Source organism: Gossypium hirsutum, chromosome A01, assembly GCF_007990345.1.
Source record: "Gossypium hirsutum isolate 1008001.06 chromosome A01, Gossypium_hirsutum_v2.1, whole genome shotgun sequence".
Taxonomy (NCBI): domain Eukaryota; kingdom Viridiplantae; phylum Streptophyta; class Magnoliopsida; order Malvales; family Malvaceae; genus Gossypium; species Gossypium hirsutum.
In genome coordinates, this window is record NC_053424.1 from 104,326,316 (window position 1) to 104,398,404 (window position 72,089).

Sequence of the window (72,089 nt, forward strand, 5' to 3'; positions counted from 1 at the left end):
GCATTGCAATCCAAGCAAGTGTTCATCTCCCTTTCGATCATCGAATGCTTGTACAAAATCTTACAGCGCAGGTAATCATAGGTTTTCATAATATTGTTCTGGTAATATTTTTAAAACTCATGCTTTGGTATCTAGTGCAGTTTTCATTTTGATTGATTTCTGTTCTTAATTTCTGTCATTTCCTAATTTAAAAACTTTACATTATTGAATATCTTGCCTTTTAGTTTTTTTTAAGTTAATGCATTCATTGTTTTTTTTTTTTCTTCTAGATCATTATTTGCTGCTTATCCTATTTTGTTGTCTACTTGGTTAAAAGGTGTTGACTAAATCTATGGTATCTTTATTGAATGTCTTAAATATCCATTATCAAACATGTGGCTAGTGATGAGTTTTATGTGCTGTGACTGATTCTTTGTGTTCCTCTTGCTACTGCTTACCTACTTAATGAGCTTTAACAGTGATAGTGCAGTTCATTATTTTTGCCCAATAATATGAAGATGGATGTTGAACTTGCATTTAGATTGGTTTAAGAAACATTGGCAGAGTGTGTTACCAATGTAGATTTTGCTGTGTCTTTAACTTTCAGGCTAGACCCTACACTGATTTTGTGATTATACTGAGTATATCAATACAGTATATAGATATCATACTCTAATTGCTCACTGTGCAATTGTAATGTTTTGCTGCTGGTTCTGACATTTGGCTTTTTGTTTTCTTTTGTGCTTTACCTTAAAGCCTAAACCCTATAAAATGCTTCTTGCTTTATTTGAAAAGGATCTTAAGCTTCTTCATTGCTAAAACATTATGGCCTATGTTGTTGGATTGAAACCGCCTTGTGACTTTTGCATGTAAATTTTGTAACTGAAAGTGTGTTGTTTTAATACAGACCTTCAACAAAGCATCTGTGTCCCCTTCAGTGCAAGCTACTTTCCCTTACATGTTTGCTGTTAGCAGGTACTTACAGGTAAATAAAAACTCGGGGAGTTCTATGCTGTAGAACTTTATATAAATACCTTTTTGTGAGGACAGTGTTGCAGTTAAGCTTACATGTCTAAAACATTGATGCAGCCCGGAACTTTTGATCTTGTGGGTACGATTGTCTATGAAATTCACCAGAAACCATACCAAAATACATTCTACAATGGTACCGTTGAAGTTGTTGAGGCTGGTGGTTTCCTAAGTGTTGAGTCTGTTTTTCTTGTTACCCTTGGGATTGCACTTCTTGTTCTCCTCGCCTTATGGCTTCATGGTCAACTTCAGCTTACTACAAAGGTATTGTAATTGTGCCACCTTCTTCAGTTGTATTAATTTACTCTAGTAACTATGTACTAAAATAAAGTATGCATGAGACAGGATTAACATTTTCTCCAAACTATTTGTTATAATACCTAATCAAACAGGGCCTTTTGCTGAATGAAAATATTGATGGATATCTCGTAGAAAAGAGCACACCCACCATGTATACATGGGGTCAAATCTACATTGTCCTAGCATGATTGACCTATTTCAAATTGTCCAGAAAGCTATTGTGCTGTGAATGTTAAGTATTTGTAAATTTTTTTGTTTTTGCACTTGCAAGATTACTTTATTATTGCATGCATACTTGTAAGGAGAGAGAGACAGAAGGAAAAGTGCTTGCATCTATTTTTTCATGTTTCTTGTATTTCTTATTTTTAATTTTTTGCGGAGTGAACCTAATATGTTTGCCTTTATTGTTTGTTTTTGCTAGAAAACTAAGAATGCTCCAAAGGTGGAAGTCGGAACTGGGACTACTGATGCCTCATTGGATGAATGGCTTCAGGTTATGCATCGTCATTTACTTCCCATAATTTTCTAGTGCAGTTATTGTTCTCTTTTTTCTTTTCGGTCTGTTCACCCTCTACTACTCGTATTATGGACCTCTGTCTTAAATAAGTTAAATAACAATCTTAGTAGGGTTTAGCTGAAAATTTCCTGATTTGGATGTCTTAATTTTCAGGGAACTGCTTACACTCAGTCAGCTTCCAAATCAAAGAAAAAGAAGTAGATGGGGCAGTGTTTCTGAAGTTAGGCTATTGCAACACATGCTAGGCATTTGGAAAATTTCAAAGTGAAGGCACAAGTAGTTTGAGAATTAGGCCAGGAAAAGGCATACCTTGCTGTTGTAGCATGTGAAATTAAGCCTTTTTGAAGCAAAAAGGTAAGAAGCAGAAGGTTCAATTTTATTTGAGGAAAATTTCCGGATAACATTATATTTTCTTGCCCCCAACCCACCAACATTTGCTTCTTGTTTTCTAGGTTGTGGTAGATAAAAATTCTTGCTCATGGATTCCGGGTTTTGCTTGATTGGTCTATACAATTTCTCTCTCAAAAGATTCCAAAGTCTAATGGTTGTTGGTCGATGTTTCTTGGACGGGAACGATAGTCAAACCGTTAAGATCATCAGTTTTTGGTTTGATTTGTTCGTTCAGTTCAAAGTAAACAAATTTATTACAAATTTTAAAAAAATATAAAATCTAGTTTAATAGCTTTGTACTAATTCGTGGGTCAATTTTTTGTTAGATCAGTCCAAATAACATTGTTGTTTGTAGTATCATCCTTTATTTTTAAACATGATGGAGCATAAAGGTTGGGACTTTAAATTTTGTTGAAGACTAATCGTATTTTTAATGATGAATGATCTCGTCGTATTATTCTTACAATTTTGTTTACAAAAAATGTTATTTTTAATTTACTCGAATAATATTTTTAATAAAATTTTAAATATAGATATTTAAAAAAGATGTGAGGAATAATATCAACTTGCGGATATGCTAAAATCATCCATCGTCGCAAAATCTTGTTTTAGGCTTAAAATGAAAGTCGTCCAAGATGGGTCCAACTTCGACCACTAATTTAAAGTACCCAAGTGTATGACTATATAAAATTCAATTGTAGGTGATGAGATATTACCTAAATTTGGGGCATTAAAACCCTCCACATCTTTGAATGTGACTTCTAAAACATTGCTTCAATAAATTTACAATTTTGCTTTGTTATCATTTGTGGTTTGTGAATTTATATCATTCACAATTCATCTCACCAAACATTAGGGTGCATAATAAATCATAATAGTCCCTAATTTGCTCAAATTCAGTAGTCTTTTGACCCCACGTTTATTATGCGACTTGTACCTATATTTTCAACATTAATTCTTTTCAAGATTTTATCAACAGCTTTATGCTTTTTTTATAAAAAGAAAAATTAATTTCTTTGATGTGATCATGTTTGTTGATTTAAGTATACTATTATCTTACAAACAGTCCTTTTATCAGATAAAGACCTATAATTATCTGAAAAATAACTATCGAAATTCATGATCAAAAAACAAATGTCGAAATCTATTATCTTTTCAAGGCATCATTAAGTACTAGTTTTAACTCGTGTGTTGCACGTGAAGAATATAATAGTATATGTTTTAAATAATATCAATGCAATAAAAATACTATTATTAACAATATTTTGTGAAATAAAGTAATTTATATAATTTATAAATTCATGAATCAATTCATATTAAAATAATTCTATTTTTATTTAATTTAAAATTTTATATATTATTAAAAAATTATATAATAAAGATAATAATATAAGCAAATATAATTTAACTAATGTTTATGATTTCATAATGTATTAGGCAATTAAAATAGGTAATGTGAATAATAATGAGTAAATTTTGCTTAATTATTAAATATATAATAAATAACTAAAAATACAATCGGTGTAAAAAAAAACATAATAATTTTTTTAACCTTCCAACTTTACAAAGAAAGTCATTTTAACCTTTCATTTAATATTGTCTTTTTTAGCTTTTAAACTTGCATTTTTTTATCAAATCATCTTAAAATAGATGAAAAAGTTAATGTTTTTTCACTTTGCTGACATGGCATACATATTGATTACTACGTGGATGACACATCAACATTTTATTAATTTTTTAAAATTTTAAAAATTCAAAAAATATTTTTAAAAATAAAAAATCATTAAAATTATTTTAAAATTTTTAAAAAATTAATTAAATACTAACATGTCATCCACATGTATGCAAAAACAACAAAATTAACAAACATATTTAAATGGAAGACTAAAATTACTATTTTATTTTATAAAATTGGAGAACCAAAAATTTCATTATACCTAAAAAAAATTCTTTTCGTCAACTAAATATAAATTTTATTAATGAAAAACGAAGTAGACTGAAAGAGATCCTTGGTTTGAGGGGACTTTAACCTCTTATTCAATAATTCTTTATTGAATATAATGCCCTAATCTAATAGCTTATAATCCACAACACGAAACCGGATAACAAAGCACTCTTTAACACTAATATAGAAACTAATGCAAATCAACATAAAAGCTCAACCACCAACCAATCAACATTTTTAAGTAATCCAAATAAAATAAATAACTATATTCAGTAACAGACTCAGAAATTTTTTGGAGGGGTTGGGATTAAATTGTATATTTTTATAATAGTGAAAATGTAATTTTATCATTTTATAGTATATATCTTTATAATTTTTATTATTTTTTAGAGGGTAAAATATAATTTTACTGTTGCCAATTTAAAGTTATATAAATTATAAAGAGTTTAAATGGAAAATTATCCATTTTAGGAGGTCAAGGCCATATATCACGAACTTGGTTAAATGTAAAGATTAGTGCACCAAAAAAACAATAATATCCCTTTCATTAATAAATTTATAAACTTCCTTTATAAATAAATTCATTTAACTTGGACTCAATTGTATAACCTTCACAATATTCTTTTCTTTCCCTATCCTATCGAACAACAATTAAAATCTCTAATATTTATCACCCGAATGAATCTCATTTGATAGTTAGTCGTGCTTAATAATATTTAAATTCGTGATAAATATATTTAAATAAAATCTAAATTAATTTTTTATTATAATTAATAATGAGCATGTATAACAATTATCTAAATAAGTACTACTTTAAGATGTAATTATAATTTAAAAATTACCAAGTATATATGTTGTGCAGTATTTACAATTTTAAAATAGTTGCTTCATGGATTTTATTAATTAGTGCATTAATAAATCAACCACAAAGCTCAGCTTATTTGTGATTTGCACATGAGAATTATTCAAAAGCTATCATATCTAAATTAACATGCCAGTTTTGGCAAAGCTAGTAAAATCTCATTGATGGCAAAAAGTAAGGGTAAATTCGAAATTTTCTTCAATTTAGCTGGTAGCCTATTTAAGTCTCTTGCTTCATCATCACTTCTCTCAACGACACATGCAATGGTAGCTATGGTCCCAAGTTTAGGTCATTAATAAATAAATAAAATATCTTACAAATTTTAGTCTATGCTTTATGCTCCATAAGCTGAAATTTTGAATTTATTTAAGTTTATAATATTATTAGGAAAAATAATCACAATCGTCTAATATGAATCATAAAAGTGGATATAAAAAAAATTGACAGTAATGAAAAAGCAATTCAACATATAGGACAATTGAAGTCATTAGTTGGTTGATTCACGTGAAGATGTCAACTTTGTATACAAAACTATGCAAGGATGTGAGAAAGTTGAGACTTATAAGATTTAATTTAATATTTGTAAGGACTGATTTGATAGTTGTATGCTGCTTTGTAATGAACATTTTTGTAATTCAACCAAAAATCATGTATAAGCAAAGCAAAGATTATATTTATGAAAGTGAGTAAGTAGGTTTAAACAGACAGCCTGTTTGTAGTTGAGAACTCATTGAATGAAAGATAATGTCATTTGCACGATGAAGCTGGCGTGGCACACATTTCTTTTTCAAACCATATAACAGCAAAAGGGGAGGGGGTCCCCAATTCATGTGAGGCTTTAAGTGAGGTGTCGGTGAGGCTTTGCATTTGATTCCCTTTAAGATCATTATATAATAAAGCCTCTGTATATGCAATCTGATCATCATCACTCAAAGATTATTTTGTTATGTGCTTGGCAGCTGCAAATAAGCTGATATTATTTTGATTTGGGTTCCTAAATCGTTGGGAGGAGGGACTGTAAAAAAGCATAGGTTCCCCATGCAGATCCTCCCGTTTCGAGGAGGCGCACTTGTGTGCTTCATTGCTTCCTTGTTATTTGTTGCCAGTTTTTGCAATGCCGATGCTAAAACAGTCGAGGTTGTCGGGGCTGGTGAGTGTGCAGATTGTGCAGAGAATAACTTGGAGATTAGCCAGGCTTTCTCAGGTACGTACTTTGATCACCTACTCATGCATGCATGCATATATTGAGCTCGAGTAGGACTACGGGACAGCATTATTTTTGTATTATGTAGGGTTACTTTAACACTGATGATATCCATAATATTATTGTTATTAATTTGTGTTTCTTTTTACAGGGCTACGAGTAAACATAGACTGCATGCCCGAAAATGGGAAGAACTTCAAAACACGAGGATCAGGGGAGCTTGATAAACAAGGCAATTTTAAAGTATCCGTTCCAGAGGATTTGGTTGAAAATGGGGAACTGAAGGAAGAATGCTATGCACAGCTTCACAGTGTATCGGCAGCACCTTGTCCCGCCCATGATGGCTTGGAGTCGACCAAGTTAGTGTTGAAGTCCAGTAGTGATGGGAAACACGAGTTTGGGTTAAAAGGAAAGCTCAGATTCTCACCTCTAACCTGTGCTTCTGCCTTCTTTTGGCCTCACTTTAAGTTTCCTCCCATGCCTAAGTGGAACCATCCCCCTTTGCCCAAGTTTCCACTTCCCCCATTCAAAGGCTTCCACCACCATTATCCAATAATCCCTCCTATCTACAAGAAACCTCTTCCGCCACCGTCCCCGGTGTACAAGCCCCCTCCAGTTCCCGTAAACCCACCTGTTCCAATCTATAAACCTCCACCAGTTCCAGTCTATAAACCTCCTCCAGTTCCAGTAAAACCACTTCCTCCACCTGTTCCGATCTACAAACCTCCACCAGTTGAAAAACCACATCCTCCACCTGTTCCAATCTACAAACCTCCACCAGTTGAAAAACCACATCCTCCACCTGTTCCAATCTACAAACCTCCACCAGTTGAAAAACCACATCCTCCACCTGTTCCAGTTTATAAACCTCCACCAGTTGAAAAACCACATCCTCCACCTGTTCCAGTCTATAAACCTCCACCAGTTCCAGTATATAAGAAACCATGTCCTCCACCAGTTCCAGTCTATAAATCTCCTCCGGTTCCAGTATACAAGAAACCGCATCCTCCTCCAGTTCCAGTCTATAAGAAACCACATCCACCTCCAGTTCCAGTATACAAGAAACCATGTCCTCCCCCAGTTCCAGTCTATAAATCTCCTCCAGTTCCGGAACCACATCCTCCGCCAGTTCCAGTCCATAAGCCTCCTCCAGTTCCGGTATACAAGAAACGAGTCCCTCCTCCGGTTCCAATCTACAAGCCCCCTCCAGTTCCTGTATACAACAAACCACTACCTCCCCGGGTTCCAGTGTATACGAAGCCACTTCCACCACCTGTTCCAACCTACAATCCAAAACCCCTCCCTCCCATTCCTTACAAGCCACTCCCTCCACTTCCCAAGATCCCTCCATTCCCTAAGAAGCCATGCCCTCCCCTTCCTAAGCTACCTCCTCTTCCCAAGATTCCTCCCAAGTATTTCCACCACCACCCTCCTCTTCCTAAGCTGCCTCCTCTCCCTAAGATTCCTCCCAAGTATTTCCACCACCACCCCAAGTTCGGAAAATGGCCTCCTTTGCCACCCTTTGCTCCCCATCATCCTTAAGCTATCTTGCATTGTTTTACGCATTTAATGAAGGTGGTTAGTGTGAACAAGTTCCCCAGCAGTACCTCATGCAATAAATGTAGCAACAAAAGAAGAAGAAGAAAATTGTTAAAATTAAGAGAGGAATTGTTAATTTATTATTTATATGTTTTGTTAATTACTTTATGATATGAATGTGTGAATTTCTAATTTTCTGTTGCAATAAATACCAGTACATTAACTTTTCTTTTCTTTTTCATGCTCACCACCTTATTTTGGCTTTCCGTGATGCGATGCTAACCTAATTCACCAGTATTATGTATCATATAATTAATGCCCCAACAAACCAATAAATAGTGTGGTCTTTTTTTATCTGTAATCTCACTGAAAAAAAAATCTGCAGTCGTACTTGCCGCTATTCATCACTATCACAGCACACCCATCATCTTTCTCATCTCACCATAATTTTTCATGTCTTTCTCTTCTTCTATATTCATATCCTATCTTTTTCTATGCACTTGAGATTCCCATTCAAAACACCAATAACCCATCTATTCCAAAAAAAATTTGAAAAAATTTGATTTATCAGAATAACCTGAAATAATAATTTTATACTATCATTTCTCCTATTTTAAAATTGCCTAATACTATAATACATGAAGTCTATCATCAAACTTAAACATTGTTTAACGTATTTATTTTTTTTAAATCAATTATATTTTTTTTTACATGAATAAAATATTATGTAAGATACCCAAAGTAGGTGTCCCATTAGGTAATCCATAAATTCATGCCATGAGCTTTTGGCCCATGTTCTGACGGTAGCAGCACTGGGATAGACGATTATTCCTTTTTAATACCACTGGAAAACCTAAAAGAATATATAATAGACAATTCTTCACATAAATTTTAGAATAAACTATCAACATATTCATTTTTATTTGTCTCAAATTACATTTTAGTTACTTATATTTAAAATGTTATATATTAGTCACTTACGTTATCATGTTGTAACATTTTAGTCACTGAACCGTCAATTATCGTTAAAGGTGTAACGGTAAGCTGACATGACACGTTAAATCATCATTTCATATGAAAATTTTAGGTTAAATTCTACAATTGATCCTTATATTTTTTTTATTTTAAGCTATTTAATTTTTTTTATGTTCTTTTAACTTTTAAGCAATTTAATTTTTTTCTTTTATGTTCTTTTAACTTTTTTTTTCTTTTTTTTTCATTCTCTTCTACTTCTCCCTCCGTTTTTCTCCCTTTTTCATTTCTTTTAACGTAATTTTCCTATATTTTCCGTTTATTAAAACTAGCCCACAAGCTTGCCTCATTCGAAAAAAATTAAATTGTTCAAAAAAAATAAAAGTATAGGGACTAGTTTTAACAAAAAAGGCAAACATGGAAAAACTACGTTAAAGGAAATGGAGAAGGGAGAAAAACAGAGGGAGAAGCATAAGAAAATGAAAAATAAAGAAAAAAAAGGACAGTTAAAACAACATAAAAGAAAAAAATAAATTGCTTAAAACAAAAAAAATATGGGGACCAATTGTATAAATTAACCTAAAATTTTTGTTTGATATGATGATTTAATGTACTATGTCAGCTTACAATTACACCATTAACGGTAACTAACAGCTTAGTGACTAAAATGTTACAACACGACAAAGTAAGTGGCTAAAACGTAACATTTCAGACATAAGTGACTAAAATGTAACCTAAAGTAAATAAAAATTGATTATTTTAATAGTTTACCCTTAATTTTAAGCTTTGGTAAACTTGAATTTAAATTTCATTAATATGTGATAATATCATACTTTAAAATTATGTTAAATTATCACCTTAAATTTTTAACTTTTTTTATAAAATTTTGAAAAATAAAAAAATTTAAATTTTTACCACATCATCACATCTTAGTAGAATCCAAGCTTAATGGCTAAAGTAAAAAAAGCTTCCAAATTTTGGGACTAATATGGAAAAAAAATTCAAGGACCAAAATAGGAAAAGTTGTCATATCTAGGAACTAACTATTACTTTATCCCTATATATTATAAATAGTAGAAATAATAGGTTAAATTTGGCTATTAGTCTTTTAACCATGTATAAGTTACGGATTTAGTTTCTTTAATTAAATTTGGTTAATTTTAGTTCATGTATTTTTTGAATTTTAGAGTTTCAGAGTAGTTAAATCCTTTAGGTCAAGCTCTACTATTAGTCCCATACTATCATAGGTTGTGGGCTTAGTTTACGCTCTACAATTGGATATTTTTGTCCTTGTAATTTTCGAATTTTGGAAATTTGATCTTTGACTCCAACAATAGTCGTTAAACTAATTAACTAAAATGGCATAATTTTTTTGTGAGTATTATGTGAAAATAATAATTTTTGACATGGTATTGCATATGTGGTAATATTTTTGTCGCATAAAATTTTAAAAATAATTTAACTTAACAAATTTAACATTCATCGTTTAATTAAAATTGAAATTTCAAAATTTTGGTTGGTAACAGCACAATTCTGAAACATGGATTGTAAATTCCTAGGTGATTAATAAAACTCCAGAAATATTTCTGCTCAAATTAAGTGTATAGTAAAGGTCTGAATTTTGGTGGCATTAGTTGAGGGATTGATGTGATATTTAAGTAGCAATTAAATTGCTTATTGTAGAAGGACTTGGATGGTTATATTACCATGTTAATCAGAGAATGATTGTCTTGTAATTTGTACAATCTATAAAGAACTCAATGTACCACTAATTCTAAGGAGTTATTTTAAGTGAGGAGACAATTAAACCTTTTACTTGCTTTAGTGAGTTTCATTTACCAACTTCATTTACTATAAATTGCCTATTGGTTTGATAAAAAAATTTATTCCCGGTATAATTTATTACAAATGTTTCATATTTATACTAATGTTATTCAAATTTTAACTTACACAGGAAACACTTCTATTGGCGGAGTGGCTTAGTATCAAGACGGAAACTGGATTTTGAGATTCAACCGTCACTTAGGCTAATACACACCTTTTGAAGGTGAACTCTAAGGTATTCTCGATGGGATTCTCATCCTACTTAGTAGAGGATACAAACGGGCTACAATTCAATCTGACAATATAGAAGTGATTCTGCCCTAACTAATAATAGATTGGAAGATTCAAGCATTACAATGCTTAGAAGGGGATGACGACTTTTGAGAACTGAAGGACAATAGTGGCTACAACATATACCTAGAGAAGATAATATTATTACAGATCACTTGGCAAAGTTGAGACTTACGTGGAAAACAAGCTTACAAATCTTTGATACCATTCCTAATGAAGTTTTGGATATTTTTCAACAGGATAAAGTGAGAGACATTTTTTATCTTTTTAATAAGATGTAACATTGTTGTGTTTTTTATTACCAAAAAAAATAATGTGCAATGATTAAATTTAAGGATAAAAGTAAAAAATAAAAAAAAAATCATAATTTAAAATTTATTTCCATAAGGTAATCTAATCACATTCGGCGCTTAATTTTAAATAATACATTAAATATGTTTTAAATTTTATTTAGTTAGAAAAAGAAAGAATAAAATAAAAAGAGAAGAAATAATAAATATTTGTGTGTTTATGTAATATATTTGTTATCATTATCGTATCAAAAGTAATAATGATATATTAGCATTTCATTAGATAAAATGATACAGAAATATTAGGTATGTTATTAATTATTATGTGATAGTAATAAAAACAATTTATTTCTGCATGTAATTCTACTTCTACTTTTCCTTTCAAATAAGTATGATATATATAAAATAAAAATTAATTTATGATTATTTTTATGATTTGGAAATGGGTAGGGAGTATTCCAATAAATTTGGTTTTCTCGCAACATTGAAACGATACAGCATCAAGAACGAGGTTAACCTCCACGTGGTTAAATCCAAATCTGAGAAGTTCAAAGGGAAATGTACAATGCAAGACGGCAGCTGCTCATGGAAAATCATAGGTTCTATTAGGAAGAAGACGGGGTTATGGACAATTAAAAGTTCACCGGTCTACATACATGTGTTGCCTCTAGTACATTATTATTGGGTTTTTAGGGTTTTATTTAGGTTTAAGGTTATTCCAATTATTTTTACGTACTAGTGGGGTTATAGGTATTTCATGGGATAATCCAAAGTTGAATTCGGATATGATCGCGAGCATAATACTATCGATGGTGAAAACGGATCGAAGGACTAACGTGTCGGTTTTAATTGCCAATATTTGTAGCCAATTCACTTATACGTCTTTGTACCACAAGGCGTGGATAGCTAAACAAAAGGCCTTGGAGAAGATGCACAATGGCTGGGACGCGTAATGCAACGAGGTATGGTAGTGGTATTAAATGCTAGAGAGATACGTACCTAGTTGCATAACATATCTTAAAACGGATCTCACTTGGTGTGTCATTGAAATCACCAAAAATAACCTATCCCTATGACATAGCGAAAAGAACAGTATAAGGGAAGTAGGGTCAAATCCTTAAGGACTAGATTGTTACAACTTCGTATTCCTCGAAATCCTGGGCACAATTGTACCCAAGAAAAACGACGTACTTGAGAAAAATTAAAAAAAAAAGACAGAATTAAAAATATGGATGAGTTGAAATTGTATAAATTGAAATTGAAATTGAAAAAAGAAACAGAATTGAGGAAATGGATTCTTCGATTTAAGGGATCCCAGCATCCGGTTAGCTTGATCCTCCTTAGGTTCAATCCTAGGCTTTTAGGTGATTTTTCTCATAACAAAATAAGCCAGTTATAATGGAAGAGGACGCCTATGACCACCAGCTCCATTTAGATTTTAGACTTACGATTTAGAGGAACCAGACTCTAGCCAACCGTCACTTTTGTGGGACCGTCTTACACTAGATCATCATTTCTCAATAGCGAATGCCACGCCATTTTGTCTCTTGAGCTCGACAACATCTGACGCAGTAAGTTAACAAACCGTGTAACCTTCCCAAAACATAAAAAGTGACCGCCTTTGCACAAAATGAAAAGATCACTTTTTGGAAGGACATGGGCGGAAGCATCAGTCTGGTAATGTGGAGAAACAATGAATACCCGTTGAGAATGCTAAGTGTTGGTTCTAAGCTTCTTGAACCTTTTTCTGAAGAATCTCGATAACCTTTAGTTAGATGAGTTTAGTGACTCATGCTTTTCGGGAAAAAAATAAGTTTAATGGAATAGAATTTTATTGAAAATTAAAAGGAACAAAAAGCTAAGAGCTTTAGGGAGAAAGAGTTTTCTACAAAAAATGATGAGTGAATATCCATGTCACTCCATCCCCTATTTATAGTACATAGAAAACCTAGTTTGTTCCTATTTAAACTTTAAAAGATAAATAAAAATATAATTTAAAACTAAATATAAATAATATCATAATAATCCTAACAATAATCCTAAAAATAAAATTCCAATTTAAATGGAGTCTTCTGTTCATAAATCTCTTCTTTGAATTTTTGCCCAAGTCTTTTGCACTTTGAATTTTCGGCATCACTTCTTCTCTATTTTGCATGCTGACTTTTTTTGTCTTTAAATTCATGTTTTTTTTCCCCCAAAGTTCCTTTTGCCTTCAATTTAATCCCTACAAGATAAAAAACCATAAAAAGCCCAAATTAGTAGGATCATACACAAAATTTAAATGTAATTAACATATAAAAGTATGTCATTTTAGAGTATTATCATATTCCCCTCTACTTAGCCAATGCTTGCCCTCAAGTATGGTTCTTATCCTACTATGTAATTTAGATTTTACCATGAAAGAAGTATCATTCCAAATTTTTATAAAAATTAGGCATAATGCTTATGAAAATAAAGAGAACCCTTAGCTTACTTTAAGTAAAACCGAAAAAGTACTCCAATTTAAACACACAAAAGTTAAATCGACTTGAATTATTTCATGAAAATTAGATAATTTACTAAACTTACTAAGACACCCTTTTGTTCTACACTTAGTCCCCAAATGCAATTATTTTTTTTCGTAGTTTTTTTTTCTTAAGAATATATTGGCCCTTTTGATGTGAAGAGAGATGACAACCCAAGCACCGCACCCCGGTTACTTAGCCTAACACATTCCTATTTTATTATTATTATTTGGTTAAGAATGTTTTGGCCCTTTTGACGCGAAGTGGGATGACAACCCAAGCACCCCACCTAGTTATTCAGCCTAACACACTCTTTTTTTTTGTTTAATTTCGGTTAGCGGAGTTTTACGTAACACGTCACACAACCTTTTGACGCGAAGTAGGATGACAACTCAAGCACCCTACCCCGGTTACTCAATCAGTCATGTTTTAAGTTGTGCTCATAACCAAGGAATCTTCATATTTTGTTTTATTTTATTTTTTTAATGAAACATAAATTCAATTTTGGAGGACTAGGAAAAACAATCAAGTGTCAAAAATAAGTTTTGGCAATTATCTATAAGTCATGAAAATAAATTTAGCATACATTTGTATTAAGTGTCCTATTTGCATTTAGACTTAATCAATTCTACTATAAACAAGATAGGATTAACTTCATTAATCATAATTATTTTAGCCTAATAGAGATAAAACAGTAGAGATTATATCAATATAGCAATATCATAACTAACTTAGTAGACAAAAATCATGCTCGCAGGTCAAACAATGGGTAATTCCTAGTCACAATCTTGGGCATGAAAAAAGTCAAGATATACAAAAAAAAATGTGGGCAAAAACAAGCATAAGGCAGTAGCAACAGTAACAAAACAACGGATAAAATAGAAAAAACAATAAGGAATGCCTCCCCCTACTTAAAACACATTGCCCCCGATGTGAAAAATAATATTAACAAATATGATGAAAAAGAAAGGGTTTAGAACACTCCCTATGCCGTTTTCATTACTATTTTCGCCACCCGTTTCCAATTTTTTTTTATTTCATCGATTCTCTTGGATATAAAAAGATAGATAAAATTTATTAACATGCAAAAAAATAAAAATAAAAATAAAAATAAAAATAAAATATATAAATAAAATTGTATTGCCTCCCAACAAGCGCTTGTTTAACGCCGTTAGCTTGATGGCCCAATTAGTATTGAGGCTGTTCTTGCTGAATTTTTTCGATCGTATGGATTTGAAAATTCTCCTTTCTTACCACATTCAACATATTTTGGTTCAATTGTCTTTGTGCCTCTCATTTTGGTTTCTTATTTTTCTCCAAGAAAATCTTATGTGTGCATGTCATAGGGCTAATCCCTTTTAAGTTAGTAATGGTCTCATCATTCTCTAAAAATGCGCACTTGAGATGCTCAGTAAGTGGTATTAATTAAAAATCTGGTGCCTGCACAATAAAAGTGAAGTTTAGTATTCATAGGAGCCGATAATTCATTAACAGATTCACAAATAAATCCTAAATCGAAATTATCATTAAACAACATTTCAAGTTTATCTTCATAAGGTGACTCAAAAGTTTCTTCTACTAACGAGTCAATTATGTCGACACGGTTTTACGTTTAAGATTTCACTCGGGTGACTAATAGCGTCGTAAACGTTAAACTTTACAATCTCCCCGTCAAACTCCATTGTGAAGTTTCGCTACGCACGCCTATCTTAATACTTACGGTATTAAGGAAAGGTCGCCCCAACAAGATGTTCGAAGATCTAGGAGCATTATCCTCTTCCATTTTCACCATATAAAAGTCCACAGGAAAGATAAGTCTGTTGACTTTCACTAATACGTCCTCAAGGACTCTTTTGGGATGCACAATAGACTTGTCTACTAATTGAATGATAACACCTGTTTTTATTGAAAAACTCATTTTAAGTGATTCATTAATAGAAAAATGCATTACATTTATGGAGGCCCCTAAATCACACATAGCTTTTTTAATTCCTAAGTGACCTATTTTGTACGGTATTACAAATATGCCCCTATCTTTACATTTTGCTGACATCTTTCGCTGCAACACCACAAATGTATTTTCACTAACACTTACTCTTTCATTTCCAGTTAATTTTTGCTTGTTGGTACAAAGCTCCTTAAGGAACTTGGCATATCGCGGAATTTATTTAATGACATCCAATAACGGTATGTTAATCTCAAGATTTCTGAATGTTTCGAGGATCTCTTTTTCCTCCTTACCTCTCCGATGTTGGTTCAACCATCTTGGGAATGGAGATTGAATTATGGGCAACGCAGGTTTCGTTCGGACCTGTTCATCGGTCTTTTACTTTTTCTGCGCGGAATCTTGATCAAGATTTTTGTTAGGATTTGGTTCCAATACTTTTCCACTTCTCAACGTCACTGCATTTGCGTGTTGTCTTAGGTTAGGTTCCATTTATAACGACGGCTTTCCTTATGACTTCATTTTCTCAATTGATATGGTCAACTCTCTCATAGGCGCCTCAATTTTCTGTTGAAAATCCTATGTTTTCTTCTGAAAATCAACAGTTTGTCATTGTATTTGTTGTTGGAAATCAAGCACATTAGATACTAATTTATTGACCATGGTTTCTAGAGAGGTACCTGAATCTCGCGTTTGTTGTGGAAATCGATTTTGGTATAGCTGATTATACTGTAGGTTAGCCTCATAACTCAAGTTAGGATGGTCTTTTCATTCTGGGTTATATGTACTTGCATAAAAGTCATATCGAATTTGGGACGGTCTAAAAGAGTTCCCCACAACATCTAAATAGGCCACAATATCGTTACATAAACTGGGACATGCATCAGTTGTATGTTAGAGTGTTGCAAAAATTCCACATAGTTGGGTTGGTCTTGCTTTTTTTTTTTGCAACAAGAGAATTCACGATATTATTAAGTCTATCAACTTTATTTTCTAAAGTTGAATTACTTAGCTGGTGAACCCTTCTAGTGGGTTCAAGATTGGCTCGGAATTATTGTGTATTTGCAGCCATCATGGGGATCAAGTCCTTTTCCAGTCGGGGGTCATGTTCTGTTATCCCATGTTGTAGGCAACTTGTACACAACTTCTTAAATCACTCTCAATAATAGTAAAGAGATTTTACATCTTTTTGTCTTATCCCAACAATCTTCCTCCTTAACTCAACTGCACACAATGTTGGGAAATATCTGTTAAGAAACAAATGGGAAAGATCAGTCCAAGTTGTGATAGATCCAAGAGGCAGATAAAATAACTATTCCCTAAAAAATCTGTTAAGGAAAAAGGGAAAACACGTAATTTAATTTGATCCTCAATTACGTCCTGAGATTTCATACTAAGACAAATCATAAGAAGCTCTTTCAAATGTTTGTGTGGATTCTCATTTTGCAATCTGCGAAAAGTCAACAATAACTGGATTAATCTTGACTTCAGTTTAAAATTAGTATTCATAGTAAGAGACGAAATACATAACAACTGTTTTTCTGTAGGAGCTTTGGCCATTTGCCGAATTATTTGAGCCATAGGTTGTTGTGCTAGATTTAAGTTTATGTTAACCCTAGCATTAGACATTTCTTTTAGTGGATCGACTCCTATCCTTTCGTTCTCCAATGTTTGAGTAGGGTTTCGTTAACCTTAGACTCAATTTCGTCGCCTGCTTCTATTTTCGACGGTGGGTTACTCTGAGTTCCTACCACCTCTGAATGCTTTTTTCGTAGCTTCGTTTCCTCGCGATTAGCTCTTACAGTCTTTTCTATTTTTGAATCGAACGTAAGATTTCCTGGAGTAGATATGGTCATAAGTAAAAGAAACAAGATTAGTACATTACTAGTCCCCGACAACGACACCAAAATTTGGTACGTCGTTGGAAGCACAAAAAATAACCTATCCCTATGAAATAATGAAAAGAATAGTATAAGGGAAGTAGGGTCAAATCCTCAGCGACTGGATAGCTACAACTTCTTGTTCCTTAAAATCCTAAGAACAGTCGTGCCTAAGAAAAACGGCGTACCTGGAAAAAATAAAAAAGATAGAATTAAAAATATGGACGAGTTGAAATTGTATAAATTGAAATTGAAATTGTAAAAAGAAACAAAATTGAGGAAAGAGATTCTTCGATTTGAGGGATTCCAACCTTCTATTATCTTGATCCTCTTTGGGTTCAATATTAGGCTTTTAGGTGATCATTTTCATGATAGAATAAGTCAGTTATAGTGGAAGAGGACTCCTACAACCACCGACTCCACTTAGATTTTAGACTTACGATTTAGAGGAACTTGACTCTAGTTAACCGTCAATTTTGTAGGACTGCCTTACACTAGATCATCATTTCTCAATGGCGAATGCCAAGCCATTTCGTTTCTTGGGCTCAACAACTACTGACACAGTAAGTTAGCGAACCGACTTTGCAATCTTCCCAAAATATACAAAGCGGTTGTTCATTGCACAAGATGAAAAGATCACTTTTGGAAGGACATAGACAAAAACATTAGTCCCGTAATATAGAGAAACGATGAATACTCGTTGAAAAGGCTAAGTGCGGGTTCTAAGCCTCATGAACCTTTTTTAGGAATCTCGATAACCTTTGGCTAGATGCGTTTATTGGCTCATGCTTTTAGGGGAAAAAAAGTTTAATGAAATGAAATTTTATTGAAAAATAAAAGGAACAAAAATTTAAAAGCTTTAGGGAGAGGGAGTTTTTTTATAGAAAATGATGAGTGAATATTCATGTCACTCCATCCCATATTTATAGTTATAGAAAACCTAGTTTGTTCCTATTTAAACTCTTAAAAGATAAATAAAAATTTCATCTGAAATTAAATCTAAATAATATCATAATAATCCTAACAATAATCCTAAAAATAAAATTCGAATTTAAATAGAATCTTCTGTTCATAAATATCTTCTTTGAATTTTTGCCCTAAGTCTTTTGCACTTTGTATTTTTGGCATCATTTCTTCCCTATTTCACATGCTGACCCATTTTGTCTTTAAATTCACACTTTTTGCCTCCAAACTTTCGTTTGCCTTTAATTTAGTCCTTACAAGATAAAAAACCATAAAAATACCCAAATTAGTGGGATAATACTCAAAATATATATACAATTAACACATAAAATTATGTCAATTTAGAGTATTATCACTTGTTACATGGTTGTTGAGTGTTCAAAAGTCTGTTTTAGACCTTCAAGCAATGCTAGGATGTATCCTAATACTATAAGCCCTTGGTACAAATAGACGTTACCTACATGTATGGTAGATATACCTATCGATTTTTGTTGGCTGTGGCACAGGATGGTAATTGGAGGATCTTTCCAATTACATTTGCAATAACATCGAGGGAGAAAGCAGATGATTGGGATTTATTTTTGTCTAGGTTGAAGGGGCATGTCTGTCCCTAGCCTGATATATGCGTCATCTCAGATCAGGGAGTTGGAATATTATCCGTAATTGAATGATAGGGAAACCTCTGGGATCGCACACACCATCGGTACTGCCTAAGGCACGTTACGTCCAACTATTACCAGCAATATTGGTTTACCATTGAGCTACAATAAATATTGAACATGAGTATCTGATTGCCACCAATATTATTTGGTTAGTAATGTTTTGTTTTTATTTTTATATTTTTTTGGTAAGTAACTGTCGCTATGTACTTATATTGATAGGGTACAAGTTCATGAATGATCGTTTTCATGAGATGTTGGCAATATTGCGATCAATTAACTCGGCAAGGGCAGTATATCTCGAAAACATACCATTTAAACAATGGACACAAGCATACGACCACGGGTTACGATATGGCCACATGATATTGAACCTGGCAGAATGCATCAATTCTGTTTTAAAGGGAACGTGTCATTAGTTGATAACAGTAGTTGTGAAAGAGATATACTTCTGTCTGGCAGAACTGTTCCCAAAGCGAGCGATGAGTTATGCTAGGAAATTACAGTGAGGCCATGTATAGTGCTTGGTGGTAGTGGAAGAAATTAATAATGGTAAGGTACGTGTAAATTGCATGTATGTAGCTTGTCACTTGCGCGAAGACTTATGGTTTCAGATGACAGAGTTCAACAGGTCAGACCAATGTATAGCCAGGGGGTGTACCGGGTACACTTGAGAAATATGACTTATGACTGTGAGATATTTGATTCACTTCGTTATCCATGCGCTCATACAATTGCAAATTGTATGAATCTCCGTATGGATCCAATAGGCTTTGTTGACGAAGTGTACAAATTAGAAAACTCGTACAATGTGTGAAGACACGTATTTCCACTAGTCTCAGATGAACGTAAATGGCTGCCTATATTGCTTGCTCTATTTAAGTTGTCACCCGGTAGAGATTTACATTGCAAACCAAAATGTCGACTGTACTCGACTTGAATATGCAACAACATGGATATTCAGGAGCGCTCAAACCAACAGAGGTTATGCAGGTGGTGTAGGAACCTGGGTCATACAATGTCGTCCTGTCCACATCGAAGTTAAACATTATAATATGTCTTTATGGGAATTTCTAGCCATTGTTAATCCAAAATAAATTCAATATTTTTTCATGTAAATTTTCAACAAAAACATTTCATATTTTTGTTCAAATCAAATCTTATTGCAATGCTATGTGAAAATATTTTAAGTAAATTTGAATTTTAATTAGGGTTTAATGGATAGCTAAATTAGATAGTGTACCAAAAAAGATTCAAAAGAACTTATATTGTAACACCCCTTACTCGTATCCGTCGCCAGAACAGGATACGAGGTATTAACAAATCATAGTACATACTATTAAATAAAACCGAGACAAAAATATGGCGTGCAATTAGATCATGAATCATTATAACATATGCCTTTAACAATACTAGCCAATTTCAAAGGCTTCGTACAAAATAATCGGTCAAATAACTAAGTCTACTATACATGCCATAATTCAAAATGTTCAGTTCAAATACCCAAAAGTATTGATAGTGTAAGCAGATCTTTAACGATCCTTGACTCTTATGCGAGCTGGACGACACTATAAGACAAAAGAGAGAAAAGAAAGTAAGCTTATAGCTTAGTAAGCAAGTATATAAATAATGAATAAAGAATTTAATATGTTTACACAATAACTCAAGTGTATCTACTTTTAATTTCACAATTTACTCCACTTTGGTCAAACTGTCTCTCCTGCGTCATATTCACTAAATAAATCATAACTCGAGTTACAAAACTCGAAATTCAAATCCGTAAAATTTCCCTGAAACTAGACTCATATTACTTCTTATTAAATTTTTTTTCTAGAATTTTTGGTCCATCCAATTAGTACAGTTTATTAGTTAAAATTTCCCCTGTTATACAGCTCGACTGATCTGACCTCTGTTCACTACGAATTGAATTTCTCCCAGTAAACAATTCAAATAGCCAGTAAATTTGTTTCATTTAAAACTAGACTCAATAAGGAATCTAGATATATAAACTATATTTCTTAATTTGTTTTGTACAATTTTTAATGATTTTTCAAAGTTAGAACAGGGGATCACATAGTCATTCTAAGCGAGTCACACTCAAATATAAATATCTCAAAATATAGAGTTTCTTTACTTTCTCTGTTTCTTTTATAGCTTTAATTTCATATCTCATTAACCCTCTAAGTAAATTCCTACTATTTTTTGTGATTTTTCAAATTCACGTCACTGCAACTGTCCAAAACAATATTATTGCTAATTCATTCTTTCACACTTTCTTTGTATTAACCTCATTTTAACATGCATATCACAATTCATTTTCACCACATTTCATACATCACAAGTATAGGTCCATGATTACAATGTCACCATAAAACCATCCCGTTGAACAATTCGGATCAATCCTCGATACTTGATGGTTTCAGCACATAGCCCCACCATTATATTTCATATAATTCGGCTCTCTTGTACACATGGTGAACACTTAGTACCACCCATGTAACCTAGCCAATTTATCTCGTAGCTCTCTTGTCTATATGGTGTACTTCACTTGGAGTCACACATGCAACCTAGCTACATTTATCCTCTCTCGTAGCTCTCTTGTCTACATGGGATACATCCAATATCACACATGCGACCTAGCTACTACATAGTATCTCGTAGCTCTCTTGTACACATGATGTACACTCAGCACCATACATGTGACCTAGCTACGTTTCATCTATATTATTCAATCTTTCTGAAAGTTCAACCGGGATTTCTCTCGCTATTACTTATTTCCATTCTTCCAATAGTCGATTTATGATTCAAAATCAACTAAAATATATAAAATAGGCTGAAATATAAAAATATAAATGAATTTAATGTATTATTTACATACAAACTTACCTCAGTGCAAAATATGGAAATTTTGCAATTTAGTCCAAAACCTTTTCCTTCCCCCGTTCGAGGTCGATTCCACGCCTTTCTTGATCTATAACAACACATTTAGCTCATTTAACACTCATACTATTTATTTCAATCCAAAAATCACATTATGGAAAAATTACATTTTTGCCCCCTAACTTTTACAAAATTACAATTTTTCCCCTAGGCTTGGAAATTTAATTTCAGCCCTTATTCTTATGTTTTATGACATGCTGAACATTTTTCTCTTCTATGACAACATCAAATTCTCACTCTAACATGAACGTATGAGCATTAGGTATTTTTACCGATTATTCCGTTTTGCTCGTTTTCGCTAAAAATCACTTAGAAAAGATCATTCTCCTAACCTCAAACATTCATATACTACCATCAAACATCAAAATACATGCATATCATTCATGGGTAAATTTTTAAACATAAACCCTAACTCGAAATAATGGTAGAAATAGGTAAACCGAGCTACGAGGATTTCAAAAATGTAAAGAACATTAAAAACGGGGATTGAGTGCACTTACTATTGAGCTTGAAATCTTGAAACAAACCCTAGCTATGGAGAACACGCAAATTTCGGCCAAGCTAAATGAAGATGAACACATTTTTGTGTTATTTTTTCCATTTTATTTCATTTAATATGCAAATGACCAAAATGCCCTTACTACTAAACTTTCTAAAAAATCCATCAATGTCCAAATTTTTGTCCGTATAAAGTATAATGGTCTAATTTTCATTTAAGGACCTCTACTTAAAACCCCCATTTCATTCAAGTACTTTATGAACTAGAACACACACATTTTTCACCTATTTCAATTTAGTCCTAAACGTCAAATTAAACACCCAATCGATGAAATTTCGCAACGAAATTTTCACACAATTATGCAATCATAATATAAACACTAAAACTTAATTAAAATAATTTTTTTTTCAACCTCAGATTCATGGTTTCAAAACCACTGTTCCTTTTTGGCCCTAAATCGGGCTGTTACAACTCTCCCCCCTTTAGGGATTTTCATCCCTGAAAATCTTACCGGTAAAAAGTTTTGGGTATTGTTTTCTCATGGCTTCCTCTGATTCCCACGTAGCTTCTTCTACTCCACGTCTTTGCCATAACACTTTCACTAAAGCTATGCTTTTCTTTCTCAACTGTTTCACTTCTTGAGCCAAAATCTTAATCATTCCTCATCATAGGTCAAGTCCGATCGAATCTCAATTTCTGTTGGAGAAATCACATGTGAAGGATCAGAACGATAACGTCGCAACATTGATACATGAAACACGTTATGAATTCTTTCTAATTCTACCGGTAATGCCAACCGATATGCCACTGGTCCAATCCTCTCAATTATCTCGTACGGCCCAATAAAACGCGGACTCAACTTGCCTTTTCGGCTAAATCTCAGAATCTTCTTCCATGGTAACACATTCAAGAACACTTTATCACCCACCTGAAATTCAATCTCTTTTCTTTTTAAATCTGCATATGACTTTTATCGATCTGAAGCAGCTTTCAAGCAATCATGAATTACTTTTACTTTCTCTTCAGTTTCTTTAACTAGATCAACTCCGTGAATCTGTTTCTCACTAAGTTCGGTCCAATATAAAAAAGTCTGACACTTGGGACCATACAAGGCTTCGTACGGTGCCATCTGTATACTTGACTGAAAACTGTTATTGTAGGCAAATTCAACCAAAGGTAGATATTTCTCCCAACTGCCTTCAAATTCTAAAACACAGCATCTAAGCATATCTTCGAGTACTTGGATTACTCTTTCCGACTGACCATCTGTTTGTGGATGAAACACAGTACTAAAGTTCAATTTTGTGCCCAAAGCTTCTTGAACTTTTTCCAGAATCTCGAGGTAAACCTCGGATCTCTATCTGATATTATAGACATAGGTACCCCGTGCAACCTCACAATTTCAGCAATATATAATTCAGCTAATTTATCAAGTGAGTAATCGGTACGTACCGGTATAAAGTGAGCTGACTTTGTTAACCTATCAACCACTACCCAGATAGCATCCTTCTTTTTAGGAGTCAGAGGCAAACCAGTTACAAAATCCATGGTAATCCTATCCCATTTCCACTCAGGCACCATTACTGGTTGGAGTAATCCTGAAGGCACTTGATGCTCAGCTTTTACTTGTTGACAGATCAAACACTTGGTTACAAATTCAAAAATGTCCCTTTTCATGCCTGGCCACCAATATAACTTCTTTAAATCATTATACATTTTTGTGCTACCAGGGTGAACTGACAAACAACCACTATGCACCCCATGTAATATTTTCTGAATCAATTCATCATTTTTCGGGACACATATCTTATCTCGAAACATCAAACAGTCATCTGGTCCAACTCGAAAATTTGAGTCGTAACCCAATTCGCACTGAGTTCTCTTGGTTCGCAACTCACTATCGTTCTTTTGAGCATCACAAATCAGCTGGAGAACTAACGGTTTAGCCCTCATCTCTGCTAAGATTGACCCATCATCAGACAATGCTAACCCCGTATTTATGGCTCTCAAAGTAAAAAGAGATTTCCTGCTCAAGGCTTCAGCAACTACATTCGCTTTTCCCGGATGATAATCAATCATTAGCTCATAATCCTTCAATAATTCAAGCCATCTCCGCTGTCGCAGATTCAAATCCTTTTGATTCATCAAATACTTCAAACTTTTGTGATCAGTAAAAATTCGGCATTTTTCACCATACAAATAATGTCACCAGATCTTCAAGGCAAAGACAATAGCGACCAATTCCAAATCATGTGTAGGATAGTTCTTCTCATGTGGTTTTAACTGTCTTGAGGCATAAGCTACCACTTTACCCTCTTGCATCAACACACATCTAAGGCCTGTCAATGATGCATCACTATAAAGTACGAACTCCTTCCCTGGCTCGGGCTGTACTAAAATTGGTGCTTCAGTCAATCGTGCTTTCAACTTTTCAAAACTCTGCTAACATTTATCAGTCCATTCAAACTTAACATTCTTTTGCAGCAACTTAGTCATAGGAGAGGCAATCATCGAAAATCCCTCGACAAAACGTCTATAATACCCGGCCAAGCCTAAAAAGCTTCTAACCTCGGATACATTCTTTGGCGGTTTCCAATCAACGATCGCGGAAATCTTGCTCGGATCCACCCGGATACCATCGCCTGAGACTATATGTCCCAAAAATCTGACTTCACGAAGCCAAAACTCACTTTTACTAAACTTAGCAAATAGTTTCTTTTCTCTCAAGTTCTGCAATATGGTTCTCAAGTGTTCGACGTGCTCAGACTCATCCCGAGAATAAATTAGAATGTCACCTATAAACACTACTACAAACTTATCTAAATATGGCCAAAAGATTTGGTTCATCAAGTCCATAAATATAGCTGGAGCATTTGTTAAGCCGAAAGGCATCACAAGGAACTCATAATATCCATACCTTGTCCTAAAGGCGGTTTTCAGCATATCCGACTCCTTAACTCTCAACTGGTAGTAACCGGACCTCAAATCGATCTTTGAAAACACTGTGGCCCCCTTTAACTGATCGAATAAATCATCAATCCTCAGCAACGGGTACTTATTCTTTATAGTCACCTTATTGAGCTGACGGTAATCAATGCAAAGCCTCATTGAGCTATCCTTCTTCTTTACGAACAATACAGAAGCACCCCAGGGAGAGAAACTCAATCTCACAAATCCCTTGTCTGTTAACTCTTGCAACTGAGCCTTTAATTCTTTTAATTCAGTCGGAGCCATTCTATATGGAGCAATCGAGATCGGTGCAGTCCCCAGCAACAAATCAATGGCAAACTCTTTCTCTCTGTTCAGAGGCAATCCAGGCAATTCCTCTGGAAATACATCTGGAAATTCATAGACTATCGGTACTGATTCAAGCTTCAATTCAGACAGCTCAGTATTCATTACAAAGGCTAGATAAGCTTCCCACCCTTTCCTCGTGTATTTCTGTGCAGACATGTGCGAAATATCCATAGGCAATTTATTTGATTCATCTGTTTAAACCCACAGAATTTCACCATTTTCACATTTTAACTCTAGTGTTTTCTGTTTACAATCTACTTTGGCATCATACAATGTCAACCAGTCCATTCCCAAAATAACGTCAAACTCATCAAATGGTAACAGCATCAGATTAGCCGAAAAATAGTGACCTTGAATCATTAATGGGCAATTCTTGCAAACCTTATCAACTAGCACATATTGGCCTAAGGGGTTCGACACTTTAATCGTAAACTTAGTAAACTCAACAGGCAACTTCTTATTAGATACTAAATTCATACAAATATATGAATGAGTAGACCCGGGATCAATCAATGCAATAACAATAGTATCATAGAGAGAAAATGTACCAGTAATCACATCGGGAGATGATGCATCCTCTCGGGCACGTATGGCATAAGCTCTAGCAGGCGCTCTAGCTTCTGATCTCGCCGCTGAATCTTTCATTACATTTTTACTGCTAGCTCCACTTCTAGTATTTCTCGGTGGTCTACCTCTGCTAGCGGTAGTACTCTGTCTAGCACTCAGATAAAATGCTCGCGAGAACCGCACCTGAAACAAGCTCGCTCGTTTCCCCAACACTCACCATAATGTTGCCTGCTACATTGCTGACATTCGGACTTTCTAGATCGCATATTACCCACACTTGCCACTGAAGTAGCTTGAGCTTTAGACCCCAAATATGCCCTACCACGACCTCTGTGTGAATCCCCAGCTGAAACTGTCATTCGAGGGTTTGCCTCTTTGGACCTCTTTGATTGAGATTGAAATGACTTGCTTATCGGCCTTTTTCTGGCATATCGAGCCTCAATAGCAGATTTTCTTCTTTCTTTGTTCAATTCTTCGGCTTTGAGAGCTCGGTCAACCAATACTATGAATTCTTTCAGCTCCAAAATTCCCACAAGCACTTTAATGTCCTCATTTAGCCCATCCTCAAACATTTTGCACATAATGGTCTCGGTGTACACACATTCCTGGGCATACTTGCTGAGTCTTACAAATTCGTGTTCATACTCTGCCACAGACATCTTGCCCTGCTTCAATTTAAGGAACTCCTTCCATTTTTTATCAATAAATCGCTGACTTATGTATTTCTTTCTGAATTCTTCCTGGAAGAAATCCCAAGTAACCCTTTTCTTTTGGCACCACTACTACCAAAGTCTTCCACCAATGGTAGGCTGAATCTCTCAAAAGTGATACAGCACACTTTAAGCACTCCTTGGGTGTACATGAGAGCTCACCAAATACACGGGTAAAATTTTCAAGCCAGAACTCCGCTTTCTCGGGATCATCATCGATCTTTGCTCTAAACTCTTCGGCCGCTTGTTTTCGAATCTTGTCAACCAGAGGCTTGTTCATTCTTACCAAATCTATGCCTTGAGCAGCTACAGGAACCGTCTGAGGTATGGGAGGGGGTGGAGGAGGTTGAGCATTTAGATTTGCTCGAATAAACTCAATATACCAATTGTTCATCATTTGGAGAAAGGCATCTCGAGCCTCATCTCCCTGTCTCAATGTCTCAGGTCTACTTTCTACAGGCACGGTCCCTTGTGCGGGAACCGGCGCATTACTAGCAGCAGCATCAGCCGCAGTACCGTTAGGATCCATTACTATATTAAAATAAAATACAGTTTAGAATAATCAGGAGTCACCACACTATCACAGTATATTTATGGCATGTATAGCTAGACTTTTACACACACTTTATTAGTCCGAGAACCGACTAAACCATGGCTCTGATACCACTAAATGTAACACCCCTTACCCATATCTGTCGCCGGAATAGGATACGAGGTATTAACAAATCAAGTATATACTATTAAATAAAACCGAGACAAAAATATGGCGTGCAATTAGATCATGAATTATTATAGCATATGCCTTTAACAATACTAGCCAATTTCAAAGGCTTCGTACAAAATAATCGGTCAAATACTATAATTAATATTTTAAACCTAGGCAATTATGACACGTAACTAAATAACTAAGTCTACTATACATGCCATAATTCAAAATGTTCAGTTCAAATACCCAAAAGTATTGATAGTGTAGGCAGATCTTCAACGATCCTTGACTCCTGTGCAAGCTGGACGACACTATAAGACAAAAGAGAGAAAAGAAAGTAAGCTTATAGCTTAGTAAGCAGGTATATAAATAATGAATAAAGAATTTAATATGTTTACACAATAACTCAAGTGTATCTACTTTTAATTTCACAATTTACTCCACTTTGGTCAAGCTATCTCTCCTACATCATATTCACTAAATAAATCATAACTGGAGTTACAAACTCGAAATTCAAATCCGTAAAATTTCCCTGAAACTAGACTCATATTAATTCTTACTAAATTTTTTTCTAGAATTTTTGGTCTAGCCAATTAGTACAGTTTATTAGTTAAAATTTCCCCTGTTATACAGCTTGACTGATCTGACCTCTGTTCACTACGAATTGAATTTCTCCGAGTAAACAATTCAAATAGACATTAAATTTGTTTCATTTAAAACTAAACTCAATAAGTAATCTAGACATATAAACTATATTTCTTAATTTATTTTATACAATTTTTAATGATTTTTCAAAGTTAGAATAGGGGATCACATAGTCATTCTGAGCGAGTCACACTCAAATATAAATATCTCAAAATATAGAGTTTCTTTACTTTCTATGTTTCTTTTACATGGAAATAGACTCATTAAGCTTTAATTTCATATCTCATTAAGCCTCTAATTAAATTCCTACTATTTTTTGTGATTTTTCAAATTCACGTTACTGCAACTGTCCAAAACAGTATTATTGCTAATTCACTCTTTCACACTTTCTTTGTATTAACCTCATTTTAACATGCATATCACAATTCATTTTCACCACATTTCATACATCACAAGTATAGGTCCATGATTACAATGTCACCATAAAACCATCTCGTTGAACAATTCGGATCAATCCTCGATACTTGATGGTTTCAGCACACAGCCCCACCATCATATTTCATATAATTCGGCTCTCTTGTACACATGGTGAACACTTAGTACCACCCATGTGACCTAGACAATTTATCTCGTAGCTCTCTTTTCTACATGGTGTCCTTCACTTGGAATCACACATGCGACCTAGCTACATTTATCCTCTCCCGTAGCTCTCTTGTCTACATGGGATACATCCAACATCACACATGCGACCTAGCTACTACATAGTATCTCGTAGCTCTCTTGTACACATGATGTGCACTCAGCACCATACATGTGACCTAGCTACGTTTCATTTATATTATTCAATCTTTTCGAAAGTTCAACCGGGATTTCTCTCGCTATTACTTATTTCCATTCTTCCAATAGTCGATTTATGATTCAAAATCAACTAAAATATATAAAATAGGCTGAAATATAAAAATTTAAATGAAGTTAATGTATTATTTACATACAAACTTACCTCGGTGCAAAATATGGAAATTTTGCAATTTAGTCCAAAACCTTTTCCTTCCCCCGTTCGAGGTCGATTCCACGCCTTTCTTGATCTATAACAACACATTTAGCTCATTTAACACTCATACTATTTATTTCAATCCAAAAATCACATTATAAAAAAATTACATTTTTGCCCCCTAACTTTTACAAAATTACAATTTTGCCCCTAGGCTCGGAAATTTAATTTCAGCCCTTATTCTTATGTTTTATGACATGCTGAACATTTTTCTCTTCTATGACAACATCAAAATCTCACTCTAACATGCACTTATGAGCATTAGGTATTTTTACCGATTATTTCGTTTTGCTCGTTTTCGCTAAAAATCGCTTAGAAAAGATCATTCTCCTAACCTCAAGCATTCATATTCTACCATCAAACATCAAAATACATGCATATCATTCATGGGTAAATTTTTAAACATAAACCCTAACTCGAAATAATGGTAGAAATAGGTAAACCGAGCTACAAGGATTTCAAAAATGTAAAGAACATTAAAAACGGGGATTGAATGCACTTACAATTGAGCTTGAAAGCTTGAAACAAACCCTAGCTATGGAGAACATGCAAGTTTCGGCCAAGCTAAATGAAGATGAACACATTTTTGTGTTATTTTTTCCATTTTATTTCATTTAATATGCAAATGACCAAAATGCCCTTACTACTAAACTTTCTAAAAAATCCATCCATGTCCAAATTTTTGTCCGTATAAAGTATAATGGTCTAATTTCCATTTAAGGACCTCTACTTAAAACCCCCATTTCATTCAAGTACTTTATGAACTAGAACACACACATTTTTCACCTATTTCAATTTAGTCCTAAACGTCAAATTAAACACCCAATCGATGAAATTTCGCAACGAAATTTTCACACAATTATGCAATCATAATATAAAAACTAAAAATTAATTAAAATAATTTTTTTTCAACCTCGGATTCGTGGTTTCAAAACCACTGTTCCATTTTGGCCCTAAATCGGGCTGTTACATATATTAATTTAAATGATACAATTTACAATTCATCAGTGTATATGCTGATCAGAATCTGTGCCACATTGAGGTGATCGACAGTTACGCGCTGGATTCCTTTTATGTTCAGCTTCTGGCTGAGGTTATGGTTGTCGAGGTTTACCTTCGGTCGATGTAGATCTTTGCATTCGTGCAACTTTCGGTCTATACTTAGGTGGTTGGGAAGATGACCCACCTTGATAAAACAAATATGTCGGAAGTGTCTGCGTCACCCAGGGCGAATGGGAGTAAGACCCATAAGCCGATAGGATAACAAGTGGACTTTCTGTCGATGCCTCATGCATAGATGGCCTATACATTATCGTATGCATCACCGTCATTTGGAAATGTGATGGCCTGGGCATGTACCACATCGGTGATAGATGACCAATAATCCAAATTGATAGTACACTCACCAACAATCCAAAAGTTTGTAATAGACGGTCCCCCAATTAGCAGACTAAATAGACTCGGTGGCTACCGATTCGTCCACGGGTAACCTAACTGTTACTGCACATCCTCTAGAGTGATAGTATACTCACCGCATGGAAGATGAAATGTGTGCGCCTTTGGTCTCCACCTCTCCACCAACGTACTTATGAGTTTCGGGTCCAACTTATGCCCCAGCCTAAGTAGGCCACATAGAAAAACACCAACTTCCCTCAAGTATGTTTCGATCAATGGTGATGGAATACCAAGTAGATTACGAATATGACATTGCAAAATTCGATCTTCCACCTATTTACATGAAACAGTTATAAAAAATATTAAGTTCAATTATAACTATGAAATAAAAAAATTAAAATTTTTTAAATTTAAAATTTATTCTTACCATTTGCAATTGATTGACGAAGATGTGCTTGTCATCAAGACGGATTAGGGACCCGACTATTGCTAAATTGAACATGAACAAATTTTTAATAAAAATACTATTCTTGGAATTACCAATAAAAAATAATAATAATATTAACTTAGATAAAAATAGAATTTAGGATAATAATTTGAGAGCTTTTTGAGAATTGTGAGAAATTTGAGAAATTAGAGGAGAAATTGTGAAAATTGTGTTGGGGGGTTTTATAATTTTTTTTGGGACCGTTAGGGGTCCAATGGCTAGTTCAAATAGCCGTTGGAGCACAGACAAAAGCATGCCCACATGGATGTTTTTTTACAAAAAATACTTCCACGTAAGCGCGTTTTACTTGACATTAGCAAAAAAAGGGCTAAGCTGAACCTGCTTTTTTGCGTTTTCCCTGAAAACGACACCAGCTCAGTGCGCTTTTGTGAAAACGGACCATTCTAGTCATTTTTGAAAAAATTGACTCATTTCTGTAATTTTTTTTAAAAAATGGCTTTATCAGGACAATTGGTCCTGTGTGTACCATTTATGCAAGGATTTGTTATCTTGCACGTCTCTAATTTTAAACCTAAGACTCCTGCAAATATTTAATTTCAAATCTACAACCTCTCATATAGAAATTCTGATATCACATAATGATAATTTACATTAATCACTTAAAATAAAATTATTAAAACATAATTAATGTTAATATTCATGTGGAGTGTTGTTGGTTAATTAAGTTAAAAGAGAGGGCAGACCCAATAGAAAGAAGCAATCAGAAGGCGGGGGTTGATTTTGTTAGCCCATGTTTGTTTATTGGGCCAAAGACTACCAGAGGGTTTTACTTGTTGATGGCATCCCAACTAACTCATCATCCTATCTCTATTCATTTTTTGTCTGTTTATCGCAATCACAAACCTCTACATACATGTAAGATGATTATTCAACCAAGATTATCTTTCCCTGTGAAAATCAAAGGCATATTCGTCCCCCTAGATTGGCATCTATCATTCATTTCTGCTTAACCAATCACATATTTTACTTCATGCTAACGCCCATTCCCAAGCAAAAGCAGCAGAGCAGAGCATAAAGGGTGGTTGGAGGGACACCATAGGTTTCATCGAGAAGCTAACTGCAATATTATAATAATATATGTTTTTTCTTTTTGCAGACACGAGATGCTAAAATAAGCTTTGTGAGGCAGGGGGTCCGTTATTACAAATTTCTCAATTTTAAAGAATAAACTAATCTCTTTCATATAAATTATAGCCATTTAATCTTTGTGTAGAATAATTAATTAAATATAATTTTAGTTGGTTTAATAATAAATTTAACTCATAAAATTTATAAAATTTATTAATTTGAATTCTAATTTCACAAATTCATCTCACTACATTTGTATAATTGTGTAAATATTAATATTAAATTTATTGAACGTTTTAAAATTAAAGTTAATATGACAAAAAATATATAAATATTAAAGATTAAATTTATTAATAATAGAAGATTGTAATTAATTATCACTTTCAAATTTGATAAAGATTAAATTATTTTAATCTTTTAAAAAATAATAAATTTACTTATTTTTAAAATTAAAAATTTGAAAAGGATTAGAGAATGGATTTTTACCTAGCATGCTCCATGTCTGAAGCAGTGTCGCTCTCTCTCTCTCTAAGGTCTAAATCAGTCTTTTTGAGTTTTAACTTATTAATATCTTTTAGTGATAGCTTATTATTTATGAAAATAAGCCGCATCATTTAAAGAAACAAAGAAAGGAAAATAAGCGGAAGAGAGGCTTCCCGCTGCCCCGCATCTCATCTCATACCTTGTGAAATTTTTTAATTATTAGTAAACCTGCGGGATTGCTGGTGGTGTAGGAATTAACCTCAACTACAACCCCATTTTCTTAGTTTTCTCTTAGCTTTTTTTTTCTTACATTTGGATCATCTATGATATGGTTTTTTTTATTGATATAACACATAAACATAATACAAATGATTACATATTAAAATTTTAAATTTAAATATAATGTTAATAAATTTCATTTTATATTACCTAGAAATATTTAATTATGAATTTTATCCTTTTATTTTATGAATTTTTTTTGTAATCTAATCTAATATTGTTAATCATTATCGACCTAAAGATAAGCAATTTATAATTTATATCCAAAGAGCTAATAAAAGTTAGCAGACATATGTAATAAATTAGCAAAAATCAAATTTACATAACATGAACGGTGCCAAGAGGACTAGCAAGTGCCCTAGCTCCTTTAAAATTAAAAAAAAAAATTATTTCAATCCCTTGAAATTTTTAAAATTATAAATTATTTTAATTGTAAAAATACATTTTACCCTAAGATGAAAAGAATTTAAATTTAAGAAAAAAGAAAATGCGATTTAAAATTTTAGAAATTAATTTTGACATGTGAGAAATAAAATATAGAGAGGAATAACTCAAATTTGGAAAAACAGTAGGAGAAAATTGAAATTTAAAGCGGAAAAAATAGTATAGGTATAAAAAAAAAAAAAGAGTTTTTGCTCGATGGACTGTGATAAAAATGAGAAGGCCCACCAAAAGTAAAATTAAACTCGTACAGTACTAGCTACTACTTTACTAATCCGTGAATACCGACAAAAAGCATATGCCGCCAAGCCAAGGGGCCCCTCGGTTACCAAATGGACTAACTCTAGTTGAAACTATACCTTACGCTGGTTAATCTTTACCGTCGCGATCAACCCACGTGTCCATCTTTCAACGGTCCAGATCCCTCTTCTTTCTATATAAAACCTCCTCTCTCTCCGTCCAAACCCTATACCTAACCATCGAAGCAGAAAATATCTCAAATCTCCTCCTCCTCCTCGGAAATCTTAGTATCATCACCATGGCCTCAAATCCCAAGGTCTTCTTTGACATGACTATCGGTGGTCAGCCCGCTGGTCGGATTGTGATGGAGCTTTTCGCAGATTGCACTCCTCGCACTGCTGAGAACTTCCGTGCCCTCTGTACCGGCGAGAAAGGCGTCGGCCGCAGCGGTAAGCCCCTCCACTACAAAGGCTCCTCTTTCCATCGTGTGATCCCTAACTTTATGTGCCAAGGAGGTGACTTCACCGCCGGAAACGGTACCGGAGGTGAATCCATCTACGGATCCAAGTTCGCTGACGAGAACTTCATCAAGAAGCACACTGGTCCCGGTATTCTCTCAATGGCTAACGCTGGTCCCGGAACTAACGGATCTCAGTTCTTCATTTGCACGGCTAAGACTGAGTGGCTCGACGGAAAGCACGTTGTGTTTGGACAAGTTGTTGAAGGCATGGATGTGGTGAAAGCCATTGAGAAAGTTGGGTCTAGCAGTGGAAGAACTTCCAAGCCCGTTGTTGTTGCTGACTGCGGACAGCTCTCTTAGAGAAGAAAAAGAGAACTATGTGTTAAGTTGGGATGTTGTCTAATGTCTAGAATATTTAATGTCTGTCATTTAGACTCTTTTATGGTGCTGTTTTTATCGTCACTGGGTTTGGTGGTTTTCAGGAACTTGCTTTATGTAGTTTTTACGATTAACTACCATTAAATAAGATACTCTTTTTCGTCATCATAATCATCACTGTCTACCTGTGTTTTTAATTTTTTGCAATGGTTTCTGCTCAGCAGTAGAAACCTCACCCACTGGCCGCTCCGTGCGGTGTAATCAAAAGCATTGGTGTTTAGTCATCGGTGGTGTAAATTGTTAAGACCTAGTCAATTGTGGAAAATGGATTTTTAAAATAAAGATATTTTTGCAGATAAACTTAAGAAGATGAAGACAAAATATCCAAATAATCTCATGGGTTGTTTTGAATAATTATGGTTACATAGACACTTGTGAAGGAGATGGGGTCCTTGGAGATTGATCCACAGCCTCAGCTGTAAGGCAAAAAATCAAAGCAGGTGATACGTGGAGAGAGACAAGGTTATTTGTTTTGTGATAGAAATAGAGCCTCGTTTGAGATGTGGCGTCCCACCACCGCTTGGCCTTGGGGTTCTTCGATTTTTCCCGAGGTTGGTGGTCGAAACGGTAGATGTTGGTGTTTTACTAATGATAAATTTAGCCAGTAATTTTTTTTATATTTTGTCAAAATGAATTTAATTATATATTTAATTTTTTTTTCTGTTTTTTCAAACAAAATTAATAAATAAATTTAATATTTCAATATTTATTTTTTTAAAAGATTTTAATTTTTTATATATTTATTTATTGAGAAGTTTTTTTATTGAATTAATTTTTTAAAAATAATTATACTTATTTCTTTTTTTTAATTTAATGTATTATTTATTTATTTATTATTTTTTACACTCAATTATCTTATTGAGTTATTTGAATAATAAGTTATATCTTATTAAAAATATTTTACATATAAAATTTTATATCATCCTTTTTAATTTTTTTAATGGTACTTTTATTAAATCTGTTAAAAAAATAAATTAAAAAAAGAAAAATTTAATAAAAAATTCAAAAATTCAAAAATACAATTAGAATTATTTTGACAATATATAAATATTAATGGTTAAATTTATCATTAAGCCTAAATAAAAAGGATAAATTTCCTTAAACTTTGTTCTACATTTTAAGTACGGTGCGCCTCAAGTCAAAGAGTAATAGCTAGGTTTTTTTTTTAAAATGTAACAATAAATAAAAATTCACATCGATTGCGGTAAGAAAAACTTTTTAATTTCTCTAGAATCTTATATTAGAAGCCTTGGGAGTGATATTACTTACCAATTTAATTTGTTCTACCTTTTCATTGGAATTGCTTCTTATAAGAATTTTATAGCTAATTTTTTTACGTCTAATCTCATAAAAATCATTATTTTTGAACTTTCACACACACAAAAAATTAAAAACTACTCATTTTATCTTATTTATTTTTCATTTGCTTTGTTGTATTATAAATTTAAAAAATTTAAAATTTTAAAACTGAAGCTTACTCAAAAATTTAATTAATCTAGTAACTAGAGTTACAGAAAAAAAAAGAAAGGAGATAAGTTTAGTAAAAAAAAAATGGGATACTTTATATTATAAATTAAAAAAATAAATTTCAAATTTCAAAAAAAATTGAAATTTATTAAAGAATCAGATAATATAATAAAACATTTTACTCTTTTCTTTTGCACTCTTCTTTCTTAATTTATTCTCTTTTTCCTTTTTTTCATAGTTATTAAAAAAAATCATGTAAATAGGTAGTTGATAGTAGAAGTTTTTAGAATTATCAAGAATAACAGCAGTGCTACACACGTAGATTTTGTTTCTCAAAAACTTGAGTAGCAATAATTGGTTTAATAGTGGAATCTGCATCTTACATTGAGGTGTTTTTTGCTAGGGTTTTTAGGTTTTGAGAAAAAAATAAAACAAAACAAAATTTGTAAAGCAATTTCTGGATAAAACGAAATGAAGTTGTTGATATGTTTGAATGTGTTCATCAATGGTGGAACACAAACGGGGTTTAGTTTGAAAATTTTAACTTCTTTTATATAATAAAAATTTCCTTAAAAATTTTTTAGTTTTAATTTCAAGAATTTTCTAGATTTATACGATATTTAGATATTTTTATTTTTTTAAAATACAAAATTTAAATACTTTTATTAATAGATTTTTAAAATAATTTTTAGTCTAAGATTTTTTTAAATTCTTTTACCATAAGATTTTTTTAAATTCTTTTACCATTATTGTTAAGAATATTTTTAAAATGTCAAAATAAATATTTTAACTTTTAAAATATTTTAGCATTATTTTTATTTAGATATTTAGATATTTTTTAAATTCTTTTATATAATAAAAATTTGCTTAAAAATTTTTTAGTTTCAATTTCATGAATTTTCTAGATTTATACGATATTTTTATTTTTTTTTCAAAATACAAATTTTAATTATTTTTTATAGATTTTTAAAATAATTTTTATCTAAGATTTTTTTAAAATTCTTTTACCATTATTGTTAAGAATATTTTTAAAATGGCAAAATAATTTTTTAACTTTTAACTTCAAGACCAAATTATCTATTAACCCTTTGATTTAAGTTCCAACTCTATTTTTTTTAACGGAAGTAAACAATCAAGTGACAAAAATATAACAATTTGATTATGTTAATGACTATTATGTAACCTTAAAAAGTGGGGTGATAAAAATATATTTTTAAACAAATTTTAGGGACAGTTGGGTGTAGTTTACCCTTTAATAAAATTTTAAAAATTTATAAAAAATATTAAAAATAGATCAAATCGATTTTAATCAGTTTTTTAGTTTGGCTCAACTGATCTGTACCGATTAGTGGATTAATTAGTTTAAAGTAATGATGCTTGAATTGGATCAAATTAGGAATTGATCAAGATATCGATTGCCATTAGATTGGTTGATTCAAGAACTAGTACGGGTTAATTGAACCAAATAAAAATCAGTCAAATTGATTTTAATACTTTCTTTTTTGAATTTTTAATGATTTATTTAAACAAATTGGATTGGATCAATTGAACCAATCAATTTATCAACGATAGTCTAGCTAATTAGACTGTATCTTGATCGATTCTCAGGATTCGAATGACTGATTCGGCTCAAATATGAAAACTTTGGTTTAGTTATCTTTCCCAGGAGGATTCTTTGTTCTTTCTTTGTTCCCATATTTTATTTTTTGTTGATATTTTATATTACTAAAATCGATACCACTATGAGGAAAGAGTGTTTTTTAGAATGGTGATATTTATTAAACTAAAAATAACATTTTAGGTGGCAGGTTTTTTAATAAATGAGATATATTTTATTTAAAATTTGACTCTTGTGGTAAATTTTCAGCAGTTGGTTTTATTTGAGTTAAATTCAGTCAATCACTTTATCATAATGAGTTATGTGCATTCATTTTGTTGGTGAAATCAATAAAAATAGAGTAAATTATGTAAATAGTTAATTAATTGTTAGCTGTTTTTGTTTTGGTTATTTATATTCAAGATTTTTTATTTTAATTATTAATATTATCGAAATTTAATATGTTTGTCACACATCCCTTAAATCACTAGCTAAATGTTGACCTGATTTTTTTATTGGCTTATATTAATTTTAACTTTTTATTGTTTATAGATTCTATTAATTTGGTACTAATTTTAAAAAATCAAGAATTTAACTCTCAACTTTACACATTCTGCTAATTTAGTCTTGATTCTTAAGAATTAAAAAAAATAAAAATTTAAAAATAAAAAAATACTTAAAAGTTTATTTTTTTTGATAAAAATGCATACAAAATTACAAATAAATACCCTTTCCCTTTTTCTAGCTTAAGTTTATTTATCAAATAAATAATTTTATAAATAAAATAATTTCCTTAAAAATCTATAAACAAAGCCTAAACCAAATTCAAACTTTTTTTTTAGTTTTATTTTATAAATAATAATTTATATATTATAAGTTTGGTCTTGTTCTTAATCCTCACCAAATTTGTTGAGAGCTAAGCACCGCCTTCGCCCACGACCAACAGTACCAATAATGATTACTTTAAACTCCTCGATTTAACATCCTCCGTCATCATGCCATCGAACTAGGAATCGATAGTGGAGCTGCAGGCATGACCTTCTATCTATTGGGTCTCCAAGTCATCATCCTTACCTATATTAATCCCTAATCATGTTCATCATTAATCACAACCTCAAAACAGAACAAGCTCGTTTTGGGCACCAACCTAAAAGTTGGAACATTTTCAAATATTTATAGTGTTCTAATAACTATAAATGTATGGGTGTAATTAATCAAAAGTTATATTATTTGATTTTTTGAAAAAGAATTATAACTATTTAAATAATATTATTTAAATAGTTATAATATTAAATGTGTTTATTTTAAAGATATTATTATTCAGAAAGACACCTATTGAAAGATGTCTCTATGAAGAACTGTGAAAATTCATATAAATAGGAATGAAATTTCATTTGGAAAACACACCAACAAATTCTAATATTCTTTCTTTCCTTCCTTCATTTTCTAATATTATTATATTATTCTATAAAGTATTATTGCAGAAATCTTTTGTAGAAATTGAGTTTTTTGTTATACATTGCTCAGTTCGTAGTTAACTATTCTCATCAGTGAAAAATGCAAATAGTCATTAGCTTCATTGTATCCTTGAGGTTAATTTGCTTGGAACTCATTTGCACACCGAAGATAGGTGGGGGCGAATATAACTTTAAAGATAGTGGCTTGATACAGGCCTTGAAGCCTTGTCCTATTTCTTCTTTTTCTGTTCGAGTTCCATTCGTGTGTTCGAGATTTTCCTCACTGGAGATTTGTATTAACAATTTTAATGTTATATTTCATGATGACTACCACAACACATGAAAGTGGAACACTAAGGGAGTTGGCTTCCAAATTTGTCAAACTTGATCGGTTTGATAGTGACAATTTTCGACGATGGTAGAAAAAAATGCACTTCTTATTATAACTTTGAAGATTGCTTATATTTTAGATACTCCTAGACCTAAAGAGAATGATAACGGATCTGTTGCTGCAAACTGAGAAAGGCAAAAATGGGACAATCCTGATTACATGTGCATGTGCCACATATTGAATGGTTTATTTGATGGTTTGTTCGACACCTACCAAAACGAGGTCACCGCTAAAGAATTATGGAACAAATTGGAGACAAGATACATGACTGAAGATGTTACAAGTAAGAAATTTCTTGTCATTCTTTTCAATAATTATCAAATGGTTGATGGTCGTTCTGTTATAGAACAATTTCATGATATTGAAAAGATGTTGAATCAATTCAAGCAATATGATATGAAAATGGATGAAATGATTGTTGTATCCTCCATAATAGACAAACTTCATTCATCTTGGAAAGACTTTAAAAAAAGTATAAAACATAAGAAAGAGGAAATATCTCTTGAGGCTTTGGCAAATAATCTTTGGATTGAAGAAGAATATCAAAAGCAAGATCAGAACTTAAATTCTGAAAATATCAAAGTGCATGTTACAGAGGAAGTACAGACTACTAAACCATTCAAGAAAAAGTTCAAACAAACTAATAGAACACCTAAGTTCAAAAAGAAACAAAAGGGTTCATGCTATCATTGTGGTAAGCTGGGTCATTTCAAGAATGAATGTCAATTTTTAAAGAAGAAATCATCTTTGGCTGATAATAATGAGAAGTTCGTTGCAATGATATCTGAAATTAATATGGCACAAGATGATAATACATGGTGGATTGATATCGGAGCAACCAAACATGTTTGCAAAGACAAAAGTATGTTCACAAAGTTCACACAATGTGAAAATGACAATGTCTTGTACATGAGAAATTCTTCCACTGCAGCAATCAAAGGCAAAGAGTCTGTTGAACTACAATTCACTTCTGGAAAGGTTTTAACCTTAAATGACGTATATTATGTACCAGAAGTTAAGAAAAATTTAGTGTCTGGAAGTCTTAAATAAGTTTGGTTTAAAACTTATTTTTGAGGTAGATAAGTTTATTTTGTCTAAGGGAGGAATTTTTGTAGGGAAATAGTATATATGTATGAGAGTATGTTCAAACTTAATATTGTTAATAAGAATAAAAATACTATTTCTGCTTATATCGTTGAATCTTTTTGTTTATGGCATTATAGATTAGGTCATTTGAATTATAGAAAATTGAATGTCATGAATAAGTTAGATTTAATTCCTGTATTTAATAATAATATTGAAAAATGCAATACATGTATGTTGACTAAAATTACAAGAAACCTTTTCCCTAAGGTTAAAAGGAAAACAAAATTGCTTAATTTGATACATAATGATTTATGTGACATGCATAATAATCCTACATTAGGTGGAAAGAAATATTTTATTAGTTTTATTGATGATTGTTCTAGATATTGTTATGTATATTTATTGCATTCAAAAGATGAAGCGTTTGATAAATTTAAAGTTTATAAATTTGAAGTTGAACTTCAGTGTGAATCATTTATCAAGTGCTTAAGATTGGATAGAGGTGGAAAATACTATAATCTAAGTTATTTTGAATCTATTAGAATTGTCCATCAAGTTTCAACCCCTTACACACAACAACAATATGGTGTAGTTGAAAGGAAAAATAGAGTCTTGACTGAAATGGTAAATTCAATGTTATCATATTTAAGTTTTGTACAAGGTTTTTAGGGAGAAGCTGTTCTAACAGCTTGTCATATATTGAATAAAGCTTCTAATAAGGAAACTAAAATAATCCCCTATGAACAACAGAAGGAAAGGAAACCAAACCTTAATTATTTGAAGGTTTGGGGTTGTAGAGTTATTATCAAAGTTCCAACACCTAAACGTAAAAAGTTAGGTGAAAGAGGAATTGAATGCATATTTATAGGATATGCATATAATAGCAAGGCATATAGGTTCATGGTAATTGAACCAAATGATTCAATTTCAATTAATACTGTTATTGAATCAAGAAATGCTATTTTTAATGAAAATAGATTTATTTCTATTTCAAGACAATTACAGCCACAACAATTGATTCATTCTTCAAATGAGAATGAGATTCTATTGGAACAAATTGGTAATAATGATAAATCTTGTTAAGAATTAAGAAGAAGTAAGAGGATTAAAAAGGTCAAAGATTTTGGACCAGATTTCATTATGTTTCTTGTAAAAGGAAAATGTGAAAGTATACGCAATAAAATACCTTATTGTTATAATACTGAATTTGATCTTATTACATTTGAAGAGGTAATGAAATCTCAAGACACTGCTTTTTGGAAAGAAGTAATAAATATGAGATGGATTCAATATTTAAGAAATAAAACTTGGATTTTATTTGATCTTCCACCGAGTTCTAAACCAATAGGTTGTAAATGGATCTTCAAAAAAAAAATGAAGGTCGATGGAACCATTGATAAATTTAATGCAAGGTTGGTAGCCAAAGATTTTACACAAAAATAAGGTATTGATTACTTTGATACCTATGCTCCAGTAGCAAGAATTGCTACAATTAGACTCTTAATATCACTCAAATCTATATATAATTTGGTTGTTCACCAAATGGATGTAAAAACTACATTTTTAAATGGTGAATTGGAAGAGGAAGTGTACATGGAACAACCAGAAGGATTTGTTGTTCTAGGACAAGAACATAAAGTATGTAAGCTTGTTAAATCTTTATATGGACTTAAACAAGCACCAAAACAATGGCACCAAAAGTTTGACATGGTTGTTTTAGCTAATGGCTGTAAAATAAATGAATCTGATAAGTGCATATATAGCAAATTTGAAAATGGAAAATGTGTCATAATTTGCTTATATACAGATAACACGCTCATTTTTGGCACGGATTTGGAACAAATAGAAAACACAAAGAAATTCTTGTCAAACAACTTTGCTATGAAGGATATGGGTGTAACAAATGTTATTTTTTGGATTAAAATAACCCGAGATAAAAGCACTATAGCTTTATCACAATCACATTATATTGAAAATGTGCTTAAAAAGTTTGATTTTTTCAACTATATACCAGTATCGACACCCATGGATCCTCAAATAAAATTAGTATCTAATACTGGTAGGAAAATTGATCAATTGAAATATACAAGTCTAATTGGTTGTCTTATGTACATAATGACTTGTACAAGACCAGATATTGCATATGCTGTTAGAAAATTGAGTAGGTACACAAGTAATCCAAGTAATTTGCATTGCCAAGCTTTGAATAGAGTACTTAGTTACTTAAAGAAAACTATTTAGTTACTTAAAGAAAACTATTAACTATGGATTGTGTTATAATGAATATCCTATAATTTTAGAAGGGTATTCAGATGCTAGTTGGATTACAAGTTAGGAAGATCATGCATCTACTAGTGGATAGATCTTCATTCTTGGTGGAGGAGCCATTTCTTGGGGTTCCAAGAAACAAACATGTATTACTGATTCTACCATGATAGCAGAATTTATTGTATTAGCCACTGAATCTAAAGAAGCAGAATGGTTAAGAAATTTTCTTTATGTTATACCTTTATGGCCTAAGCCAATTTTACCTATTTCTATCTGTTGTTATAGTGAGGCTACTCTAGCAAAGGCATATAGCCAAGTATATAATGGAAAGTCTAGAAATATTGGATTAAAACATAGCCATGCCCGACAATTAATCTCCGATGGAGTGATCACTATTAATTATGCGAGGTCAAGTGAAAATTTGGCGGATCCTTTGACAAAAAGTCTTGCTAGAGATGTAAAAGTGACCTCAAAAGGGATGAGACTCAAGCCTATTAATTAAAGTCACCCATGATGGAAACTCGACCCAATGCTTGGTATAACGTCAAGTCTTGAGTTTAATGAGACAAAATACATTATTAGTATGTGACTGTTTGCACTATAAATAAATCCATCCTAAGATTAAAATACTAGGTACCCTTAATGATAAGGGAAGGGTGAGTAATGTACTCTTAATGGACCCATAACATAAATATGTTAGAGTGTTATAATTACGAGAACACTCTTGATGGGATCTACCTATGTGAGTGGAAATATGGCCGCTTCTAGGAGCTCAAGGGCTTGGCTATGACAACACTTATGAAAAGAGGACACAGACACATGGTCATAATAGTGTCCCTAGATACTATGCATTAACCGATGTTGAAATCATTGTGTGAGATGTATTCGGTTAATCAAATGAAATAGTTTGTTCAAAGCTTAACCTACCATGCAATTTCGATTAACTTTAATATGTTTTCACTAAGTGAAGGTTTGATCATAAGATATATTAATTTGTGCAAATTGATTTCCAAGAATATCAAAATCTAAAATATTTTGAAAATGGGGGGAGATTGTTGGAACATTTTCAAATATTTATAGTGTTCTAATAACTATAAATGAATGAGTGTAATTAATCAAAAGTTATATTATTTGATTTTTTGAAGAAGAATTATAACTATTTAAATAATATTATTTGAATAGTTATAATATTAAATGAATAATTATGTATTTATTTTAAAGAAATTATTATTTAGAAAGAAACCTATTGAAAGATATCTTTACGAAGAGCCATGAAAATTTTTATAAATAGGAACAAGATTTCATTTGAAAAATAAACCAACAAATTCTAATATTCTTTGTTTCCTTTTTTTTATTTTCTAATATTATTAGATTATTCTATAAAGTATTACTGTATAAATCTTTTGTAAAAATTAAGTTTCTTATTATATTTTGCTCAGTGCGTAATGAATTATTCTCGTCAATGTAAAATAATGTAAATAGTTATTGTATCGCAAAAAGGAAATAGGATCTTTATCTGAATACCGTCTGTTAACCAGTTTTTTGGAAATTCGGTTTCGGATAATTGAACACCATTATAAGTGTATTTAACATGCATTTCTCGATTCCAATCCGTTAAATCCTCAGGCCACTCAGGAAATTGAAATAATAACATACGGGCAATATTTTTAACTATTATCAGTGAAGGTAATATAATATATTTTCTAAGAATTGATTGGGTTATTAACACGGAGCCCCTTATCACTTGAGCAAGTAAAAGACTATCCCAAGCTTCTGCTATTTCTATCCTCATTTTCTCTTCTCTTTTGTATTTTTCTCTTTTGGCCTCGTCTTTTTTCTCGATCATTTTTTCTGTATAATCAGAAATTTTTGATTCTTTGTTTTTACATATCCAATTTCGAGATATTCGTTTCAGCGGTCTAGAAATATCAAAAGAAAAAAAGAATGGTTTGTCTACTCTGTCCAAAAAAAAGGGAATGTACATTTACTTGAAACAACTCCCAAGTAATTGTTTTACGCCTTTGGGCACGCATGGAACCCTTTATTATGTCGCGCCGAAAATCCGATTGTTGCGAATGTTAATTTACTTAGAACTCATTCGCAATGAGGGCGAATATATTCTTAAAGATAATGGCTTGATACACGCCTTGGGTACGAGCGTGAATTGAACACGCAACCTTTAGATCTTCAATCTGATGCTTGGAATGAACCTGCTAAAGAGTTCGTGTTCTCTGCAATGTTAAGGTCCTTATCATCGTCTCTTCAATATTGGCAAAATATTTGGGTTCTCCATTTCTGGTTCAAAGCGAAACCTGTAGCTAGGTGCCCCAAACTTTATTCTGCTGGTGTGTTTGAAGTTCGTTTTGCATTAAGAACTTGTGCCTCCGTTTCAAAAATTGAACTTCAGCCAAAAGGGTCAATCTTTTATCTTTCAAAACCTGCAATCTCTTTCTCAAAGCCTCTGTTTCCTTGAGCAATTCTTCGAAGTCTTGCATAAGGCTGTGGAGATTGAACCTATTCCTTTGGTCCTCGTATATGGGGTATGGAGAATACTCCACAGAAGCAGTAACCCATTTCATCTTCTTCATGTTTCAGAACACAGGGATGAGATTAAGAGACCCACAAATATGGAGAAGAGAAAGAGACAAAGGTATTTGACAAGAAATAAAGAGATGAGGGCAAGAAATAATAAAAAAGGAAAGAAAAAGTGTTGAAAAAAAGAGGAAGGTTTTGGTTTCTCGTTGACTCTGTGAAAACTTTGACTAAGACAAAGAAGCCCACATAACTGGGTAAAAAAAAAGAAAAGAAAAGGGGGATCTTTAGAGGGTAGAGACAGCGATAAAGATGACTTTTGGGGGGATTGCAGAAGGGTATTTGTGGTAAATATGTTTTTAATTGGTTTGAGAAAGTTGGATGGATTACATTGAAAGACACCTATATTATCATCCCCCTATCTATTCTTTTTGGTTGATCTTCTACATAAAAACTTTGTTCCAGCAAAGCTGAGCTGGTTCATTTAAGAAAGAGGGTGATGTGTAGATTGAGTTTTGGAGAGTGGGTGCGTGGAGTTTTCCCCATGTTTCTTTTTAGTTGAGGAGCAGCGGTGCCTAGTGGTGATGGAGAAATGTCGAGAGGAAGCGAGCAGCATCAGCAGAAGATACATGCATCAATTGCAAATTCACGGTTTTATGGTTTTCTACCTCTAATCGCTTTTAAGCTCCCACGTATCTATTTATTCTCTAATCTAATTTATTTATTTCCTTTTAGAATTTGATTTTTTACTTTGAGAAGTTAAGTTATATTCTAGGGAGCATTTGATTTTAGGGGTTTCAGTTTGGAATTTCTTTACCTGTGATGGCCGTGGTATATTTATTGACTCTAATGAAAGAGCTTTGTCTCTGGCCCATGTTTACAAACTCAAAGCTACATGCCTGTTGTTGTTTCTCCTTCCCAAAACATATTTCTGCAAACGGCTGGAGCACATTCGTGGACTCAACCTGGTGGTGGTGCTCTTTACATGGGATAGTAGGTAAGCCCTAATGTAACTGAATATAATTTTTACATGTTAATTGTTATGTTTGCATGATCTTTATCCATAATGGACCTAGCAAATGAGAAATCCAATTTAATTTACATGTTTTGTTGCTTGACTAAACACGATCTCACAGCGTGGAGATGGCTGTGTCTAGTATCAAGTTTGGTTATTGCCAAGTTGAAAAAGAATCGTTGAAAAATTAGTACAAGTTTACTTTTAGTTTTTGAAGGACTTGTAGGTCTGTTGTTATCTGTCAACATAATGTAGTTAATGGCTTGTAAATAATTCACCATGAGGGCTTATATTATGTTTACATGTAGCACAATTAAAAGACACCAGCTTGCGACATGTTTTACTTTGAAGTTAACTGTTTAATGCTAGTCTCAAAGCTGTTAATCTATATTCAAGAGAGTTATTTTCTTATTAATGAAATAAATAGAATTTATACTTAACCTATGATATTTGGATCTGTCTCTAATGAGTACTCCCTTCGACGAGTTGAACTTTATACAGGATAGGTCGTTCAAGAAACAATAACAAATGGGATCTACTTCTTCTTACTATTTTGATGAGATATCCATTTTTATCTCTAAATAAGTGTTACTAAGCTTGGTAACTTTTTGGTCGTTTGTTTAGCAGTTTTGGTTAATGGTAAGTTTTTATAAACATGGACATTTTGCCTTTTAGCAGAGGCATTTACACGTGCAGATCTCTGCGGCCTTTTGATATAAAGTTACTTTTTGAAGATATATTATTTTCGCATATCCTTTACTAGGATGGCGTGCAGGATTAGTGATAACTGGTTTGTTTTGTTTAAAAAAGAGCATATAGTTCATATATGATATTTTTTTTATGCGAAATTGGTTTTTGTATACGCTAACATTTTGTAGGTAAGATCAAACTAAATCACCTATAGTAGATGTTATCCTCTCTAATTTTCTCCCCTCTGCTTAAGTTTAGGTTATGTATTACTGCATACGATAGATACTGGTTGTTTGAACTTTGCAATATATGAAGACTTGTTTACTCAGTTGTCACACCTGAACTTCTTCCTTTGTCATCTCCTTTGATTTTTTTTCCTATGTGGTATTTCATCACCAGGTATACTGTGCAACCTAACATTTTATTGCCTTTGCATTTCTAAGCTATATAAAGCTTCCATACTAGTTTGCATGTTATTCACAGAATTAGATTGAGAACAAGTTCATCGTATGAAATTTCAACATGAATGTTATTTAATTAGATATTTTTATACTTTCTGCCTTCTTTTGTTTTTGTTGATGTTTTTAACAGTTCGCTCGGCACTCATATCGCGACCTTCTATGTCCAACACAGTTAGCAAGAACGAAGCTCCCAACTGTCATATTAAGGCTCGCAGGTGAAGAGCCGCAGCCCCCAAAAAGTTAGCGAGAGTAAAGCTCCCAACTGTTATATTTAGGCTTGCAGGTGAAGAGCCGTAGTCTCCAACATAGTTAGCGAGAGCAAAGCTCCTAACTGTCATATTAGGCTCGCAGGTGAAGAGTCGCAGCCTCAGCCTCCAACACAATTAGCGAGAACAAAGCTCCCAGTTGTCATATTAAAGCTTGTAGGTGAAGAGCTGCAGTCTCCAACACAATTAACAACTTAAAAGCTCCCAGCTGTTATATAGGGGCTCGCAAGTGAAAAACTGCAGCCCCTAAAATAACTCACGGATTAACATTTCCAGTTGATCATTTCTAAATATTTGCCTAAGTATAGAACAACTCGTGGACCTAATTCTTTGCTGATATTTTAAAGGCTCGCTAGTTTAATATTGCAACCTCTAAAATAGCTTGCGGACCTACGTTCCCGGCTCATATTATAGAGTTTAGTTGATTTAAAATTGCAACCTTCAATTATTTGAGTTAGCTGATTTAAGATCGCAGTCTCCAAACATCTTGCTGATTTAAGATCGAAACTGATATAGAATAATTCTCTCTGAGCCCGCTAATTTACAAATTTTTTCTTACGGAAAATACAGTTCACAATATTCTGTATCACAATTCTTAACTTTTGTTCCACACTATCGGATAACAAAAATTGTTCAATAAAGTTTCAAGTTAAAACTTATATAGTAAGCCCCAAAGCTATAAGTGTAAGCTTGTTTTAGAAGAATTACTTTATAACACTTCTTCAACAAAATAAGGGACAAATTGTTATATAATTATAAGAGAATAAAAATGACCCGACTCGAGGTCCGACCCGATATAATAAAAGGAAACCCTGGACCCCAAAGTGTGGGGGGCTCCTTCCTGTCTGTTTTTTGGTTCTCTACTCTTGGAGAATGAAGCCACGCACCCCATCCCCTTTTCACCAACTGTTGATCCAATGCATCAATAAAAATATAAAAATATCGTTTCTTAAAATCAAGAGATTAAAATACCCTCACCTTATTTTGTTGTTACAATTTTAGTTTAAACTTTTGAGTAATTTTAAAATAGAATACTTCATTTATTTTAAGTAATCGTTTTTGATACATAACTTACTTTTAGACATAACACTTCCCCAACTTTTAAGTTGAAAGTAGGGTGAAGTTAATAAAATTTTAAGGGTTTACGACAGTACTTTCACTATTTTAATAATTTATATCTTTATAAATTTTAAAGGATTAAATAAAAAAATTTATAATTTTTAAGAAGTTAAAGAGTAATTTTATCATTACTAATTTAAAATTTTATGACCTATATAAAAAAAATTTCATTTTAGGAGTCCAGACTCATGCTAGCTCCTTTGACTTCCCCACTAATTGAAAAAAAAAATACTTAATAAGGTTTAAACCAAGGTCCTATATTTTAAAGAAATTAAAAAAGATTATTTAAAATATTTTGGTATAAGGTTTAAAAACAATGAAGCCTGCGGTAGTAGTGATGTTGAAATGTAATCTTGGCGTTGGGGTATTATTGGTAACTCCATTTATAGGCATGCAAGCAAAATCTCTAGATTGAGATTACCTATGAAAACCCTAAATTTCACCCTTTTCTTTCTCCAAACCCCATTCATGCCTTAAAACTGCTAAATCAAGTTTGCTGCAGTTTCAGTTTATTAAAGGCCCATCAGCTTTTTATTTTGGTGACCCATTTAATTACTGAAGGAGGTTATTCATTTTTGGGTTCTACCCTATCTTTGGTTTTCTTTAACAACAATATATCAAAAAAGAATTATAATTTATATTTAAAATACATATTTATATTTTAATTAATTTATAATAAATAATGAAAAGAATGATTTGAATTTAATCAATAATAATACATTAAATATGTATTATATTAAAATAAAAAATAGTTTAAATTATAATTAAAATAAAATTTAAATACATGAATACATCAAATTAAGATTACTAAATAAATATAATTATTTATCATGGTTTTGTTATCAATTCTAAATTACTGCCGAGTTAATTTGTGACAAAATCTCAGCTAATTAATATATAAAATTGATGAATATAATAAAATGCGTATAATAAAATTAAAATGTATAAAAATATTAAAATAAAATTTTGGTTGAATGATAAATTTAAGATTTTTCTAACCTAATTGTCATGACTTCAAATCTCATTGTATGGATATTTTTATTCTAAATAAAAAGGCTAACGTACCCTTAAATAATATAATTTTAATATTTTAATTTCAATTGTTAATATCATTAAGTTTTTCTACTCAATTCGTTGGAATAACATCATGAATTTTTTTTTAAAAAAAACTTACATGGTAACCATATAACAAAAAAGGTATTTGGATTAATCAATGACATTGTAAAAGTTGAGTACCAAATTATGTCAACACTTAAATTTGAGCGTTGTATAGGGACCTAAAATTGAAACTTGACCGTTGTTATATATATATATGTCACTTTGCCACGTTCATATTTTTTTTTTGCCCAGACGTTTATAAATAGTTGAAAAAAACATTTTTAACCTTCCAACTACAAATAACCTTCTTTATATTTGGACACTTGTCAACATACAAAGGATATGATAGTAAAATAATAAGATAACTATCAAATATAAGTATGTAAATTATTTGAACTAATGTTATTGTAAAAGTAGATGATCAAATTATGTAAAATTAAAATATAAAGATTAAATATCAAATGTGAGTACAATAGAGAAATTAAAACTATAATTTTACTATTATCTTATAATTACTAAAAAATGGGGAAAACCATGTCATTAGTTAGTGTAAATAATTAGCAATTTTAAAAATTTTGGTAGTTGATGTAAATTTTGTAAAAAGGTTTATTCCAACTCATCATTCCAAAATAAGTTTTTTGTTAGAATTTTTTTAAAAATTCACTTAAATTTTTTGTTATAAAAGTGACTTAAATTTTTTATTATCAAAGTGATCAATAATATTAAGTATTTGAACTAAACATTATAAAAGGGGCCAAATTATTGTAGAAATTAAAATATAAAGATTAAATATTACTTTTAGGCTTAGTAGAGGGACTAAAAGTGATATTTGGTCAATTTTCTATAAAATGCAAAAAAATAAGAGAAAGACTTGACATGTGTCAAGTAGAGGGGCCAAAAGTGATATTTGACCAATTTTTATATTGATTTTTTTTTTTATAAATTTGTTACGTAATTTTTTTCATCCATATCGTTAGTATACCGTAATCTAATATATAATTAGAAACATTCAAATTGGGTATTAAAAAAATGAGGAAAAATAAAGAAAAGTGAGGGATTCTCAATTCCCTCCACTTTCCCTACTCCTTTACTTTCCCTACCATGCAAAAAATAGGTTAACGAAACAAGGAAAAAAATATTTTCCCTTGAGTTACTTAATTTTCCTTTCCTTACCCCAATCCAAACATAGTGTTATTTAGCAATATTGTAACACCTACACCCGACCCGATCGTCGGGTCTGAACTTCAAGATGCCACATTCGCTACTGAAGAAACTACGATCACTTATATTCAAATTCCATCATTAGACATTTGGATACGAGTATTACATGCATAAAACACGATATATAATAATTTCTAGGTCATTTACAAGCTTACGAAAGCTCAATACCAACCCAGAGTCATACAAGGACTAAACTACAATGTTTTCAAAACTTCCCAGAATGGTGTCGTGACCTTGAAGAAAATAAGCAAGCTTCTCAACATGAGAACCAAATTGTAAATTTTCCAAAATAATACAGAGTCAACATCACGACATTAAGCAGGGGATGTCGCGACAAGGAGAGCTAATGTCGTGACTTACTTGGTAGTCTAGTAAGTTCACAATTTCTTTTGATTCAACCTAACATATAACAACAATGTTTGGCCTGAAGGCCCCAATCAACCATTCAACACAAATAGACATGCTCATCATGCCATTTTCAAGCCATTAACACCTTTACTATACATAAGCATTAACCATTTCATTTCATTCATAACATCATTTCCCAATTTGACCATTTACAATATGAACTAGATATCCTTAGGCACATGCCATTGACAAAATGAAAAGAGTTAATACAAATATAGTTGAGCTGAAAGTTGCGATCTAGATTCCGACTTCACTTTTAGGGGCTTCAGGAAATACATATACCTGTGCACGAAATAAACAAACTGTACGTTGAACAACAAAGCTCAGTGGTACTTTCATGATTCAAGATATTATAACATAACATTAGCAATTTAGCATACTATACATAATATCAATATCTACCAATACACACTTCATAATGCAACACAATTTGTTATATTATACAAATATGAGCATTCTTATAGCAATGAGAAACCAATCTACTCAACATTTCATCATTTCATATCAACCTTTAGGGCTCATTTTCAATTGATTTGCACAAGTTAAATGCTTTCTTTATTACAATTCACATATACATATATTTGGTTCCGTTGCATCATATAATTTCATTTTGGTATCGTTTATCAAGCTTACAGTTTATACAGCTATTAACTTGACTCGAACGGATACACAGATAATCCAACCAACACAGCAAACTGACACCGAAGTGCATCATTGGATAAATCGAAGTAGGGGAAATTGGCACATATAGTGCATACTGGCACAGGAATTGCATCCTGGCACATAGACGTATAGCCTTGTACATAATCTAATCCTATGACATTCTAACTATATCCTAATCAACTTGAACAACTAATAGGGTACCAATGTTCAATTTTATTTTACAATTCAATACATATATCATTTTTCAATCACTATCATATTCATAATCCAATTCATTATCAATACACATTAAATATCATGTCATACATATTTCCTTTCAATTTCCATATCATATTTCATATTCCAAGTAATTCATGCCATTTTCTATTTTATTCATTTTAGTCCTCTATCTCGTTAATGTTGGAAAAAATTCAGTTTGAAAATGGTTTTCTTGCACAGTTGAAAATAAAATTTTTGAAAATTGAGCCAATCTGTGATATTTATAGCAATAAACCCTTTACCAAAATCACACCTATGCTTTTGGTTAGATGGATCCTCATCGTTTTTGGCTTTCAACCAAACGACTTTCTCCATTATTCGCTTACCATGAACTACTTTGAGTGTGGGCTCGAACGGTTCGAATAAAATCCATAACCAAATATAGTTTTTTTACTTTTAGTGTGATAGCAAAATCTATCTCAATAAAAAACGACCAAATTGCTATTCTAGAAAATAAAATTAATACTTAAAGAATAAACTCTCACTATTTTTAGGTAGCATAACAATATATCAAATTTGTGTATTTAGCCCTACTGGTGTCATCTATTTATAGGGAGAAAATGTGAAATCTTTGTTGCATTGTAGAAGTCTATTTCAATAGAAAAGCGAACTCCTAGCTTAACTAAGATTAGCTTGGGTGGAAATCAACAAACTAGGGTTTGCTATCCCTAGCATTAAACATGAGGGCCTTCTGGGTCTCTCCCATATTAAGTCCAATTACAACTACTTCCTGAACTTTTAATCCAATACTTTATAATTCAATCCAACCTGATATTTGTTTTTCTATTTTCTAAAATAAACATCTTAAATTAATTTAAATTAATTAATTTCTCAATTAATTAATTTTCTCAACCTAATTCTAATTTTGTTAAAAAAATAATTTATGAAAAAATATATTTAATATTTCTATATTCAACAGATTCACTATGACCAATTAATTTATTTCTATTTTTGAACTTTAATTATTTAATTAATCAATTAAATAATAATTCAAAAAACCATAAATTAATTATTCAGGTCATTTCCATTTAGAGAAAATCACATTCATTTTCAAATGTTTCCCATTTCTATAACTTTATCATTTCCATCCATTTATGTTCATTTGATTCAACATGCAATTCATTTCTGGTTTCATTGAACTAGTGGATGGATCGATTGGGCATATATGATTAGGGCTCAAATGATTTATAATTAAGTTCCAACTTTCACCTATTAATTATAAATTCATTTAGTCATGAAGTCATTCCACTATAGTATCATGACCGAACTCTCTCTAATGGCATACCGTTACGAAAGCAACTCGACCAGTTCTCATCCAATGACCTTGTCATAAGTGAGTTACCTTCATAGGATATCATTAATTTCTTTGGAATAAATCTGTTCTCCCAATATGATCTTATTTTATCTCATGGTAACCATTACATCTTCCTTCATGAAAAGTCAATCACTATTACATAGTAATTAAGTCATTCATCACAAAGAGGAACAACCTGTGATCACATTTACTTTTCATTTACCATGTAATACCAATGAGAAGATATCATTTACCCATATCTCGGGCTTGAATTCCACTATTGTGAATGACACTACATACTACAGAAGTCGTACCCAATGTACTAACTTTCGGTTCCTTATCTATTTGAAATCAGGCTTTTACTTACATCAAATTATACGAGTCACACATACTAAGTCTTGTTAGAAAAAAATTTTAGTTTGAAAGCAATTTTGTTGCACAACGAAAAATAAAAGATTTTGAAAACCAACCCAGTTTATGATATTTATAGCAATAAAACTTTTACTGAAATTACACTTGTGTTTTCAACTAGACGGATCCTTGTTGATTTCGGCTTTCAACCGAATGACCTTCTCTACTATTCTCATACTACAAACTGCTTCGAGTGTGGGTTTGAATGATTCGAATCGAGCACAGAACCATAAATGGTTTTCTTTAGTTTTAGTGTGAAAAAAAAAATCTCCTCTATAAAAATCGGTAGAATTGTTATTCCAAAAAATATATTTAATACATAGAGAATAAACTCTCATTATTTTCAAGTAGAGTAACAATATCTTAAAGTTGTGTATTTTTCCCTAACAGTGCCATCTATTTATAGGGAGAATAAATAAAACCCTTGTTCAATTGTAGAAGCATATTTCAAATAGAAAAACAAACTTCTAGTCTAACTAGATGTATAGGGTGCGACAACCCTAGTTAATAATACTAGGTTTTGCTATCCCTCCCTTTTAACATGAGGGGCTTTTGGGCCTCTCTCTTACCGGTTCCAATCGCAAATATTCATGAACTTTTAACCCAATACTTTATAATTTGATCCAACCCGATTGTAACAACCTGTTTTCAATGGTGTTGGAAAGAGTGGTTTCGGGATCACAATTCCAACAAGTGAGTCCGTAAATGTTATTAATATATTAATTAATATATCAAACTCAAGAAGGAGCAAATATTTCTAATTTTTGAAAATATCCAATTTGTTTTCAACATTTTCGAGTTATGGTTTAACTGTCTTTATTAATGTATTACTATTTTGGTTGAATATTGATACACAGTCTAATTAGCCATGAGTTAGGTGTGTTAAGGACAAAGTATCCTGTAGGCAATTATAGTAATCCAAGAATCCTGATAGTAGAACCCCTTGTAGAAAATAAGAAAACAAATAATGTTTCCTTTCCTTAGAAGAACTAATTCTTCTGCAAGCTTTACTTCCAATCAATCCCAAGAGTCTGACCAAACCTCAAATAACACTATTAATGAACAATAAGAACATTATAAAAATATTCCCAAAGATTAGATAATTGGACTCTCCCAAGAGTTCCAACAAACCAAGTTTATAAGAAAATAACTTTTGAAAATTTAAATGCTTTTTGTAGTTACATTATAAAAACAAAAGAAATAAATTTACCTAGTAAAAAAGAATATGAAACAATCCAATTATTATATAAGGTCGCCATTAATAAACTTAAAGAACAAAAATATAAATATGTCCATTTTGGATTAGTCTAAGTTGGTGTCAAACCTCTTAGTTTTGAAGCCACTAAAAATACCTCAATTTTAATTGTCTTAAGAGACCAGAGACATATTGTGTTTAATGACTCATTACTAGGTACTATAGAAACAACCCTATGTTGTAACGCCCTATACCCAGCTCGGTTGCCAAGCTCGAGTAACAGGATGCTACACCACCGTCTCACATTGTGCACATCATGCATTGTCACATTTCATGCAAACATCTTTTTATCTTGGCATTTATACAACTTTTAAATCATACATATACTAATTATCAATATAACATGCAAAATCTACCTTAATCGAGCTTATGACATCAATTAAATAGGCTTTATGACCACTGAGCAAAAATTTCAAAATTGTTACGTAGGTATCGATGCTGAAGGAGTGGTATCGATACTCCTATCAAGTGGTATTGATATCGCTTGGAAAATTGATACCAAAACTGCTTACTGTTTCTTGTTTAAAGACCAAAGTCACAAAAATTATCGGTCCCATTGAAAAAGTATCGATAATTTTACCTCGAGTATCGATACTCGTGATAAAATATCGATACCAATTAACAAAATTTTTTCCTGCACTTTTGAAAATCATAGAGATATTGTTTTTAAAACTTGAATATCGATACCTCTGCTCCAGACCATAAAAATAAAATAGTTCCAAGCATATAATAAATACTAACTTAAATCCAAACATCATGCATCATTTACCTGATTAAATAGACACCAAAAAATCCAAAATAACAACCCAAAACCTCATAATCATGCCAAGCAAGAAACCAATAAGAACATGCTTTAAGTCCATAAGTTCTAAGCAAAATAAACATGTAAACAACTTAAAAATAATAGCATATAGTCTACCACATTTCCTTTATTCCCCAAACATAGATAATCAGATAAACACCTACGAATAACTACTAAAGTTTTGGCTTGGATCACCCCTCGAAGACCACACCACTCATACCGGCACTACTTAATTGCAATGGTTTAAAAGGGAGTAGGTGAGCTTAACAAGCTCAGTGAATGCTCAAAATAACTACCATGCAAACAAGTCATCATGCATTAACAACAATCATATAACATATTCACAATATTACCAACTTTAATGTCATATTATATATGATTTACATATTTCATGGGTCCATTTACACATTAATATTTAAGCATAAATCACATTAATATTTAAGCATAAATCACATTAAATTTTAAACATAAATCATATTAAGTTCTAACACATTTAATAATAGTTTGGCTCTTGAGGTTATGAAACATAAAAAGCACACTATTACCATACATCGGATATATAGATCTCCAAACACACCAAATGACTCATAGAGTCAAACATGTCCCATAAGTGAAGCATATAGCTAACTCTCTCAAACACACCAAATATATCTCATTGAATGGAGCTTAAGTCACATTCTTTATCTCTCCAAACATGTCCCAAGGCCTCAATGGCCAAATCACATATACATATAGGTGAGTACTCACAATCCTATGGTATGCCAACTATATCTAATGGTTTCATAAGGTCACAAGGCCAAAATATCCACATTATAATCACACTTTTACTTACCAATTTTTTGCACATAATCACTACATAGCCACATTATTAGCACAATATATTCATTGTTGCTTGGCATGGATAACATGCCTACATATTCACTTTCACAACAGTCATCACAACATATTCGTATAACATCACATCTTAGTTCTCTTTATCACAATTACACAAGCACATTTATCACATATTAAGCATAGGTATGGGAACACTTACACTTAGAATTTAGAGTAAGGGTTTAGGCTACTTTTAAATTCTCAATTAACACAATGAATCATCTACAAGCAGCTATTCCAAAAAACTCACCAGTTACGCTTTCGCCGAAAAGCTGAAAGCTCAAATCAGCTTTTCCTTGCCTTTACCTCTACTCGTAGAAGGTCCTATCAATTCCAATGGTTCAACAAAGTAAATCACCCAACAACACAATCAACATTCAGCCAAAAACTCACATCAAACAATCCAAAAACACAAGCCTAAGCTAGGTTCTCTTTTGACCGAAACCTTTGATATAGAAAACTTAAAATTTGAATATCTCAGTCTATACTTAATATTTTTTTCCTGAAATGAATTCTATTCATCTAATTATTTTCCTACGATTGATTCTCAACCTTTAAACTTCGCAAAACTACTCAATTCATGGTATCAAAATTTTTTGACGTACAATAGGCATTTTTCATGAAAACTAATTAATACCTTAGAAATCGTTAATGAAACTTTAATGTAAGTTTAGAAACCTTCTAATAATGTTAAAACAAGTTGAACAACACTTTGAAACCATGTTTTTAACCAAAATCCTGAAATCCAACATTAAAGACCCAATTTTCGGCTTTTATTTAAAACATGTGATTTAATGGCTAAAAATTCTGTTTAAAAGACCAGATATCATTTAAAACTGACTAGGAATTGAATCGTTACCTTAGTTGATGAAAAACTGAGTGTTTGATCGAAAAACCGAAAAACCCACAAGCTTGACAATGGAGGAATCTATGGTGTTTTTGGGTGTTTTTCTTAGATTTTATGGAGGTTTAATGATTTGGAAAGTGATAGGAATCAAAGGAATTTAGGTTTGGAAAAGAAATTGAATGGAAGAGTTTGGAAAAAAAAAGGGACAGCAAGAACAAGTTATGGAGAAGAACTAATGTGAAAATGAAACTATAAATGGGGGTTTTTAAGGTTGAATTTTAAAATATGGTCTAATTCCCTTTTAAAAACTCTAATTTTTGACACTTTTACAAATCAGTCCTATTTTAAAAATAAAGGTATTTTAAACTCATTTTCAGAAATTGATTTAATTTTCTAAAAGTCATAGACGAAAACATTTTCGGTTACCACGTTTACAAAATTCTGATCACATAAGAGCTAAAATTCTCATTTTACCCTAAAAACTTCTTGTAACACCCCTGAGCTGTACCCGAGATCGGGACAAGGTATGAGGCATTACCGTACATAGACAAGGCATTTTCAAAACACATGGGTCATCAAATTTCATTCAAAATTAAAACCAATCAAACAAAATCATATTATCCTTATTATGGACCTACGAGGTCCCAAAAAAACATTAAAAACAATCCGGGACTAATCCGAGAACTTAAGAGAATTCTAAGAAAATTTCTAGGGCTGAGCCTTACACGCCCGTGTGGAGGAAATGCACATGCCCCTGTTCTTTGGGACACGCCTGTGTCCCTTACCCGTCTGGGATTTCTAAAACTTATTTTTCATTTCAAACCTACAGAGGTTTTCACAAGGCCGAGCACACGCCCGTGTCCTTAGCCCGTGTCCCTTACATAGCCTAGACACGCCCGTGTCCAAAAACCTAGACATTCTGTTTATTACGTCATCACTTATTTAAGGGCACACGGCCATGCACACGCCCGCGTTCTAGGCCGTGTCCTTCACACGGTTGAGACACATGACCGTGTCTCTACCCGTGTGTTTACTACCATGCAAACTAACTTAGAAATTTTAGATGCAGGGGACACACGGCTGAGCAACACGCCCAAGGGGATGACCGTGTGTCACACATAGCCTAGACATATGCCCATGTGTCTACCCGTGTGGACCTTTTTGGAGGCTATTTTCCAAGCCATTGGTCACCCTCAATCAATCATATATTCAAACATACTTTACAACATGCAACATGACATATTTATACACTCAAACATTGTACACCATGGCACTCTCACATCTTCATAATGGCATCTTATTGCACCCTCATTTGTTACACCATTTAGAGGCATTCCATTCCCTTTTCATGCATTATTAAACTTGTTACTATAAGCTCAAATTGTGTACTCATGCACATAGTCATTTTAAGTCATTAGGTCACCCTTTAACCTTTAGTACTTAATCCACGCTTTACCATACATTCATCAAGCAATAACATATCCTACCATCAAGACACTAACACATGCATGCATGGGTAATTAGATTACAACCCAAATGACCAAACATGAGCCATATCACATGACAATTACAAAAGAATCATCATCATCATAGGCCTTCACAAATTGGCCAAATAACATGACACATATCACAAAATGACCAAGTTTCTATACATGCCATACTCAAAATAATAATTTCACTATACCCAATAGTCTTTTGATAGTGTGATCAAGTACTCCGACAGCTTCCGATCCCTGAGCTAACTTGGCGGAACTACAAAGAATGGAAGAGAGAGGGGAGTAAGCATTAAAGCTTAGTAAGTCTACATACAAATAATATGTGATAGTGGTAAAGAATTAACATGCAAAAACATGATAGCATATACATAAAGATTATTCTTCATTCAAACCTCTTTACTTACTCATCATATGCATATACATACTTGCTCATCTTAAATCGACCTTTATGAAAGCATTACTCATAGGTTTAACATACGTACCTGTACTCATCGTAGAGTATCAATAACCATACCTCTTTCATATGCCCTCCTCAGGACTTTCATTACAATCGTTACATTACCTGTTGAACACTCGAAAAACTATTGGATACGCGGAAACCTTGCACATAAGTGCCACATATATAAATGTAGCCGAAGCTACCACATAACATGTAACACATCCATAATGAACTCGGACCTCTCAACGAGCTAGGATGTTACATGAATCGCATCCATCATGAACTCAAACCACTCAACGAGCGACGCTCGCATCCATAATGAACTTGGACCTCTCAACGAGCTCGGATGCTACGTACCTCACGAACCCGGACCGCTCAAAAAGTTCGGACTTCTTAGTTCCTAGTGACATGTCACTTTTATTTTAAACTATTCCTAAGGTTCAAATAGGATTTTTCCTCACTTGCATATAGTATCTCCATCATACTTGCTCGTAACGTCGTGGATAACGACTATAATAATATTCATGCTTTCATAACAATCAGCAATCATATAACTCATAATTACAATAAAACATTTATTAGAATATATTAAAGCATTAAAACATACTATAATGCCACATTATTTGCATATGTACTTACCTCGGTATAAAACGATGATAATCGAGCCTAGTCGTCGTATACTTTATTCTTTCCTCGATCAAGTCCCCATTCATGTTTTTCTTGATCTATAATGCCAAAATTAACTTATTTATTAATCATTGTTGAAATAGGTCTATAAATCATATTTTTGCAAATTTACATTTTGACCCCTAAACTTTCACATATTTACGATTTAGCCCTTAGGTTCGTAAAATGAAATGCATGCATTTTCTTGATTACCCAAGCTTGGCTGAACTTCTTCTATGCTCATACCAGCCCATATTTTATTTTATTTCACATTATAACTACTCACTTTCACACTTTTACAAAAAGTCCCTTGTTTAGGTGTTTTTACTAAAAATCACCTAATAAAAGATGTTCACCATGCATCAAACATTCTTATTCCTCCATGAATTATCAAAAAACAAACATGTCATGTATGGGTAAATTTTCATACATGAACCCTAGCTCAAAATATAGCTAGAAATGGGTAGATCATGTTACCGGGACTTCAAAAATACGAAGAATATTAAAAACGGGGCTAGAGAACACTTACTATTGAGCTTGGAAATGTTGAAAAAAACCTTAGCTATGGTGTTTTTTTTATTTTCAGCAGCCAAGGAGGAAGATGGGCACATTTTTTGTTTGATTTTCCCTTTTTATTCTTTTAATTACCTAATGGCCATAATGCCTTTAGGGTTTCTCTTTTCAATTTTTTTCTATGCATTTCCATTTTTGTCCAAAATTTTAGAAATTGGTCAAATTTCTAATTAGGACCTTCTAATTCATAATCTAATGCAATTTCATGCTTAAAGCTTTTAGAATGCAAGTTTTGCGCTTTATTCAATTTGATCCCTAAAATGCAATTAGACATTTTATGCATAGAATTTTCTTCATGAAACTTTCACACAAGCATGCGTTCGTAACATAAACCTCATAATAATCATAAAATAATTATTTCTATCTCGAATTTGTGGTTTCGCAACCACTATTCTGACTGGGCCGTAATTCGGGATGTTACACTTCTAGGCTTAATTTTGGGGTATAACATATGTACTAGGCCAATACATTTTAATTGTTACCAAAATTTTATTTTTTTAACCGATAATTTACAATATTTGACCCTCCAAATTCATACCCATAATTACAAAATGCTTCTTGGATCAGAAGTACTAACTTTAGTCTATTGGCTTAAGTTCAAAGTTATGTATTCTATAGTTAATACCTAGGCTTTACTTCAAAGCCTAAAAGGAGAAATCATTTTAATAGAAACATATATCTTAAGATCTCATACCACAATCCTAAGAAGAATACAATGGCATGAAATCAACCTTTTTGAAAGGTGGAAACTTGAAGGTGCTACAGACCCTTTTGCACAAACTCCTATTAGAAACACTTTATTAAGTGAAATTTCCCAACACCAAGATGAAACATTTGAATTGATATTCAATAGGCCAATGAAAATGCCTCCAAGACATTCCTTTGAAATAAGAAGTACCAACACAACTTTTAGGAGGTTAAATTTAGAAGAAGAATCAAATCTAGAAGTACAATCAGAAGATTTTAGGACACCTTTTAAGACCAATTTACAATGAATAAATAATTCCTAAAATATAGCTCAACCTATCTGTGTCAGACAGGAAGAAAGCCCCCAAAATTTACCTGATATGTCACCAACATACTCATCAATGACTAGTAATGCAAGACAAGGAGAAAATTCAAAAATATTTATTCTAGAAAAATATTTTGAAATCAATAAAGAATGGTGTATAAAACACTTCTATTCCAAAAAAAAAAAGCAAAAAAGAGAAGATTACTTTAAAAATTATAATAATAAAAAAGAGAGTATTCTTCAGGAATATTATGAATTCATGATTTCCCATAAAATTCATATAAAATTATTTAAATGGTTTGAAGAATATTATTCAGAATCTATTAATACAATAAAAAATAATACTAGATGACAAACTAATAAAAGAGAAGTTAAATCTCAACATCCCCTTTTAATGGAGGTTTAATATTTTCACAAGAATACTAGAATAAAAGCAAGTCCTTTAAGAATGATAGCTCATGATGCAGGAGAATAAATCTCATCAAAAGATATTAAAATTATAGTAGAAAAAAACAACTATATCAATATCCATCTTCATATAATAGGAAAACAATTAGATTATATTGAAAATTTGGTAGAATGTCAACCAATAAAGAAAGAATAAGTAAAAGAGGCTCTGAAAAAAGTTCTACAGAACTAATATTTACACCTTATAGAATTCCAAAACCTTTCCAAAAATCCCAAAATGATTTCTTAACAGAAATCCAAAATAGACTTGATGCCTTGGAAAGTTAGAAGTCTAAATTAGTTGCACCTGATACCTCAATCCAAGTCCAATACTCAGTAAATACATTATACCAATCTTCCCAATTTGACTTTGACCAGTCAGATGAACAATAAATTAACAAAATGGCTTGGAAAGAATAAAAAATGTTATATTATCCAAAAATCATTGCACCTAATCTTAATATAGAATAAAACTTGTTTTCCAAAATAAATACAATGCTAATACAATTTATGAATAGAATATAGACGGAATATCTAATATAATACTCCCAATTTATTTCAACAAATGCCAATGGTTTCAAATGTTTATAAATCTCAAAACCAAAATGGATTAATTAGTGATTATGTTATAGTCACTTTTTAATTGTTGGTTTACTGGTCATAAAGGATGGTGGGACCCTGCACTTACTAAAACACAACAAGAAGAAATCTTGAAAGTAATAAGAAAATATATTCAATGAAGAATTATTTTGGATGAACCAAGAAGAGAAATCCAAGATGCAGTACCATAACAGAAACAAATCTTTTTTTTAAAAAGAAGAAATGTTTTAAAAAATTGATTGAACAATTAGAAAAAAGAGAAGTCCAAAAAAATTGATAAATCAAATAAAAGATGAAATAGAATGAACAATTTGTTCTGACATTCCTAATGCTTTTTTGAATAGGAAAAAACATGAAGTAACATTACCATATCAAAATAATTTTGATGAAAGACGAATGCCAGCAAAAGGAAGGTCAATACAAATGAACAAAGAAACGGAAGAATTGTGTTTAAAAGAAATACAAGATCTTCTTAATAAAAAAAATAATCAGGAAAAGCAGTTCTCTTTAGAGTTGTTCAGCATTTTATGTATTGAAAAATGAAGAACTCGAAAGAGAAACACCAATATTAGTAATTAAGTACAAACCTCTCAATTAAGCTTTAAAATGGATTAGGTGCCCAATCTCAAATAAAAAAAGATTTGTTACAAAAACTTTGCAATTCAAATATTTTCTCAAAATTTGACATGAAATCAGGATTTTGGAAAATCCAAAAAAAAAGAAGAAAGATACAAAATGACATTTACTGTACCATTTGGACAATATGATGGAATGTGATGCCTTTTGGATTAAAAAAATACTTCATCTAAATTTCAAAGAATAATGAATTTCATGTCATTCAAAACCGAAAATTCATTATTCCATTAATAAATAATCCAAAAGGCATCACATTCCATTCATATTGTCCAAATGGTATAGTAAATTTTGTTTTGTATCATTCTTCTTCTTTTATTTGGATTTGTCAAAATCCTGGTTTCATGTTAAATTTTGAGAAAATATTTGCATTGCAGAGTTTTGTATCAAATATTTTTTATTTGGGATTGGTACCTAATCCATTTTAAAGCTTCATTAAGAGGTTTGTAATTAATTACTAATCTTGCCATTCTTTTTTCAAGTTCTGCATTTTTTATTACATAAAAGGTTGAACAACTCCAATGACAACTGCTTTTCCTGATTAATTTTTTATTAATAAGATATTATATTTCTTTTTTACAAATTCTTTCATTTCTTTGTTCAATTGTATTGACCTCGCTTTTGTTGGTATTTGTCTTTCAGAAAAATTATTTTCTTATAGTAAAGTTACTTCATGCTTTTTCCTATTCCAAAAAGCATTAAGAATTTCCAAACAAATTATTGATTCTATTTCTTCTTTGATTTGATTTATCCTTTTTTGAACTTCTCTTTTTTCTAATTGTTTAGTTAATTTTTTAAAACATATTTCTTTTTTTTTTAAAAAGAGATTTGCTTATGTTTATGATTAATTAAATTATTGATTTGTCCATTATAGATGGATAAATATTTTAATAAGTTGAGATTTCTTATTTTGGGTTTTTCTACAAAATAAAATTCTACTTTAGTGTTTAAAAATTTGTTAGGGATTGAATTATTTGTTACTTTATATGGCTTGAGTAAGGATATGAATGATGTTCCTAATATTCTTTGTAATTTGTCTATTGTTTTTCAATATTTATTAAATATTATGTCTTGTATATTATACATTTGTGATTGATTAGAGATAATTTTTTTTCTTTTTTGGGTTTATCTTTTAATGAGGATTTTAATTTCAAAAGATATTCTCTTTTAAGTTCTGGGTCTTGAATTTTATCAAGAACTTCAATCATGAACTCTTGGGTTTTAGTTAACATATTAATTGAAGGTTCATTTTCATCAGAGGATTGGGGTGTTGTATGTAATTCGTTTATTTGTAATTCATCTGATTCAATAGATGTATCATTTTCAAAGGAAGTTGTTTCTAAAAGAATTTCATTAGTTTTTTTGTTCAATTTCTTCATGCAGATTTAAATTATTGATCTTTCTTTTAATCTTGCAATATTTTGATATGTGTCCTGGTTTTCCACATCTGTAACATTTTATTGTTTTATCTATTTTATGTTCTAATTTTTCTTTTGTTTCTTTTCTATATTTTCTATACTTGGGCTTTTTATAATATTTTGAAATATTCTTTCTCCTATTCTTTTTTTTACCGTGCAACATGTTTTTGAAGAAGGTTTATTTCTAATGTCAAATTAGCGGCAGAATGATCCTAATTCCTTTCTACATCTTTCTTTTTTAAGTTGTTTTGTAATTTTAAATCTTGACAAATTTTTAATCCTTTGGGTGAAACTAATTAATTCACCATATGTAAGTTTTCCATATGGAATAATACCTCTGTAATTTTCTCTAATTTGATTTCTAACCTTTTCTCTTAATAAAATGGAAAGTCTTGCTAGAAACTTTTCTTTTCAAAATGGTTGTTGGTTATCAGATCTTTGCATAACTCTGGTCATAAAGATATCTTTATACCATTTAAAATCAGTTAATTTTTTGCATTTTAAATTTGATAATAATTCAAATTTTCTATCTTTAAGATGAGAAGGATCTTCTATAAGGTGTTTAGAGATTAAGAAAATTAGGGTTGCTACTTCATCTTAGATTTCTCTTCCTTGTTCATCCAAATTAATTCTTTCTTGATCATCTTTTTTATTACTTTCAAGATTTCTTCTTGTTGGGTTTTAGTGAGTGCATGACCCTACCATCCTTTTAATTGACCAGTAAACCATCAACTAAAAGATTGACTATAACATGGTCACTAATTAATCCATTTTGGTTTTGAGCTTTATAAACATTTGAAACCATTGTCATTTGCTGTAATAAACAGAGAATATTATTATTCAAACATTCCGTCTATATTCCATTCACAAATTGTATTTGTATTGTATTATTTTGGAAAACAAGTTTTTCTTCTATATTAAGATCAGTTGTAGTGATTTTTGGATAATATAATCTTTTTGGTTCTTTCCAAGCCATTTTGTTAATTTTTTCTTCATCTGACTGGTTAGGTTCAGATTGGGAAGATTGGTGTATTGTATTTACTGAGTATTGGGCTTGCGTTGGGTATCAGGTTCAACTAATTCAGACTTGTAACTTTCCAAAGCGTCAAGTCTATTTTGGATTTTTGTTAAGAAATTATTATGGGATTTTTGAAAAGGTTTTGGAATTTCATAGGGTGTAAATATTAGTTCTTTAGAACTCTTTTCAGTTACCTCTTTTATTGATTCTTTCTTTATTGGTTGACTTTTTACTAAATTTTTAATATAATCTAATTGTTTTCCTATTGTATAAAGATTGATATTGATATAGTTGTTTTGTTCTACTATCATTTTAATATCTTTTAATGAGGTTTATTTTCTTGCATCAAGAGCTCTCATTCTTAAAGGACTTGCTTTTATTTCAGTATTTTTGTGAAAAGATTGAACCTCCATTAAAAGGGGATGTTGAGATTCTACTTCTCCTTTATTGGTTTTGTCATCTAGTATTATCTTTTTATCGTATTAATAGATTCTACATAATATTATTCAAACCATTCAATGAATTTTATATGAATTTTATGGGAAATCATGAATTCATAATATGCCTAAAGAATACTCTCCTTTTTATTTTTATGATTTTTAAAGTAATCTTATCTTTTTTGTTTATTTTATTTGGAGTAGAAGTGTTTTCTACACCATTTTTTTATCTCAAAAGATTTTTCTTGAACAAATATTTCTAAATTTTGTCCTTGTCTTGCATTATTAGTCATTGATGAGTATGTTGGTGACATATTAGGTTTCCTGTTTGGCATAGATAGGTTGAGCTATATTTGAAGAATTATCTATTCCTTGTAAATTAGTCCTAAATGTTGTTGGGATAGAAGAAACAGAAACTCTAGCTGTCCTAAATCTACCGTTTATGTTTCTGGATTTGATTCTTTTTCTAAATTTAACCTCTTAAAAGTTGTGCTGTTACTTTCTATTTCAAAGAAATGTTTTGGAGGCATTCTTAGTGGCTTGTTGAATATCAATTCAACTGTGCCACTTTGGAGTTTGGAAATTTCACTTAGTGAAGTGTTTCTAATAGGAGTTGGTGCAATAGGGTCTGTAGCACCTTAAAGTTTCCACCTAACAGGAAGGTTGATTTTATGCCATTGTATTCTTCTTGGGATTGTGGTATGAGATCTTGAGGTATCTGTTCCTATTAAAAGGGTTTCTCCTTTGGGGCTTTGAAGTAAAGCCTTAGTATTGACTACATAATACATAGCTTTGAAATGGAGCTGATAGACTAAAGATAAAACTTCTGAACTAGGAAGCATTTTGTAACTATGGGTATGAATTTGGAGGGTCAAAGATTGTAAAATATTTCCATTAGTTAAAGAAACCATAGAATTTGGGTAACAATCTAAATGTATTGGGCCAGGAAGTATGCTTGTTTCTATAGTTCCTAGTAATGAGTCATTAAATATAATGTGTCTCTCGTCTTTTAAGATAATTAATATTGAGATACTTTTAGTGGCTTAAACACTAAGAGGTTTGATACCAACTTGGACTAATCCAAAATGGGCATATTGATATTTTTGTTCTTTGAGTTTATTAATAATGACCTTATCTAATAATTGGATTGTTTCATATTCTTTTTAAATAGGTAAAATTTTTTCTTTTGTTTTGAATAGGTAAATTGAGGTGTTACTAGGCTTTAGTATGATATTGGTATGGTGATGCTTAAATAATGAATGATGTGTACGATAAGTAGGCATTGGATTGGATTGGATTTGGTTGAAATGTGGCATATTGGTTAGGCATTTTAAGTTGTCTTTTTGGAATGTTAATATTTATATTTTAAGTAAGTTTTGATGTTAATGAAAGAGTGCATTTTAAGTCTTATTGAATGTTTACACAAAACTAGGCATTTGGAGACATATTCTTGACCACACGGTTTGACACACGGTCGTGTGTTACATACGGGCTAGTGACATTGTAACACCTCTAACCTGTCTCCATCGTCAGATTAGGGTTACAAAGCATTACTAAACAATCTAAACAACATTTAAATCATAACATTAAATAAACTAATCTCATTAAAAATCAATCAAACATATGCATTTGGTCCCTAAATCGAGCCTTCGAAGCCATAAAAGTAGCTTAGAAGCAATCCGGGACTAATTTCAAACAAAACAGAAGATTTGGGAAAAAGTTGAAAAATTTGAAAAAAAGGGTCACACAGTTGTGTGGCTAGGTTGTGTGACACATCCCAGGTCGTGTAACAATAAAAAAAAGGGACACACGGCCATGTCTCCACCCGTGTAACTCATTGAGTTGGGTCACACGGTCGTGTCACATGCCGTGTGCTAGATCGTGTAACTCTCTAATTTGCAACATATGGTTGTGTCGCAGGCCATGTGCTAGGTTGTGTAAGTCACTAAATTAATACAATAAGAATTTACAAATGACACACGCCCGTGTAGCCGGGCCGTGTGTGTCACACGGGCATGTGACAATCCGTGTCTCAGGTCGTGTGATCCATATTTTGACCTTAAAAACATTCCCTTTCAAGGCCAAGACATACCTAACCATCCATCCCATTTGTGCACACATTCAATTGACCTAAACATCATTTAAACACTTATAAACATACCATTTCAAACAAACTATTTCATCTAACCAATATGCCACTCAAAGGCATCACATATACATATCAAAACATCATTAATCAACAAATCAATATGACCATACTTCAAGCACAAAACCTAGTTCGTTTATCTACCAATTGATATCATCAATGGCCATTTACATGCCATCATAACATACCAAAAAAGTGTCTTATAAACAAGCACTTAAGAATGGCCAAAGATGACCTAACTTGTCAAGGTTCCAAAGCTCATCAAACCAAACATAAACTTCAAAAGCATATACATACCAAATCAACCATTACACATTCAAGAACTACCATAATAAAAGGGTCCTATACATGCCATTTATAATCTTGGACAAGATACACAAAAACTATTGAAATGATTGCTAGATAATGTGATAGATTTTCGACAAGCCTCCAACTGATCAAGCTTTCGATACTTTATAAAATAAAGGAAAGTAACTATGTAAGCAACTAGCGCTTAGTAAGCTCATATAAACTCAGAGATAACCTACCATTTCTTTAGTACAAACTATAGAATAAGCATAATATCATTACCAAGACCATAAGCTTAGTAAAAGCCTATACAAGTATCATTAAACTCACAAGTTAGTAGGTTCATCGATGATACATATGAGTTCAATCATATAATAAGTATATTTCATATACATATCATTTAACTCATCAACCTTTTCATAAGAACATGAACCATTTCAATTATATACTTATCATGTCATTTCCTTTACTTACCTGTTGAACCATCTAGAATTACATCGGATACTCGAGAATGCTCACACATAGTATGCCTTTCCATATAACCGTAACCTTTCCTTTTCAATAGTGCTCACACGAATTGTGAAACAGGCCTACTCAAATGAGCTGTAGGTTGGAATGTTAGCTTCACTATGCTGCTCATATGAGCTGTGGAGAATCCGCAACAAATGCAAAACCTCAGCCATCGACAATACATTCAAGATCAGCACCCGAAACATGAAATCCCTAATGACATGTCATACGTATCCTAAGAATTCTTAAGATTCAAACGGGATTCATTTTTTGTTAATTACTCAAAACATCGATTCATAAGCATTTTCAAGTCCATTTATATTAACACAATATAGTAAATAATCAATTTAGCTGTCATGAAAATGATTATAATTCATACGAACTCACCTCGATAACTATAGTCATAGAACTTGAGTTGAAAACTAATCTGAAGCTTTTGCCTTTCCTCGACTTCAATCCGGTTGTTGTTTATCTTGATCATGCATTTGAAATAAACCTTTGTCGAACTCTCTTCCTTCTCTAATGGCCATTTTAGGTTTTTGAAACAAAGATGGTTTCTTTTATCTTTTATTTACTTAATTTTTCTTTTATTTACTAAATTATTGCTTTAACCTTACTATTAATAAAAAATTTCAATAAACCTTACCCATAACTATCCACTAACTTAATTATGGTATATTTACCATCTAAGTACATTAACTTTCCTTTCCATACCATTTAACCCTTTAGACTAATAGATACTCACTTTTGTAACTTTTACGATTTAGTTATTTTTACCTAATTTCCCATTTAAACTTTAAAATTTATTAACGAAACGTTAATACGACCTTAATATAATCACGTAGACATTAGATAAATAATAAAATAATAACTCACTCGTCAAAATTGTGGTCCCAAAACTATTGTTTCTAACACCACTAAAATTGGGCCGTTACAGACATGATCGTGTGCTTTTTTGGAATTGGAATGATAGTGTCCCTTATAGTCACCAATTAGTTACATGGCCTAGCCACACGACCGTGTGACTATAGCACACACAAAAGCTGTCAAAATGGTTGCTGGATAGTGTGATAGATCTCCAACAAGCTTCTAACCGATCAAGCTTCCGATAATCTATAAAATAAAGGAAAGTAACTATGTAAGCAACTAGTGCTTAGTAAGCTCGTATAAACTCAAAGATAACTTACGATTTCTTTAGTACAAACTATAGATTAACCATAATATCATTGCCAATACAATAAGCTTAGTAAAAGCCTATACAAGCACGGTCAAACTCAAAAATTAGTAGGTTCATCGATGATACATATGAGTTCAATCATATAATAAGTAGATTTCATATACATACCATTTAACTCATTAACCTTTTCATAAGAACATGAACCATTTCAATTTTAAACTTAACATGCCATTTCCTTTACTTACCCGTTGAACCATCTAGAATTACATCGGATACTCGGGAATACTTACATATAGTGTGCCTTTCCATATGACCGTAACCTTTCATTTTTAATAGTGCTCACATGAGCTATAAAATGGGCCTGCTCACACGAGCTGTGGGTCGTGATACGTGATATTCATGACATGTTTTAAAAAATTATAATTAATCATTCTTGAAACTAACTATTATCACGATGAAGGCAAGTGTACCTATCGAATAGTAGTATAGCTTTAGCAAGACCGGATTGTCAAACCCAAAGGAACCAATAGTACTAGTAATTACTTTTTTTTATTATGTAGCCTAAAAATTATGGGATTTGTTTATCTAAACTAATTAACTAAACTAAGAGTGCATAGAGAGAGATTGGGGAAAATCTTTTGGGAAAATTCAATTGATTAAGACAATACCCAAGGAAAAATCCACCTAGACTTCACTTATTATTTGGCTCTGAATCAGATGATTTATTCATTTGACTTGATCTGTAGAAATCCATAAGTTATATTATTATCTCTCTCGAGACTAATATCTCTAACCCTAGGTTGATTAATTGAAATCTCTTTCTAATTAATGCCCTAGTGTTGCATTAACTCGATCTATGGATCCCCTTATTAGGTTTCACCCTAATCCAGCAAAATCTTATCACCCTATCTCTAGGCGTGCATCAACTCC

At 32.0% G+C, this 72,089-nt stretch overlaps 2 protein-coding genes, 1 long non-coding RNA gene and 1 pseudogene across 4 annotated transcripts; all 4 read left to right on the plus strand.

Annotated features, from left to right (window-relative positions):
* Nucleotides 1-2,650, plus strand: part of LOC107917003 (translocon-associated protein subunit alpha-like) — a 3,858-nt pseudogene extending 1,208 nt beyond the window's left edge.
* A 3,200-nt stretch (nt 2,651-5,850) lies between these two features.
* On the plus strand, nt 5,851-7,998 carry LOC107916702 (extensin-1). The gene is made up of 2 exons (XM_016846051.2): nt 5,851-6,226; nt 6,378-7,998. Exons 1-2 carry the CDS (start codon nt 6,061-6,063, stop codon nt 7,766-7,768), a joined length of 1,557 nt encoding a protein of 518 aa, XP_016701540.2. The 5' UTR covers nt 5,851-6,060; the 3' UTR covers nt 7,769-7,998.
* A 25,900-nt stretch (nt 7,999-33,898) lies between these two features.
* Nucleotides 33,899-34,931, plus strand: LOC107916701 (peptidyl-prolyl cis-trans isomerase). The gene has a single exon (XM_016846049.2). The coding sequence runs from the start codon at nt 34,221-34,223 to the stop codon at nt 34,740-34,742; it is 522 nt and encodes a 173-aa protein (XP_016701538.1). The 5' UTR covers nt 33,899-34,220; the 3' UTR covers nt 34,743-34,931.
* Nucleotides 34,932-45,095: 10,164 nt separating this feature from the next.
* On the plus strand, nt 45,096-48,482 carry LOC121229019 (uncharacterized). Of its 2 annotated transcripts, none has more exons than XR_005926443.1 (2): nt 45,096-46,615; nt 47,915-48,482. It is a non-coding gene; the product is annotated as an uncharacterized lncRNA (long non-coding RNA). The 2 variants fall into 2 exon arrangements; XR_005926441.1 differs by having other exon boundaries at nt 47,957-48,482.
* Nucleotides 48,483-72,089: the final 23,607 nt, after the last annotated feature.

Excerpts from the sequence above, each read along its gene's own strand:
- LOC107916702 (XM_016846051.2), top strand. The coding sequence starts at position 6,061 with ATGCAGATCCTCCCGTTTCGAGGAGGCGCACTTGTGTGCTTCATTGCT. Across the intron at positions 6,227-6,377 it reads GATTAGCCAGGCTTTCTCAG|GGCTACGAGTAAACATAGAC; the intron begins GTACGTACTTTG and ends TTCTTTTTACAG.
- LOC107916701 (XM_016846049.2), top strand. The coding sequence starts at position 34,221 with ATGGCCTCAAATCCCAAGGTCTTCTTTGACATGACTATCGGTGGTCAG.